This window comes from Zingiber officinale, chromosome 3A, assembly GCF_018446385.1.
Source record: "Zingiber officinale cultivar Zhangliang chromosome 3A, Zo_v1.1, whole genome shotgun sequence".
NCBI classification, from domain to species: Eukaryota; Viridiplantae; Streptophyta; class Magnoliopsida; order Zingiberales; family Zingiberaceae; genus Zingiber; species Zingiber officinale.
In genome coordinates, this window is record NC_055990.1 from 22418250 (window position 1) to 22490150 (window position 71901).

General features: G+C 39.4%; 4 protein-coding genes and 1 pseudogene across 6 annotated transcripts; 3 read left to right on the forward strand and 2 right to left on the reverse strand.

The window, feature by feature from the left end:
* The first annotated feature begins 1080 nt into the window (after window positions 1-1080).
* LOC122051407 (UDP-N-acetylglucosamine--N-acetylmuramyl-(pentapeptide) pyrophosphoryl-undecaprenol N-acetylglucosamine transferase) lies at window positions 1081-5651 on the forward strand. The gene is made up of 5 exons (XM_042612546.1): window positions 1081-1262; window positions 1355-2151; window positions 2630-2738; window positions 3394-3529; window positions 5173-5651. The coding sequence occupies exons 1-5, from the start codon at window positions 1116-1118 to the stop codon at window positions 5289-5291; spliced, it is 1308 nt and encodes a 435-aa protein (XP_042468480.1). The 5' UTR covers window positions 1081-1115; the 3' UTR covers window positions 5292-5651.
* A 12160-nt stretch (window positions 5652-17811) lies between these two features.
* Window positions 17812-19960, reverse strand: LOC122051409 (uncharacterized protein OsI_027940-like). Its single transcript, XM_042612547.1, has 3 exons — window positions 19847-19960; window positions 18144-18330; window positions 17812-18063 (listed from the first exon to the last, which is right to left on the reverse strand). Exons 1-3 carry the CDS (start codon window positions 19849-19851, stop codon window positions 17827-17829), a joined length of 429 nt encoding a protein of 142 aa, XP_042468481.1. The 5' UTR covers window positions 19852-19960; the 3' UTR covers window positions 17812-17826.
* Window positions 19961-23815: 3855 nt separating this feature from the next.
* LOC122051410 lies at window positions 23816-33860 on the forward strand. The gene is made up of 4 exons (XM_042612548.1): window positions 23816-24031; window positions 24114-24207; window positions 32425-32634; window positions 32988-33860. The coding sequence occupies exons 1-4, from the start codon at window positions 23954-23956 to the stop codon at window positions 33698-33700; spliced, it is 1095 nt and encodes a 364-aa protein (XP_042468482.1). The 5' UTR covers window positions 23816-23953; the 3' UTR covers window positions 33701-33860.
* An 11144-nt stretch (window positions 33861-45004) lies between these two features.
* LOC122053601 lies at window positions 45005-50018 on the forward strand (annotated as a pseudogene).
* Window positions 50019-54504: 4486 nt separating this feature from the next.
* LOC122051411 (ribosome biogenesis protein BOP1 homolog) lies at window positions 54505-58015 on the reverse strand. 3 transcript variants are annotated; one of them, XR_006131435.1, is made up of 8 exons: window positions 57954-58015; window positions 57218-57324; window positions 57076-57146; window positions 56598-56887; window positions 56324-56457; window positions 54958-55047; window positions 54665-54767; window positions 54505-54558 (listed from the first exon to the last, which is right to left on the reverse strand). XR_006131435.1 is itself a non-coding variant. In XM_042612549.1 (4 exons), the coding sequence occupies exons 1-4, from the start codon at window positions 57948-57950 to the stop codon at window positions 56789-56791; spliced, it is 282 nt and encodes a 93-aa protein (XP_042468483.1). In that variant the 5' UTR covers window positions 57951-58006; the 3' UTR covers window positions 56481-56788. The 3 variants fall into 3 exon arrangements, 1 of the variants encoding a protein (XP_042468483.1); XR_006131436.1 differs by lacking the exons at window positions 56324-56457; window positions 56598-56887; window positions 57076-57146; window positions 57218-57324; window positions 57954-58015 and adding an exon at window positions 55202-56216; XM_042612549.1 differs by lacking the exons at window positions 54505-54558; window positions 54665-54767; window positions 54958-55047; window positions 56324-56457 and having other exon boundaries at window positions 56481-56887; window positions 57946-58006.
* Between the last annotated feature and the right edge of the window lie 13886 nt (window positions 58016-71901).

Sequence of the window (71901 nt, forward strand, 5' to 3'; positions counted from 1 at the left end):
TTCAATTTGATTGCCTCGATATCTTTTGTTCGTTTGTTCTTTACTTGTTGAAATCATAAACATCACTCGATTGTCTGTTTGCAGGAGTATTAGAGCCTCAGCACAAATTTTCCCAGATTGTTTGCTCACTTACAAAGAAAGCAAACATATCTATCACTCTATGAGGTATCTCGGTCACTGGTTCATTCATCAATAGAATGCATCCTTGCACGTCTCTTTGTGCCTACAATTTAGGAAGCCATCCGAAAAACGAAAAGTTTGGAGCCAGTCTTCACATCTAAGAAGTAACAATGTGATAAAGGGACAACACAATAAGAAAAATTAACTTAGCTTAGTACGACATTAATTGCTAATTCTTAATCATTGTTGGTGGTCCGCATGTGGCTTTGTGATTCCAATGTGTTGCCTGATGATTAATATATGTATCTAAAATGGATTCTAAATTTACACGTGGTGAAATGTCGTTTTCTCATCTATTCCTCTAGTCCAATTAATTTTTTGGCAAATAAAAAAAACTTCTTAAAAATATTTTAATTTACAGTCTACGCCCACAGGTCATCATGTTTGACAAAGACATAATTTTCTAATTAAATATTAACGTTTTGGTGGCGCATGATTCATGAAAGGGAATTTAAACAAAATAACAAAAACCAAAAAAGAATTGATTTACTAGGATATTTCTCAAACAAGAACATCTTAATGACAATTTTTTTTAAAAAAAAGATAAATATGGAGAAATATTTTTAAATAAAATATAGTTTTTTCCATTATTTTATTTTCTTGGTAGTTTTCTTTCTTTTGAAAAAAATAAAATAAAATAGATGCATTTTAGGATTAATTATTATTATTATTGCATAAGAAGTGCCTTGTAACATCAATTTTTAGAAATCTTTTCCTTCGATTCTGAAATTAAAATAGAAAATTGGATGGTTTAGAATTCATATAATTTTTTTAAAAAATTTTAAAATTTGAAACTAAAATTAAAAAATTAACATGATTAACAAAATCTAAATAAATCGAACAATTCAATATTATTATTATTTGTTAATTTGATTATATTCAGTAGATGAATGGATTTATATCACTCTCTGACTCTGAATTCCCTTCTGTAAGTAATGGCGTTCGTCACCGCTGCACCTCCACCTGCTCTCTTCTCTCTCTCCCCTTCTTCTGCTTCTTCTTCCATTTCCAGTTTCCGGATACGAGCTTCTTCCTCCTTCCATCTCCCTCCATCTCCGACTTCAAGGTTCAAGCCAAGGCAGGTACCTCTGCTGCCATCACCTTCACCGGATAAAAATGACATCTTTTTTCCAGTTCTGCTCAAAGATCGTTCATTGGTGTTCTTCTGGTCCAGGTCGCCTCGCCTCCGCCGCCTGCAGCTGTGCTCCGCGTGTTGTTCGCTGCCGGAGGCACCGGCGGCCACGTCTACCCCGCGATCGCCATCGCCGAGGCGCTCAAGGACGCCTCCCCTGACGCCGAGATCCTTTTCGTCGGATCGGACGCTGGACTCGAGGGCTCCGCTGTGCCCTCCGCCGGCTTCGCCCTCGCCGCCATCCCCCGGGCCCGCCCTTCCCTTCCCCCCTTCTCCTCCGCCAACCTCCTTCTCCCCTTCCACTTCTTCCGCGCTGTCTCCTCGAGCGTGAGGATCGTTCTCCGCTTCCAGCCTTCCCTCGTCGTCGGCACCGGTGGCTACATCGCCGCGCCTGTGTGCCTCGCTGCCGCCTTGTGCGGCGTCAAGATCGTTATTCAGGAGCAGAACAGCTACCCTGGACTCGTGAACCAGCTCACCGCCCGCTTCGCCGATAAGATCTTCGTTGCTTTCAATGGATGCGTGAAGCACTTGGAGAGGAGGAAGTGCTTGGTCTACGGGAATCCGGTGAGGCTCGCGCTGCGCCGCTTTGTGTCGAAGGCCGTGGCGCGGTCGCATTTCTTCCCCAAGGCGGGGTCGAAGAGTGTGGAGGAGAAGGCGCAGGTCGTCCTGGTGCTCGGAGGCTCCGGCGGCGCCGAAGCAATCAACATTGCGGCTCTGAACATGTACTCAGAAATGTTATCACGGCACAAGAACAGGTTCATCATTTGGCAGACAGGAGCCGATGGATTCAACGAAATGGAGTGTCTTGTTAAGATCAACAGAAGATTGTTTCTTACCCCGTGAGTCCTCTCCACTTCCTTTCCCTGTACATGCCACATGTTCTTGAGTTCAATGCCTTTATCAATTCAGTGCATCATTGAGATTCTAATATCCGTTAACTCCTAAGTTTGATCAGTCTAGTCTAATTATTTGCACTTACAAAAGGTTGGATTTGTTCTTATCTTAACAACTTACTCATGTTGTTTGTCTTTTTAATCTTGTCAATAAATTACAATGACTAATGCTGTTGATTAAAATGTTCACTTCTTGCGAAAAGAAATCATTCAGTGAAAAATTTAAACATTGCTAGAATTGATAGTTATAAACATTTCTGGCACTCTGCACAATTTAATTTCCTTAGTTTCAGAAAGAGCATATTTGATCTTCTACACACAATTTGTAACATTAGTTTTAGAAAGTTCAGATTGCATGGCTAATATCATGGGAAGTGTTTCATTTGACATGCTTTTATACTGAGTTTAGTCTTCATCTATGAAGGTTCTTGCATGAATTGGATTTGGCTTATGCTGCTGCTGATGTGGTCGTTTCTCGTTCTGGGGCAATGGCTTGCACAGAGATCTTGACCACAGGGAAGCCATCAATTCTGGTATTGAAGACACTCCTTAGAAGTCTATTGTTGTAACAAACACAACTTCACAATGAAAGGAAATAGTTCACCACTTTTTATCTCTATGAAGTGATATGAATATGTTGAATCTAAGAACTATGAAGCAGAAACTTCTCCAAACAATCAACTCTAATCCCTCCTGATATTCTTTGACAGACCAATAACTATAATCTAATAATGATTTCAATTTACAATAGCTTTTAAGTTCTAGAATCAGAAAATTCTTAAGCATAGGAGATTATGATCACTAGACCTGATAATGATCATGAAATAAACCGACAAAATATTGTGATGGCTGGAATTTGATCCTTCAATTTGGTGATGAGCTGGTACATTTTCATATGCTGTAATATACATCTTACTTTTCCTCCCACATCTATTGCTTAATTACAAAGTAGATATTCGAGAGCAATTTATAGAGAGATTCGTCAATTATATGCTATCTATACTGTATATGCCTGATCTACTTGAAATGGAAAGACTAGCTACCAAAGAATACGCTACAATGTCACTCTTGGAACATATCACAATCGGCTATGAAAGCTAAAGAAACAAATACTGTAATTTTTAACTCTATTAGCACTCTAACCTCTTTTCTTGAAGTTCTTTCCCTCACTCTTTTCATTTGTACTAGATACCGTCCCCTGATGCTGCAGATGGTCATCAAATTAAAAATGCATACATTATGGCAGATGTAGCAGGATCGAAGGTCATCACAGAAGATGAGCTTGATTCTAGTAGTCTTGAAGATGCAATTGACAATATCCTAGGTATGCAGTGACATTTCTTAGCTAGGGTTTATGCATGCTACTATGAATTCATCAACAATTGGCACACTTTGAAAAGTGTCCAGTTTCAATACAACAAGCCATTGTAGCCATGTTCTACTTTCATTGTCTTATATAGGTCAATATGCTTTCTGACATGCTCTTGAAATCCAGAAACTTCTATAATTTGAGTTTTAATCGATAATCAAGAGCTATTTCTACTTATTATCACTAGTTGCATCTGATTATATAAGGCCGTGTTGTAGGAAATTGTTAGAAAAACTAAGGTCCCAACTAATTGATGTTGGTTAATGCTCACCTTTCCATCGTAGCACATTGTAACGGCTCACAACGTCAGACTGACTACTGGCATTAATGACTGTTAGCATTGGATGGACAATGGGAGGAAGAGAACCGAAAAGGTAGGCCATGTATGAAGGTTATTTCAGTTCTAGGATCAAATCCTAGGTCGACTACATCTTGGTCTGATTTATTCTAGCAATGATGATGCATTTAATCTCCACTACGGTCACACCCATATTGAATAGTTAGGTTGAGTTTTTCATTTACGTTGTATGCAACTTATTTACAGTTTCGAGACGAGCTTAATGGATTGACTAATCGATAACCAAACCCTATTTATCTTGGTGATGAATTTCCATTACTATGTTGGTTCATTGGAGATTACATTGAAAATACACAATTAGTTGGAAATGATATATGCATCTTCTCTCCATAGTCCTTCCACCTCCCTATTCTTGTTATCTTTTAGGCAGTGAAAGGAAGCCAAAATGGAGGGAAAGAGAGAGTAAAAGGATAAGAGAAGTATCTACCTAGTTGGATGCAACTATGGAGAGAAAAGGAACTTAAGAGACATTTCTTGGGTTCTCTCCAAATATGGACAGATTAGAAGGAGAAGCATAGGGTTGGTAAAAGTTGGATATTCCCCTTTCTTCGTCACTAACCATCAATCACCACCGACCATTAGACCACTGCCGAGCCACCACTAGCTGTCATTGGGCCATGATTGATATAATTGCTACGTCGACAAATCATTGTTGCTAGCCGAATTCAATTACTGCCCATTAGACCACTGCCAAACCACCAACGGATCATGCCAAACCCCTGGCTATTGTTGAAAAAAGGTCAGATTATATTTCAAAGATCGATCGTAACTTCTTACCCACTTCCATGATCGGCACGGGATCACACCAGACATGGTTTTACAACTTTTTGTATGTTTATTTGTTTATTCAGCAGAATGTTGATCGTTGAACTTGAATTGCTTATCATGCAGCATATTTATGCACAATCTTTCCAGTTTTGCCTTTTCAATTTCTTTTTCTCCCCACTGGTTATTGCTCAATACTGTTAATGACAAGGTGAAGCTTTTGTTGGAATTCGACAAAAAAAATTCAAAAAATCTCTAACCCATTAATTCCATATATATTTCCTTTAATGACTCTGTAATTATGTCCATAATTTCTTTTAATCACATGAAAGGCTATAATTAAGTCTTTAGCATTAAGATTAAGTAGATATCATTGAATTACTTATTGTTTACACTAATTTAAACATCATGTTTCCACTAAACCATAACTATTCTCCGGTCTAAGCTCATACGATATGTATACTTAATTTTGCAGGAAATGAAAGTCTCATGGCTGAAATGTCTGAGAGGGCACTGAGTGCTGCACGTCCTGAAGCTGCAGTTGATGTCGCAAAATGCATTATTTCTCTCATCAACTCAACCTCTTCAAACTGAATTGGATATCGTAGAAACAGTATCCATCCTTTTTAATAATGCTTTGATCCCCCCGGCAATCAGATATAGAGTTGTTTTCAATTCTTTTTGCCAAGTCGTATGCAACTTATTGACAGTTAGGTTGAGTTTTTCATGTTCGTATTTGGGTTAACTGCAACCAAATCACTTTCGATGAATCAATCGTTTAGCTATCCATGCAAAATGGCACTGTTGTGGATTCTTTCCATGAACTCATTTGTTGTGTCTTGAGGATGTTCCTTTCAGAAAATAGAGCTTGAATAGACTTTACAACTGATGCAGCATGTAAATTATGTGTTAAATGAATTGTTTTCTAGGTGTTTTCGAGCACCTTCTCTGCCACTCATGCTCAAAACTCAAACTATGATCCTCTTATTTGTTCCCTTAAGTGTTTTATTATCGCGCTGCACTCGTAAGGATGTAGAGTTGATTTCTTTGTCAAGTTGATGAATATTTTACTTTCTCTGTGTTCGTAAAAATACATGAGCTAGGGAGAGTTTGCATCTAGAGTTGCCATTGATGATGATGCTTAAACCATCCTCCTGGGAAATGTCTTTCTTGGTTTCACTGGTAAAAGTTTCAGTAGATCACTCAGCTCTGTCTGTTTCAGTAATCCAATCTTATTAATTTTTCTTTTTGTTTATAGATTTAAATTCCCCTATTTTTTTTTAAAAATTTCCATTATTTTATATATTATATTTTGTACCTTTTCATTTATAGTTGGGATATACTGTATTTTATTAGACTATTTTGTTTGAAACAATTTCATCATTTAAACTATATATATATATATATATATATATATATATATATATATATATATAAACTTATTTTATTACTTATTATTGTTTCCTTTTTAAAATATAGTCTAGAATTTCAATATATAATTAAATTCAGTCTATGTTTAATCTCATTCTTTTCCATATAATGTATTTCTCAAATTAGTAAATCTTATTAATTTATATTTCAAATTTAGACTCGAACAGTAAGATTAATTTACATAATCTAATAAAATTATATAAAATATTAGTTTTAAAGATAAAAACAGTTTATAAAACAATTCAGAATTTGTTATAGAAGTTGAAATAAAATAAAATAGTCAGATCATAAAAAAAAAAAAAATATTAGTTATTACATAAAATATGAAAACTTAGATCATTTAGGATTGTTTTACTACTATGAATGAAAATAATTTTTTTTGTGATTTTGAAAATAAATTTTATGACTTTATTATGATGTAAAACTCTACTAAACTGGATGAAGATCCTCCTCTTTACAAAACAAATTCTCGTGACCCGGGAAGGGGTCTGAGACATTTGGCCCTTGATTGAAATAATAGTAGGAGAAAAGTTAAATAATAGAGATGAAATGAATTCTTCCCTTTCTTTATACCTAAGCCTCTTTTGCTCCACTTTCTTAGTGACCTCAATCTCACCCTATTTAATGATATTAATTATAGAGCAAAAGACATCTTTGTCTTAGCTTCTTAATTTAATGATAGATGGAGTGTTCTCTTTTATTTTTTCTTCTCTTATTAGGTATACATCTTTTTCTTTGTTATTTTATTGGTTCATTACAAATATATATGATGATGCCAGTGATATATTTACCCAATCGGACCAGGTGGCCCGGCAAGCCCACTCTCTATGAAACCGGTTGTTGGACGTGGATTCATCGAGCGGATGGTGGTTCCTCTGATCAGTACTGTAGCCACTTCACTTCCGGAGGTTGGCCCTGTAAGCCTTAAGCCATGGTATTGTCTTGACTTTGACTTGCAGTAGCAGTGCCTAAATCTGCGGAGTGGGCTCCTCCTTATATTAATCCACAAGCCTTCCCTCAAATTCGTGAAGGAGTTCTAATCCATTGTTGGGCCGATCAGTCTGTCGGTGATTTCCACGTTCGTTTGGCCTTGGCCCGTCCTCTGTACCCAGGTGGGGCCCGATACGTGCTCTTTATCTCCGTCTTGAGAGTAAGCGATAGGTAACATCCTTATCAGCTAAACTTCCTTTCCTTTATGCGTCATAGGCGTAACGGTTATGGTAGCGTCGTCTAAATTTCTCGAAGATAAATGCGGCTCACGATAATTATGATGAACACGTGACCATACCTTTATAAATGATTCATTGAATGATATCCAGATGATCGAAGGCGCGTGTCACCATGCGCCCGCCGCCGCGCTTTGGTGTAATGAACCAGATATCGCTTACGTAGCGGCTTGCCACCGGAATTCAGCGGTTGGATGCAACCTGGTTTCGCATCCATCTGGATCGACGGAGTCGATCGGCGCGAGTTTATATAAACCTGGTCGTCAGCCGTCTTCTTCCGCCAGCGGCGTCTCTTCGTCTTGAGCTTCTGGCGGCGTTACATCTTCTTGGATTTCCAGCGATCTTGCTTGTAAGCTCCCTCTTTCAACCAGATCTTTGTTGCTCTTGATTCTTAGTTTTTGATGGCAAGTACCTGTGATCCGCCGCTATCCACTGGACTATGGTACACTTCCATTCGTGTCGGATTCGGCCAGGAAATCTTTGAGTTACAAAGTACGTATAGGCTTCCCCTAAATTATAAATTGGTCTCCGTTCTTATTTTGATCGGTCGGTGAACCACCTTTGGGTTTGTTTATGCTTCTTTAGAATCAGTCACCGCCAGTCTGCGGTTCCCGGTCCACCCATTTTTCCTGGTTTATAGACTGCCTCTCTTTCCCGCAATTAGTCACAGACTCTTGCGTTTGTTGTCTGGGGTAGTGATCCTTTTATGCAGGCATTCCTTTGACCTCCTCGACTCTTTTAGCCTTACAGCTATCCCTAAAGTACAGCGGGACTGAACCTTCCTATTTCAAGCTCGGGTGACCTTGTTCTTCTTAAGTGGATGTCATGTCCTCCGATAAGCATTGGAAGGACTGCTTTTTCTTCATACATGTTCACAGAAATTGATTCTGCAGGCAATTTGGTAGTTAAATTCTGAATTCGCCCACATCTTTCAGCGGCGTGAAGTACAAAAGGTGACGGATATCTCAATGACGTAAAGCTTGGTTGGACAGAAGTATCACAATTCAAGTTGCTCCTGGAGGTGTTTCTGTATTGTTTGGCTGATGATCCGCGTAAAACTTCGTCCATTAAGTATCTTTCTAGGTCTAACCTTTGAATCATGATTCCTCTCTCTTTTTCACAGCTTCGAGGTTATATTGCACTGCGTCTGGTCGGCAAATCCAAACTGCGAGCGTGAATCAATGCATAGTTGTAGTAAGTGGAGGTCGCATGACGATTGGTAGCTCGTAAGAATCCGGTTGGAGAAGCTGAAAAGTGCGGCGGAGGGCTGAAGAAACCGTCGAATGATGTGACAAAGGCACGCCACCCGATCGGACTTCGCCGGAGGAGGCGGTCTCCAGCGCTGTTGAAACTCGCTGCCGTTAAACTGCCAAGAGCCTACGACCAATCGAAGAAGGCGTCGCGCGGAGACTATTGCCCGATCCGCCACCTCCTTCGCGGCTCAGCAAGACAACCCGTCTTCCATCCGAGTGGGTGAAACCTCCACCTTGTACCCGAACAAGCGCTGACCATCCGCATCGCCCGCTTTCTGTCCGGTGGGCGTGCGTCTTTGTTCGGACTTCTAAGGAACAATCTCGTATCATGCGTGGCTTTCCTCGCCTCCACCTCTGCAAAACAGAAGTCTCAGATCAGTCGGCGTCGATGTCCCGATCGGTAATCTGACCCACTCCGGTGGCGTTTGCCAACAGCGGTCATTCATCTTACCGGAGGTGGCGCGACTCGGCAGTGTTGAATCCGAGCCTCGAAAGCACCGGAGTAATTATCGGTGTTTCCGCTGCAGATGCCGATGCGACTCCGGGCCCTGCAGCGATAAATACCTCGAGGCACTCGTTGGCGGTCATGCCCAGTTACTTGCTGAGGATAAGTATTTACTTGCCTTATGTTTCTATCACGCTCGGCTAATACATTTCTTACTTCCTACGTAGTATTGCGTTAGAGAGTCATGTACCAAGGTTACGTATTTTTGGGTAAGTTAACTTGATTTCCTGCATACAATGACTGAGTAGTTTCTTAGGCATGGTTAGACAAATGAGCCTTCAAGATGAAATAATTAGGCCGGTCTGGAGTGGAAGCTGAGGCTGGGCGGAAGAGTAGGGCGCCAAGCGGAGGCTATCTGATTGTGACCGACAGCAAACATGTCGACTCTTTCGATTCCAAGCTCGACTTGGCCAACACCCGGGAAGCTGGGACTGTGGGGACTTGAAATAAAATAAGGAGTTTGATGTTGGCTTGAAACTGAAGGAAGTATGACGGACCCATGCATGAAGACCCGGCTCTCAACATTAGATGGAGACCTCTCCGAAGATGAGGAGAATTTGTGTTGTTTGAAGCCTCCCGTCGACCACAGCAGTATCAAAGTCCAGTCTAGTAGGTTCGGACTCATGAAGTGACCTACATCACTTGAGCGCCTTTAATAGGTCTTGATCAGACACTCAAATACTATTCAATCTGCATCGATGGAACACTCTCGACCAACCTAAAGGCGGCTACATCCCATTGCTCTGACCAAGCAAGGTGTTGGTGAGACAAGACAGCTAAGTCATTCTTAAATAATTCCTTTGGATTACTCTATGAGTGACTTTGAGTGAATACTGAATTATTTTGTATTGCCCTTAAATGCGCTTACTGTAAGTTTTATAGAGCTACTTCAGTAGATAGTCACCTATTGACCGTTTTATTTAATATCGATCATCACGTTACTGTTCTGACTTTCCTTTTAATATTTCCACTTTGTTGCTCGCCATGTCAAGATGTCAAGTACATGAGGCCTTGGCTTTTTCGTCGATCTTGAGTTTCTAATACGCCCTTTCATTCTTGATGTGAGCAGTTTTCGGTTAGCAGCCCGTAGATTGTTAAAGTAGAAGAAGACATGGGTTTAAAGATGTTCGCCCGTTGTGATAGGAAGACGCGGTTTGAGTCGTCCTCGGTCGTTGAATATAGAATGATTTAAAGTCGTCTGTTGACAGTGAAATAGGTTTGAGGTTGTAGCCATTGGTAAGTGATAGACGGTTTAAGGTGTAACCTTGGCCGTTGATGAGGCGGGGTTTGGTGTCATTTCGACTTCTTGTGCAACAAGTTTATAGTTGTAGCTCAACTTTAACTTAGTGTTGATTAGCCGAGTACAGAAAACTTTGGTTTCTATTACATGCCATATCCCATATCGAACCTTATACAGTATATATTTGGTCACGCACCTCAAACTGGGCATGGATTGGGTAGTTCATGCCTTAGTGAGACTCCTGTCTTGGCGTTGGCTAAGCCTTTATTGGCGCTCGGCCTTGTGCCATTGGGCCTGGCGGTGCACATTATTCTTATTGCTCACTATCTCTTGGCCGTTGGGCCTCATGTTCAGGCTCCGCACATGTATCGGCATCAGGTGCTGTATTGGATGTAGGTTGGATTCTCACGGATATGATAAAATGATCTATCTGAAAGAGTGAAGTCGGGGATATGGTGACTCACTAGCTGGATGAAGATCTACTCTATATAAATGAAGCCAGAGCTAGGGATGAGGTCACGTTACGTTGGCTCTCGGGACTCTAAGTTGAAATAATGATAAGTTAAATGTATAGATAGAGATGATTCTTGTTTTCGTACATACTCACACTGCTCCTTTCATATTATCCCTCCTGACCCCGATATATTTTCAGTAGGATAGTGCCCTCAACCCGTTCTCTGTCAGTGAACAGTTTCTGCATCAGCCCAGTGCGGCTGACGTTGGACACCACAGATGGTTATTGTAGCCCTTCTCAGGTGTTGATCATGGTGTGTCTCGTTCGAAATGTTCATTATATTTTCTATCTTTACCTCTCTTTATTTTTAGTTTATCTTACAACTCTCGAATATTAATAAAGCGAATTATTTAATGAATAAATTCGTTTTATTGTGATTTTATTTCTAAAGTTATGAATTGTAAATAAAATGATTAAGGATAATAGATTGGTATAATTTAATTCCTTTTGAATTCATTTTATTATAAATAAATAAAACAGTTTAAAATTTTAAACACCTTTACAAATGAATTAGTGGGACTTTAAAAATATCTTAAAAATGTTATTTCAGTTAAATATTTTTTCAAGTCAAATTAAAATTAAAATTGTACAAGATGAAAGTACAAAATATTGACACTAAATGGTTGGTATCAGTTAAATTGATTTAATACCTCTAAAAGTTTACGGTGTGCAAAGGTGTCAAAATAATATCATATTTTATAAATCAATTGTATTCTTTCTTACCTATTTTAATATTTATTTTAAAATATGCCAATTAATTTTTAACTAATTAAATTCAGTAGCTAATTAAAACCGATTCATTTCTGATCAACCCAAATTCAGCCAACCCAAAGGTTTATTGCATGACCCGTGCTATCATGCAATGTCATGCTTTCATTAATGATGCATGATATTGATATCATATCCATGCCATATAACATTAATTATGCATTAATGATGTTTCTATAATGTCATATACCATTGGAGAATTAAAGAGAGTCGGACGTGACCTCACAGAAAATGATAAATATTAAGAGAATAATTTAGCAATAATCTTTGCTTATAAAGGAAAATTAGATATATCAGTCAATTAGATATTTTATATCTAACATAAATTAATATCAATATCCTATAAGTATATGTATACCATTAATCATCTATGATACTATTATCTTGACAATATATAATATAACACTTACTATTCTTATGATAGCAAAGGTGAATATATTCACCCCAAATATCTATTACGATTATTCTGGACCGATCGGAAGGTAAATCATGGACATTCTGGCGCTTTGGATGGTCAGTAATAATAAAGGAAGTGTTACCTCAACTTTATCGAGATTCGAGGCGGGAGCATTTGTGATGGCAACAATGACAATCATTGGATTACATCCGAAGGACATAATCGAGTGGGTCACATGATAAAATCGGTAAAAAATATCTTCCCATGTAATAAATTATTCATTTTTCTAATTCATCTTTTCATAGATATTATGAGACACGGTCAATAAATATATATAGATAGAGAGAGACGGTATCATGTCACATATAGCATTTAATCATGCATGATACGACCGGTACCGTGTCAATGTCATATTAATTATGATATTAATTACATTAAAAAATAACTGGGTTCACATAATTTTGATATTTGTTGGCTAAAATCAGTCAATAAGTATAGGTTGGTGTACATAATTTTGATATGACTAAGATAGTCAATAAAAACTAAATTATAATACCATGTAATTAATATATAAATAGCTGTTTAATTTTTAGTTTATCTCTTTTCACACTAATTATAAGACTGACCGTATGGGCGCTCAGATTCACTTTTTGCAGAAAACATATGACTGATACTGATGCTCACGCCGTATAGCATTTAATCATTGCAACGTGTATAATGGTTTCTTCTTATCTTCTGTATTTAATTTAGAGACGGAAATTTGTTTGGTAACTCTTGAATCATAATTATAAATACACAAGTTTTGGAGGAACATTAGTGAACCTTAATGACTTCTATTCGTTCTAGATCTATTCGCAAAATGTCAATATCAGCAGCAATCTATTCCAACACAAGATTATGAATAATCCACTCCAATTTTAAACACAAACAGACACAATTCGAAATGTTTCCTCTGCGTAATCTGTTTCCTTTTTGTCTTCAGAGAAACTACTTTAATCTTCTTCTCATCTCAGGTGCATGTTCAGTTTTATCTATGGCTCTGTTAGCTTAAAGATAGATGGCATTCAGTGCAGATTGGGCATCAACGAATGATCAATGAATACTCCTTTAAACATTGCAAATTCTCTCCACATTTTAGTAGCTGAGTAATTAAAGACATTTATAGAAGACGGAGGTCATTGCATGGGGCGTTGCCACTAAGAGATCTAGAGGTCAATTCATGATGACAAAATGCTTGTCAGGTTCCTACCCTCCTTCATGCAATAGTCACTGTTTTAAAAGGCAAAAAAGTCTACTGTGATTTACCTCTCTACAAATGAGTATGGGACCGATCGTGTGAAGCGTCCGGGATCGGCATATGACCTTTAGCCACCACAATAATGAACATCAGACTGGCTAAAAACAAACCCACAACCTTCTGCTACTAAATTAGGAGATCATCCACTATGCTAGGGCTATTTTGTCACACAAATCAGTTTAGACTTCAATGATAAAACTCTGTTTTGCCTATAACCAAGCTGACCATACAGCGAGTCATGTAAGTTTCATAGTGCAAATACAGTGACATAAAAGTCAAAAAACTTCATCAGATTTTCCCCTTTGTCATTCACTTATTTTTTTGTTCTGTATTTACTAGGTGTTTTAATCAAATTTCTTACATTCCACTTTAATCACTGAGTCGACTAGAAATTATAATTCTTCTAGGTTTATCTAATAGATAAGAATTTGACTCTGATATTTAGCATGTTCTTAGACTCATGACAACAATGGGTCATGCAATGTCCTTGAAGGAATTATCAGAGCAAAGTGCCAAATATCAGAGTAATTTTCCCCTTTGCTCTTGTCTATATACAAAGATTTTCCTCTTGTCAACCTCATTTTCTTTTTCTTTACATCATAAATAAGTAGAATTTCAGTAAGAATGAAAACAGCAAGCCATTTACGTTCAATGCCGTAGTAGTCAATGGTGGGATGAAGTGGCAAAATGCTAGAGAGCCTAGAAGAGGGTATATTTAGTCTCTCTCCTGGGTTCAGTTTATTTGCTATCCAATACAAGAAATTCTCACTTTATCCATAAATTCCTGATCCTTTTGTAGATAAACACGATGCCACTATATAACTAGCCTGCCGTTATTCAAGATTAATATACAATTTATCAACAATCATTAATAATTAATATGGGTTAGTACAATTAAGATATGATAAACATATCATAGTATTTATTAATAAGACACGAACAATTAGATAAAATATTTTGTAATGCATAGTTCAAATTATTATCAGTACAAGAAAAAATGTTACAGAATCTATTCTGATTATATTATTAATAATATAGAACTATTTTTATTTTGGTAAGATAATATCGTACATTTTACAAAAATTATATGGTAGTAAATACAATGGTACATCTCTATTACCAATATTTATAAGTAAATTTAAGACACTTGAGGGCAATGTCTGGTTAATGCCAATACAGTATACATAAGTAAAAAAACTGAGAATATTTCTAAATTTTAAGCGTCCGTCAATAGGATCCGAGAGGATGTCGGAAATGTTAGTCACTATTTGTACTCATTAAACACACTAGATAACTTTGTTGATTTGCCCAATTGACTTGACAATCCGAAGCTAGAGACAAATCAAAATTACCCATCATCTCAAATTGAAAAATATCACCAGAACAGCCTGACAACCTTGTGACTTTGGCTTGTCTTTCTCATCTATACTGGCTTTGCTGGCATGATCGTCGAACCTACAACACTCACCATTATCACTACAATGGAGAGCCTCTATTTGAAAAATCACAAAATCACTGACTTCCTAAATTCACCAATCCAGCCAATTCTCCACTAGTCCACCTGATTCTATAAAAAAGTATGATTTAAGTGCTCCAATTCTTTCTAGGACTACAGTAGACCTGGTCTCTGATTTATTGGATCCTAATGATCAATTTGAGGCTCTGTAAGAATGCAGCCTTCTTCATGTTCTTCAAAAGACTCTTCCCTTTACCTTCTGCATATTAAAACTCCCAGCTTAAGGCAAAACACTTTCTCAATCGATTCCCACTAATCTATGCCCATAAGAAGAATGTATGACCGCGTTTGACGTAATCCAGCAAAACAACTTGCCTTCATCCTCTAGATCTATAACCAACTTCTACTTCAAATCTCAGCCCAACATTTCTCTTTATAAGCATAATACTTAGGTATGTTTAGTTCAAAGGAACATAAAAGTTAACAAACCTTATTTGATTTAAATGTGGTTCACCGTGGCTGATTCCCACCCGTCAACAGTTTGATAATCCGAAATCGAAAACCTTGACCTGAGTTTCTACAAATCCAGTTATCAGGTGTATTTCCAAAATTACCACCCACCACAAGTAATCTCACAAAGAAGCTGCCTGCATCCGACCGGAGAAGAGTTTGCTAGAAGTTCATAGCCGGCCGAACCAAAAGCTAACGACCAACAGCTCGTCTTTCACTGAAAATCCTCTCCTTCTCGACAACTACTTAACTCTCCTTGCTTAAAATTCCTCATATTCGTGTAGCCTCATCCAAGGCGCTGCGGGACCCTCTCTCCTTCTCGGCTGACTCCGTCATTCGCTCACCATCCACCCTAGCGACCTTTGGCTTTTTCGCGGCGGTGCTGGCTCGTGAGGAACACCGCTGGCGCCTCACAACCACAGCGGGCGACAGGGCAGTAATAGTGATAGGTGGAGCTTGGCACCGTGGTTGGATGGATATGGTAGCAAAGGCACCGCCATCGCCGTCCTTGTAGTGGGTAAGGTTTTGCGCTGCGTGGAGGGATGCGGGGCGGCGATGGAAGAGAGACAATACAGTAAAATTAATTTGAAGGCGTACAATAAAATGTTCGAAGTGGACTTTGATTTTAGTTTTAATTTAAAAATTGGAATTTGGTTTTGATGTTTTATTCAAACGTCGTTAATTTATTAATCAATTTCCTAACAGCCAGTAATTAAAATAAATTTTTTTTCAATCGTAATGTTATTAAGGGTAGTATAGTAAATATCAAATTGGATTATATCATTAAAGCAAGTTGGAGTCAAACAGCAACACTAGGATTAATGTTTTATTCCACAACGCCGTTATGTAGTTATCTAAATAATCACATAACAAAGATACTCTGCAATGCTTGGAGCAAACACACATATAGTCTTTCAAATTGCATCTAAGAGTTCGCCATGGCTTTCATTTGATGAACTTTTATCAGCTAAAGATTAAATGCGATGAAATTGTCTCCTCGTTGTCTAAAGTTCTTTTGGATCCTGTCTACTTTGTTAGCATTTGATAATATGAAAGTTTGTGAAGTGTTTCAAAATGGATGCAATATTCTTAACGTGATCATGTGGCCGATGAATATATAGAAGCCACCTTCAAGGTACTTGGCTTAAGGACAATCTATGGTCAATAGAGTCCTCAGGCCAGGTCAATACCAGATTAACAATTGTCTATTTAGTAATGTGGATCACCCAATGGAACAGATCGTTACTGACCAGCAAGTCAAATCAACGCAAGACACTAGTTGGTGTTAATAGCCTCCACAGCTTCATCATCACTATATCAAATCATCATCCATAGAGTTACCCCATGTCACCAAGGAATACAAAATGGTCTACACATCAGAGCCACAAATCAACTGATTTAAAATTTGTAGAAATAAACATATGAGGTGGACATTACGAAAATCCATGCCACCAAATCCCACATCAGAATGAGCCTAATATAGTCAAATCAAGGGAAAAACTCAGTAACATGAATGGAATACAAATTGCAAAATTGTTCATAAAAAAGTGTAATGAATGATTTGTGAACAATTTCATGGAAGAGCAAAAAATTGATTGAAAGCATTAGGCTAATTCAATCATCCATTGAATATATCCAGCAAGTGACTTATAGCATGTTTAGGATTAGCAGACTAGTAATAGCATGAACAATACTTCCTACTTGGCATATTGAGGATAGTGGTGAAATCTAAATATCGTCAATAGAAGGTAATTAATTTCTCAAGACATTATCTCAAAAGAGACAGGTTCAAATTCTACTGCTATTGTGAAATTATCTACCTGAAATATTCTAGAGTAGCAAGACAAAAACATTTGGAAAGAAATTGAATCACTCAGAAAGGCAGGCAAAAAATAAGCCCTATTCCTTAATGAAATATAATCATAACACAATATGAATGACTAATAAATGACATAATGAACATCATTATGTGCAAAAATGCTTATCGCTGCCATCAATCTTTGTATGTTGAAACATTTGCAGAATTCACAATTTACTGGTTTTACACAAGCATGAAATTGATATAAAGGGCAGCCCGGTGCATGAACCTCCTGCCATGCGGGATCCCAGGGAAGAATTCATTGTATGTAGCCTTACCCTATTTTTTGCATGAGGCTGTTTCCAGGATTCGAACCCGTGACCTTTAGGTCAAAGCAACAACTTTACCGTTGCAACAAAGCATGAAATTGATATGATAATAGGAAATAATAATTAAGATCTGGATTAAATAAAAAAAGAAAAAGACAACCTGGTCATATTGAATACATGAATCCAGGTTACCCTTTGCTGATTAGACATTTTTCTGCTGTTAAACCAGACAGATCAAATGGAGAATATACTACACTGAAAAGGTGACTTCCTTCGAAGGAAGTTGGGTTGGTAACATCGCTATCTGATTATTCCAACAAAATAAATTTTGCATCATAAATCTCCAAGCTATGCATTTTGCAAGCCTATATGATGAAAAAATAAATGCATGCATACACTGGGCATTCACACTATGATCGAAAAACAAGTATATGGTAGTACCATTTTTTTAAAAAAAAACATAACAAACAAAATAACACGGAGGAATATACCATCATCATCTTCATCAACCCACTTATCCCAATCAACTTTCACATAGTGAGGAGTCTTTCCCTCGCCACCTACTAGTTTCTTCCACCACTGCTTCTCTGCTTTTTCAATCACACAAAAGATAGACCTGACCCCTACATTAATTTTGCTTTCCTGAAAGGTAACTAATCCAAGTGAGAAGAGATGGGAAACAAGAAAATATCAATAGATTAAGCACAAAATAGAAACATTACCTCTTTATTTACTTTATCAAAAAGTTCCAATTTTAATTCATAAAAGTTACTTGCAGCACCAGCTGTGGCAGAGAAAGTGAAAGTGCCATCAGGTTCTTGATTAACTTTCACGTCTCTTGCATCAGGCAATAGTACAGTGATGTAGACCTTGTCAATACGTTGTGCCCACTTGACCTCAGGGGATCGACTGATATGTTAAACAATTCACTAGAAATCATTTTGCATAAACTAGAAACAATCAAACTGGCTTTCAAGCAACCATGCTTATATAATGGGCTTTTTATAATTTATACCATATTAAACTGTCAAAACAATACCACGTTAAGTGGGTGCAAGGTAAATCCATTTAAAAGGCAGGATAAAGTCCTAAGTATCAATATTCAGGCAGCTTAAACCTTTCCATGTGACAATTTTAATAAGGCATGACCAAGCAATCATTAATTAGAAAGTATATTGAACACCCAATCCCCCTAGTGCTTGACTACTGAATAAATAAAACTTAAGATACCATTACGAGATCCCACCAACGTGGGGTCCGGGGAAGGATCAATTGTGCGCATCCTCAAGATATCTTGCGTTGCAAGAGATTTTTTTCTACCGTTAAACTAAGGCTCCCCTTCATATACTTTACAGAGACATGAAAAAGCCCTTCTTATGTAGTTGTTACTAAGTTCTAAATGATTTCCCCCTTTTCTCCTTATCTTCTCTTCCATATAGAATCCCATGTGGCATTCTTTTGGTTAATCTCACTCAATCTTGTCCACATCAAAGGCATTCAAGTTTGACAGTTCAGGAAATGCAGTATGATCAATTTTCAGCAGTCTCACATTTTTTTACATTTCAAAATTTTCACTCCTCACAGGAACCCAAAAGGCATCAAACTTAGAAATTTTTAAGTGCCCGGCTTTACTTGGAACGAATGAGAAGATAGTTAAGTCGCTTTAGAAATCTTGACAAATTAAGGCACTTTCGACAAAAATGGATTAAACATGCAGTCTCTAATAAACTATAAAAGCTCAAGTTGGCAATCTAGAGAGTGTACATTTTATCTTCACACTCTTTTTCAATCTAAAGTGTAGCCCGACTCATGAAGCTTGAAAATGAAAAAGTCAAAGAAAACCAATTATGTCAATACTATGACAATGTGGCCTCAGATATAACGTTCAACATTTCACTTATGCCAAATCATCTAAAGGATTAATTATTAGGAAGAAGACGCATTGCTAATTCCCTGCTAACAAAAATAACCTGCATGAAGGGATACCAGAGACCTTGAAGCAACTTTATCTTAGTTGAGATACCAACAATCGAAATTTGGTCAAAGAATTCCATTGGTTTTGAATAGACAAATTGTTTGTGGCATGTAAGACTTCTTCTAACAGTCAGTAGATGCTATCAAAATTGTTTCACAATCAAACTCCGATTTCATGTTCTATGTCGTATAACAGATCATAAATTTCTCCCGACACATTGCATGCCCGCTATGCTATAGCAATGCTGATAGCAAGAACAACTAGCTCAAATAAAAACATCGACTTTTTAACGAATGGACCAATGATTAAAGCTCTGATATTGATAGCAGACAACAGTTCCCACCGGCATCATTCCGCTCTTCGTTTAGGGTAAACCCATCAAGAACAAAAACAGGCAGCATAACGGAGAAGGAAAAAGAAGGCTTGCAAGATGAAAAAAAAAGCACAAACCTCATTCTTAGCGAGTTTGATCAGCTGCGGCGGCGACACCCCAAACCCTTGCTCGTAAGCGTGTTTGGCTGCATCGATTTCTTCAAATTTACTGACATACGCACGTGGCATGCACGTGCGTTGAACAGAGCCGCACTTTGCTTTTACTAATTTTATTAGGGTTAGTTGAAGGTACAAGTTAACTTTTCATATATTATTTATATTTATATTTTAAATGATTAACTGAAATTGCTAAGGGAAAAAAAACGAATCTAAAAGGTGAGAAGGGCGAGAGCAGATCTCCTGGTCCGCAATTTGCGGACCAGGGGATGGTCCACTACATATGGACCTTTGATTTGAATGAACCCTACTTATTTAAAGATGGGGTCCATTCAAATCAAAGGTCCAGATCAATGGACCATCCCCTGGTCCGCAAATTGCGGACCAGGAGATCCCTGCCCGAGAAGGGCACACATCATTTATCAAGTCCTTTTAAATTGGCGGCCCATTTAAAATTTAAATGATGTATCCGAACAAGACCAAATCTACGGTTAAATTATAATTATGATTTGATTGTAATTAGTTGGGATTCTTTTATGATTTTATCCTCTTCATCAAATTATAATTTGGATTGGAACGGATGGTCGGAGGTCACCTTTGCTCAGTGCTCGACAATCTAGACACTTGTTCACTTCCGGCGGCCTCCGACCGCCTGCTCCAATCCGAACTATAATTTGAAGGAGACGATGAATCTATAAAAAAATCACAATCAATTACGACGAGATCATAATTATGATATGATCATAATTGAGAGTGGATGATCCCTGATTCGCATTTTTTTTTTATATATGTAGACAGGAGTTCTTTTCTCCTATTCGAACTACTTGAATTGAATTTTTAAGAGTTAAATTATAACAACTAGTAAGTAGTTATATTATATTAGTTATTTATTAATTTTTATACATCGATCGATTAATATTTATTTAAAATATAATAAATATCATAAAGTCTTCTTAACTTATTCTATTTATTAAAATATTATTTTAATCAAATTATTATTGAAAAAACAAAAACAAAATAAGAGAATGATATTATTATATAAACTAGTCAGCATCTACTTACAATATTAGTAATCAGTTGCTATATATTGTAATAGATACTTATTAGCTTTTACTAGATTAATCGTATTCAAATAATCTTCATTTAAAATATAATAAATATTATGGAGTCATTAAATATTATTTTAATCATATTATCACTTTAAAAAAAATTGAATAGTAAAAAGGAGAGAATAACACTATTGTGGAAGCTAATAACCGATTGTTACATGCTATAGTAACTACCTACTAATTTCTAGGTAGTACATCGTGCCATGAAGTCCTTTTTATTTGTTTTGCTAATTGAAATTTTATTTTAATCTAGTTATCGCTAAAAGAACAAAATCAAAATGAAATAATAATACTATATAGAAGCTAACAACCAACTATTACACATCATAACAATTATTAGGGGGTGTTTGGTATGAGCATGGGAATGGAAATCATTGTATTGTGGAATGAGAATGGGTATGAGCATGAATATCACTCTTAAAAGTAATATTTGGTTAGTTGCATACTTTCTATCGGAATAAATCAATATTTCCTTTTTTACCCTTAAAGGAAAATAAGAGAAAAAAAATTAGATGTGAGAGAAAGATGAATGTGAGAGAAAAATATGATTAAAGAGAATGATGAGCGAGAAAATATAATGAGAGAGAAAGTGTGATGAGAAAGAATGAAGAGAGAGAAAGTATGATGTGAGAAAAGGAGAAAAGAGTGTGATAGAAGAGAGAATGATGAGAGAAGATGAGAGATAAGATATGATGTGAGAGAAAGTATGATGGGAGAGGATGAAGAGTAAGAAAATGTAATGAGAAAAAATAAGGAGAGAAAGAGTGTGCGTGTGATGAGAGAGATTGAGGAGAGAGTGAGTGTGTGTGATGAGAGAGATTGAGGAGAGAGAGAGTATGATGAGAGAGAAAGTGTGATGAGAAAAAAAGAGAACAGTGAATGTGATGGGAGAGATTGAGAAGAGAGAAAGTATGATGAGAGAGAAAGTGTGTTGAGGAAAAAAAGGAAGGAGTGTGACAAGAGATATTGAGGATAGAGAAAGTGTGATGAGAAAAAAAAAAGAGAAAAGAGAATGTGATGGGAGAGATTGAGGAGAGAGACAGTATGATGAGAGAGAAAGTATGATGAAAAAAAAGAAGGAAGAGAGTGTGATGGAAGAGATTGAAGAGCGAGAAAGTGTAATGAGAAAACAAGGGAAGAGAGTGTGATAGGAGAGAGAAAGTGTGTGATAAAATGATGAAAGAGAAAATATGATGAGAGAGAACAAGAAGAGAGAAGTGATATGAAAGAAAAAATAAATAAATAAATTTTGATATTTGATATTAAGGGAGAAAATTTTAGTTTTCGGTCAAGGGTATTTTTGGAATAAGGGAATATTTTGATTGATGAAAATAGGATAATGACTCATTGAAGGGGAGGTACATGAGAATGAGTTATTATCCAATTTCAAGGATTCATTCATTTATTTGTATTCCTATTCCTATAATCCAAACATTAACAATGACAATCAATGATTCTCATTCTCATTCCTCATTCCTATTTCCTTAAACCAAACACCCCCTTAATTATTGCATGGTGTAATAGCTACCTATTAGTTGTTACCGTCTAATCTGAAAATTTGATCCCAAAATATTTTATACACTTCTCTTTAAAATGGGCACCATTGATGTTATTTGGAGAAGGACGCCGTTTGATAAATGATGGACACCCTTTGATTTTTACCCATAAATATTTTTAATATAAAAATATTTTATATATAATATTTTTATTAAATTAAATTAAATATTTTATCACGATGTACTTATTTTCCAATTTGGAAAACTTTTTAAAAATAATGATACTCTTTTTAAAAATATAAAAAAGACTGTTGTCTAAAATTAATTACCATTTAAATTATTAAAAATATAAAAAATAATTTATCATTTCTTTTTTGTTCACTTTAGTTTCCTTTGTCCTCAAAGGAAACGAAAAAAAATGCCGTTTAAACGATTTAATTAAATCTCACGTAAATTCCTAATAGCATAATTTTACATGCTTCTTATTATTACCATCCATGTATCCTTTAAGGGAACGTACATCTTCGGGCTAAGGTATTAAGTTATCATTTAGACATCTATAATTCAATCTCTATGAATTAATTCGATTCTATCTGTGGAGACACCATCTGAATAAGAATTATGAAAATAAATGGGGCTCACTCAAAGGACAGGTGAGATATTCTGATCCATAATTTATGGATTAAAAAATGGTCCATTATCTATAATTAATAGATTATGATACATCCTATTTATTTAACAGATAATTTGTCAAAATAAATCAATCTAAATTATTCTTTCATTAGTAAATTACAGACAAAGGATCCGTCCTCCATAGAGGTAAGTGAAATCCATCCACTTTGAGATTAGATCTTCTGTTTTTATATTTCTATTTTTATGTTCTCATGTTCCTTTGTTGATCAGATGGTCATGATATTTTTATAATTTACATTGTATCCTTAAGATGTGATATAATTCGTCCGATCGATAAAGGGATATAGAGATACAAAAAATAATTAATCAAGCTGAGTAACGTCGAGTTTGGGATGATCGATCTGATTCCACGGAAGTTTTCCACCAGCCACTAAAGTAAATTGGGAAATGCTCATAGCGGGTAGTCCAGGAGCCCAATATCCTTTAATTGCGTGTTTTATTTGGGGAAAAAAAATTCTATAAATTTATTATAGATGAAGCTTAAATTATAAATATTTAGATGACAATTTGAATATCCTATTGTTACATCATAATCTCATAGACATAAAAACACAAGAATTGGGGGGCAAAGTACTGCCTGTACCCACCCGTGAACGCTTCATTTATCTGCAGTTAGAAATTTCCGTGGATCGGACCGTAGCTTTCAACTAAGATGCGGCTCGTGGAATCCGCTAGGGCTTCAAAAGCTTCAAGTTCGATTATCTTCCGCCCTTGGCTTCTTCCCGATTCGACAGCTTTCTCGACCTCAGCTTCGTCGAATAACTGCGGAGATGTCAAGGAGCGGAAGAAAGCATCACCTCTCTCGCGTGCTCGACGCTCACATCTCCACCGTCCAGGAATCCCTCCGGGTACGGCTATGTCGCTCGCTTTTGCTCTTTCCTCTGCTCGGTTTATCTTTTTGATTCAACTGCGCTTCCATCCATGTGGCAGATTCTGGAGCGCCCGGCAGATTCGGGTCTTGAAAAGGCGGAATGGTCGGAAGTCGTCAAGCTGGGGGATGAGGTCTCTAAACAAGCAACTATGGGTAATTTGAGATGAAAATTGGTGTTTTTTTATTCAATTTAAACTAAGGATATTGATTCATCCGAGTTGCTACTCAGTGTAGGAACTTACTTCCCCTCTGTGTGCTTCAAGTATCAAAAGTCCTCATGAGTTCCAAAAGTTCTGGGCTTCGGAATTTGCTTTCTCGACTAATATGAAGAAATGGGGAAATATATTAATGCTTATCCGTAGACACTTGCTAGGTTAATTGCTTTTTAGCACAAAATTTAGACATTAGGATAAATATTGCATGGAGTTAATTTCAACAAATCTCTGCACATACTTTCAATTTCAATTTGAATCTGTATTTTCGATTTAACAGTCTGGTAACACATTCTCAAGTATTGATTCACAATGTCAAACATTAATTTGTTGATAGGTCTTTGGAAGATGAGCAGACCTATTAGAATTACTATAGATTTGTTAGACTTCTGTTTTTAAATATCTGATGCTGTTAGATTGTGTTCCGGCCAAAATCCAGTGGATGGATTGCGTTACTCCTCGGAGATCGTTGGGGAAGATGAAGAAAAAACCTCTATCTGACGAAATTGCCATGACAGGAGGACGGAGAGGGTGAGTTGTCTTTGATATTGGCTAGGTCGCGGAAAGTTTTCGAAGGGAAGGTTAGTTGTCCTCTGTGTTGATGGACTTGTCGTGAGTTGGAGGGAGGCGAGGCCATTAGAGATGCTTGAGGAGTTGTAGAAGGGTGTCACCGTGCATTGCAAGGAAAACCGAATAGTCTAGAAAGCCTATGAGGAGTAGAGGAGCATAGGAGAGGGTTATAATGGAGATCGATGCCCTGGCACGTCCACTCTGACGCCCATGTCAGTCTCTAATGGCGGAGATAAAGAAGATGAACAATAGTAAATGTGTGTATGTAGTCATCTGTAAAAGTATACATGTACCTTGGCCTGAGGGGCGCCACTTTTTTATAGCATGAAGGAGTGGGATATGAGTGTGACTGTATGAGCAGAGCGCTGAGCCGAACGTAAGAGGCATGGAGCCGAGGGCTGATTAGGGGCCAATTGGAGGTGCTGAGTCAAAGGTAGGAGGTACGGAGCCAAGGGCTGAGGAGGTGCTGAGCTGGAGGTAGGAGGCACGGAGCCTGGGGCCAACTGAGCTAGTTGGGGGCGCTAAGCCGGAGGTAGGAGGCACGGAGTTGGGGTGGACTGGGAGTAGTTAGAGGCGCTGAGTTGGATGTAAGAGGCACAAAGGTTGGGGCCGATTGGGGGCTAGTTTTATTTATTATTTTTTTTTTTGGGGGGGGGGGGGGGGGGCGCTAAGCCGGAGGTAGGAGGCTCGGAGCCGAGTGCGTAGAGGCCGCTGCGGCGATGGGCGACCCATAGGTAGCTACAGGTGCTCGAAGGCCGCTTGCGGTTACGACAAACACGTGTCAAGAAGGGCAACAGTAGCGACAGGATCTATCGTTGGGGTAGCGAGAGAGGCATGGGCGCACAATGTGATCAAGTTGGCGAAGATGGCAAGAGGAAAAACCCAACAAACAAGGGTAGCATCCACGAAGGAGAGGAGGCGACGTGTGACCAACGATGAGGGTGAGGAGGGTGATGGCGTAAGGAAGGTGATGGTGTGAGGAAGGTCGTGTGGTGGCGATGTTAGCGTTGGGAGTCCTCATTGGCGTGCGAGGCTACGGTGTTGATGGCGATATGTGGAGGTGGAGGCCGCATTGACGTGGGGAGGTTGAGGCATCGATGGTGGTGCGTGGAGGCGGAGGTCGTATGAGGAGTAGATTGCGTGAGAGGGTTGCTGGCGACGGAGGCGTCCTCGATGTGCGAGGCCGAAGCATCGATGACATAGGGAGATATGTGTTGGATCGTTAGCACGTGAGAGGGGAGGTGAATCATGTGATTTTGAAATCGTTCTTTTATTTTAAGAGAGCACCCGTGAGACTAGAGGTTGATTACTCCAACAAGGCGAAGGTCCCGTGAGAGTGACAGAGAGAGAGGGAGAGAGGGGTCGGAGATGGCGATGCCTTTGCGTGAGTAAAACGGGGGGTCCTCCTTACTTCGTCGAAGGAACCCAAAAAAAGGGAAACGAGGGAAAACAACTCTTCTATGTGACTTTCATCTATCCCACATCATAAGTCTTCCCCTCAAGTCTAATCGAAGGAGGTGTGAGACCGACTGACTGAATTGTTGTGTCATGGTGGGATGGGTGAAAAAGTTACTGAGCTTGTTGGAAGATAAATCACTAGCGTGAGGCTAGGGGCTCGAGGTGAGGAGGGTGATGGTGTGAGGAAGGTCCTGTGGCAGCGATGTTAACGTGGGGAATCCTCATCGGCTTGCGAGGCCAAGGTGTTGATGGCGACATGTGGAGGCGGAGGCCGCATCGACGTGGGGAGGCTGAGGCATCGATGGTGGTGTGTGGAGGCAGAGGTCGTGTGAGGAGTAGATTGTGTGAGAGGGTTGTTGGCGACGGAGACGTCCTTGACGTGCGAGGCCGAATCATCGATCGCGTAGGGAGAGGCGAAGGTCTAGAGGGAGAGATGGCGATACCTTTGCGTGAGTAAAACGGGGGGCCCTCCTTGCTTCGTCGAAGGAACCTTAAAAAAGGGAAACAGGAAAAAAAACCCTTCTACATGGCTTTCATCTACCCCCACATTATAAGTCTTCCCCTCTAGTCTAATCGAATGAGGTGTGAGACCGACTGACTGGATTGTTGTGTTGTGGTGGGATGGGTGAAAAAGTTACCGAGCCTGTTGTAAGATAAATCACTAGTACGAGGTTAGGGGCTTCGAGCTTGTCGTAAGTCAATCGCTAGCCCGAGACTAGGGCTCTGAGCTTGTTGTAAGGTAATCGCTAGCGCGAGACTAGGGGCTCCGAGCCTGTCGTCAGACTAAGTGTCTTCTAACTAAGGAGTTGGAAAAAGAAACTTCGAGCCTGTCATAAGACAATCTGAACCTATCTATGTCCAAGACTGAGAGAATATGGCCCTAAGACTGAGAGGGAGTCTATGACCCAAACTGTAAGAGAATATGGCGCTAAGATTGAGAGGGAATTTGTGACCCAAATTGCTAAGATTGAGAGGGAGTTTATGGCTCAAACTGCAACAGAATCTAACGCTGAGACTGGAGATGGAATTTGTGGCCCAAATTGCGAGTGAATCTGACACTGAGACTGAATCTGTGGCCAACACGACAAGGGTTTAATGCTGAGACTAAGAGTGAGTTTGTGGCCGAGACGACATGGATCTGGAACTGAGACTAAGAATGAGTTTGTGGCCAAGACGACAGGGGTATGACTCTGAGACTAAGAATGAGTCTGTGGTCAAGATGATGGGTAGCTCTAAGACTAAGAACAAGTCTACGACCGAGATAGTTTGGCGTTGAGACAACGTTGAGATGTAGAGTCCGTGGCCGAGACAGTCTGGTGTTGAGATGTAGAGTATGTGGGTAGGGATGGCAATGGGTAGGATTTGGGTAGGATTTCATATCCTCCGTACCCATACCCATTTATTATATCTATACTCATACCCATCCCCATACCCATCGGGTATTTAACTTTCATACCCATCCCCATACCCGTCGGATTTTCGGGTATCCATATCCTACCCATCATCCTATTACTCCCTACCATTCTCATTTTTTAAAAAATATTATCTCAATGTACTTGTCAGCTCTTCCTCGTCTCGCGCTCCTTCGATCGGGTGAACATTTTCCGTAGAAAAGAAGATAAGATACGTGTTGATGACCGGAAAAAGAGACAAAGTAAGTCTTTTTTTTCTAAGATGGAAAGCGGGCTAAAATTTTTATTTCTCAATAAAAAATGAGGCTATATATATATATCGGATATCAGGTAGGGTATGGGTAGGATTTTACTACATCCGCCTCCATACCCATACCCGAATACTCATTTACTATAATCGGGTATAAAAATGTCCTCCATATCCTCCTCCATTCGGGTCGGATTACCCATCGGATTCGGGTGAAATTGCCATCCTTATATGTGGGCGAGACGATTTGACATTAGACTATGAGGGAATCTGTGACCCAAACTGATCACAGAATCTGGCACTGAGACTGAGAATGAGTCTGTGACTGAGACGACAGGGTTTGGCGCTGAGACTAAGAATGAGTCTATGGCCGAGATGACAGGGTATGGTGCTGAGATTAAGAATGAGTCTGTGGCCAAGATGGTCGGTCTGACGTTGAGACATAGAGAGTTTGTGGCCGAAACAGTCTGGCGCTGAGACAGATAGTTTGTGGTCTGTAGGGCTGTAAATGAACCAAACGTTCGTGAACAAGTTTGGTGTTCAGCTTGGTAAGAGCTTGTTTATGTTCGTTTAATATACACAAGATTAATTAAATAAACAAGTTTGAACAGCTCGATAATCTAAACAAACAACCTTGAACACATATATGTTCAGCTCGTTAACGTTCGTGAACAACGTTCATGAACAATGTCCACGAACCATATTTATTAATAAAATTCTTTTCAATATGCTAAATAAATAATAAAATAAATAAATAAATATAAATTATCAAATTCAATAACAAATCAAACAACCAAAAATTTCAAACAATCAAATAAGCTTGAATTGAGAGCTCTATAATATTTAAATGAACCAAGCTCAAGCCAAGCTTGAATCAAGCTCAAGCCAAGCTTGAATACTCATTTCAAAAGCTTGGTTCATTTTAAGCTCGGTTCGGCTCAGTTACCTTATCAAACAAGCTTGAACACCCCAAAGCTTAGCTTGGCTCGGCTCGTTTACAGCCCTAGTGGCCTGTGGCCGAGACAGTTTGGCGTTGAGACTAATAGGGTGTCTGGAGAGGGTTGACTGACATCTCGTCGTGCTCTATCCGTGACTCCCAAGTGTCTACGGTGTTAGGCAGAGGCTTATCGACATCGTGCTCAGGGGAGGCTTACCGGCATAGATAACATCGTGCTTGATCTGTAACTCCCAAGTGTTTACGGAGTCGAGGAGAGGCTTACTGGCATAGATAACGTCATGTTCGATCAGTGACTCCCAAGTGTCTGCAGAGTTGGGGAGAGGTTTACCGGTATCGTGCTCAGGAGAGACTTACCAGCATAGAAAATATCGTACTAGATTCGCGAATCCTAAGTGTCCGCGGAGTCGGGGAGAGGCTTACCAACATCGTGCTTAGGGAGGTTTACTGGCATAGATAACATCATTCTCGATCTGCGACTCCCAAGTGTCTGTGAAGTTGAGAAGAGGCTTACCGGTATATATGAGCTCAATTTTGACTATGTCCGAGTCGAGAGAGGCAAAACACCTTCAGGTAAATTTGCAAAGAGTGACAATTCATATTTTAAAGATAGAGCTATATGCACTCAAATCTAATGCACAATTTTGAGATGATCCCGCCATTGACCTAGAGATAATATCCTGAACCCTTGACTCCTAAGTATCCACAGAGTCAGGGAGAGAAGAGTAATATCAGTCCCACTAAGACAAATAATAGCTCGATCCTGCTGAAGGAGAGAATGACCAGATTCCGTTGAGAGAATAACTCAATCGCTCAACTCCTGAATGCCCGTGGAGTCGGGGAGAGAATATGATAAGACTCATCCCACTGAGAGAATAACTTGATCCCTCGACTCCCGAATATTCACGGGGTCGGGGAGAGAATATGATAACACTTGATCAAGGAGAGAATGACTCGATCCCATTGAGAGAATAACTCGATCCCTCGACTCCCGAATGTTTGCAGAGTCAAGGAGAATATGATAAGACTCAATCCGCTGGGGGAGAATGACTCGATCCCGCTGAGAGAATAACTCGATCTTTCGACTCCTAGATGTTCGAAGAGTGAGGGAGAGAATATGATAGGACTCAACCCCCTGAGGGAGAGAATGACTCGATCCCGTTGAAGGAGAGAATAATTCAATCCTGCTGGTGACATTAACATTCTTTTGCGTGATGGTCGCTTCTCCGTCGCAACTTCTTTCTCCATCGATGTCACGTTGTCAACAATCCTTCTAATGTTAACAATCGCAACACCCACAGATGGTGATAATTTGTTTTGACTAAAATACCGTGGATGGTCAAGCCACCTGTCAACAAACCTGCTGTCGTGCGTTACTCCTCCGAGATTGTTGGGGAAGATGAAGAAAGACCTCTATTTGCGGGGGCTACTAGTGAGGCGTCGCTGATGTTGACGAAATTGCTATGACCAGGCGATATTGACCATGTCACGGAAAGTCTCCGAAGAAAAGGCGAGTTGTCCTTGTGTTGATGGAGTCGCCGTGCGCTGGAGGGAGGTGGGGTCATTGGAGATGTTTGTGGAATTGTAGAAGGGTGTTGCATTGCTAGGAAATCCGAATCGTCTAGAAAGTCTGCAAGGAGTAGAGGAGCATAGGAGAGGGTTAGAATGGAGGCTGGGGATGCCTCGGCTCGTCCACTCCGACGCTCAAGTCAATCTCCGGTAGGGAAGATGAAGAAGATAAACAGTAGAAATATGCGTATGTAGTTGCTGGGCCTGTGGGGGCGGGAATTTTTTTTAGTATGAAGGAGTGGGATGGAGTCAGGGTGTTAGAATAGGGATGAGCAGGTTGTTGAGCTAGAAGTAAGAGGCACAGAGCCGAGGGCCGACTGACGGCTAGTCGGCGCCGTTGAGGCGGAGGTAGGACAGTGGGGGCCAATTGGGCACTAGTCGGAGGCGCTAAGCCGGAAGTAGGAGGCACAGAACTTGGGGCCGACTGGGGCAGTCAGGGCGCTAAGCATGGAGCCAGGGGTCGACTGGCTAGTCGGAGGCGTTGAGCCGGAGGTAGGAGACACGGAGCCTAGGGCCGACAAGGGCACTAAGTCGGAGGTAGGGGGCCGACTACGGCGATGGGTGGCCCATAGGTAGCGATGGGGGCTTAGAGGCCGGCTGCTGCTATGATGGGCGTGTGTAAAAAAGGGGCGACAGCAACAACATGATCTATCATCGGAGGCAGCGAGAGAGGTATGAGCGTGCGGTGTCATCCCGTTGGCGGAGATGGCAAGGGGCTAAACGCTAAAAACAAGGGCAGCAACCATGAAGGATATCTGGGCGGCGAGGTCGGTTGGCGGAGGCCTGGCCAGAGATTGGCGGAAGCGGCAGCCGGCAGCAGTGGCTTGAGGCGGCGACAATGGAGAGGAGATGACGTGTGACCGACGGCGAGGGTGAAGAGGGTGATGACGTCAGGAGGGTGATGCCGTGAGGAAGGTTCTATGGTGGTGCCGTTAGCGTGGGGAGTCCTTGTCGGCGTGTGGCGGCGGAGGCATCGTCGACGTGCGAGGAAAAGGCATCGATGGCGGCATGTGGAGGCGGAGGCTGCGTGAGGAGCAGATTGTGTGAGAGGGTTGCTGGCAGCGGAGACGTCACTGGCATGCGAGGCCGAACCATCGATGGCGTAGGGAGAGGCGAAGGTCCCGTAAGGGAGAGAGAGAGAGTGTGTGTGTGAGAGAGAGGCCGGTGATGGCAGTGTCTTCTTGTGAGAAAAAAGGGGTTGTCGAAGGAACCCTAAAAAGGGGAAAAGGGGGGGAAATCCCCCCTGACATCGTGACTTTCATCTATGCCTGCATCAGATTGCTTAGAAAATTGTAAGTATATGCATAGACTTGTGCTACATTCACTTCTTGCATGTGTTTATTTTATGTATTTGGACTTAACCAAGATCAAGGAACTATTGCTGTGCTGGTAAAATTGCCATTTTTAAAGCATTGTAAGCCAGGGCGAAATACTCAAGGACTTCTCCTTTTGCAGTTTCAGTGTATGTGATTTTGAGGATTCTAATACACATCTACATGAAACAATGAACACAAACTTCATTTTTCTTTCCAAATTATCCAGCAACTTTGGAAGGGTGACAGTTAAGTGATTGTTACAATTGATATTGTTGTAACTCTTATGATAGTTCTTTGACGAGATTAAACATTTGATGCAATTGGATTTCTATCTAATTTAGGACATTCATTTTGAGTTCTGAATATGAATATATATATATATATTCTACTTGCATAAAATTATTGTAGCACTTGGCTATCATCTTGCTATGTATCTGGATTAACTTGTGACTGATGGAACCAAAAATATGCACGGTTAATTTGTTGATGCTAATAATCATGTTATAGTTTAAAGATATAGTGTTGAAGTTTATTAAAAGGCTCCCTCTGAGACATGTTGCTTTTGGTCATTGAAACTTTTTTTTTTTTTTTTGAGATTGACTGCTTTCACTTTGGACATGCCACTATGCAGCCGGAATGCTTTGGAGTGGAGAAGCACCTGAAATGAAGGCATTAGAAGAAAACATTGGCGCTTACTGTAACATACTTCATGGTTTTATCTTACTTTGCCATGGAAGTACAGTTGGAGCAGGGCCTACTCTTCACGCAAACATCAATGTTTCTGCCAAGCAAGTTGTGGAATGCAGCCTCGCACTACTAAGAGAAGCAGTTTCCTCCTATGGTGTGCATTACACTTTAAACTCACAATCACATGAATGCCAAAACATCATAGTAATCCTGGCTATTTATTGACTCTTTGTCACTCGCTCTAATCATCTTCACCGCACTCTGTCATAACAAGTTATGATTTAATAGTTAGACATACTTTAGAAGTGATTTTTCTGTCATACCTAATATTAACTGATGAAATAGGCGGAAAGACAATTGAATTCATTGATTAATCATAGATGCTCTATTGTCCAGAGAAATCAGCTAGAGTTTTGCTTTTCACAAACCACAGTATTTTGAGCTATATGCCAGGACAATGTGAGTTATTGTAGACTGAATGATATGAACTTTATTTTTTCATTGCAGAATCACGCAACCGTGAAAAAAGGTTGTCGATCCCACAGCTCGCTGGGGCAGTCTGGGAATCATGCACTGCTTTCAAGAAAAGCCCAACCACAAACTGCACTGCTATTGGGCGAGCCATAACTCAGGTAGCTGTTTCTGTGAAGGATGTCCTTCGAGAAATGGGAGAGCTCAAGGAATTCAAATCCACAGCTGCTCCTGATGGATCAGGAGGTGAAGACTCCAATAGAGCCCCCGAGTCAACATCCACTGATGAAGAGGGTGATGACTTAGCTGAGGCTGATATTGGCGATGATCTCTCGGCCGAGGAGATGGCAGTTGCACAATTAATCATTGCTGTGGTTTCTGATACACTAACTGCCATCAAAGAGCTGATTCGGTATATTTCAGGCTTACTAAAGAGCTCCAGTCTTAAAGTTAACTCCAAAGAGTCCACCGACTCCTTGGAGAAACTTCTTAGTTGCTGCCGGGAGATGGGATCTGAGGTGAATGAGCTGGGAGCTAGTGTCTATCCACCACAGGAGGTGTATCAAATGAAATCCGGTGTAGAGAAGATGCTTGATCTAGTCGTTAAGATGCGAATCGAAGTCACCAGCCTTGAAGGCTCATCCAATGATGTTTTTGCCACCTTCAAACAATTAGAGAGTTCTTTGGCAAACCTGGAGAATGGACTGGGTAATGATGTAGCTAGGAGAATGGGAAAGCTAGTCGTTTAGTATTCACATGCTTGTCAGTTATTTATTTTGCCTGTTGATTATGAGGGAATGACCTTCGAGTCGCTCTATCTTTGTGGGACAAGATGCCAAATGTGGCTTCAGGCTTTTTTTTTTTTAATCTGTTGGCTATATTTATCTATAACTTTACAATTAGTCCTAATCGTGATTTCATACTTATTATAAATAAATAACATAAAAATTTCTAAACAATAAATTACTACTAAGAGTTCGAAATCTAGGAACGTAAGTCTCTCTTTTTCTTTATATTTTCCTGATTCATATCGGCACAATTGTTCAGAAGTCTTTGAGTCATACTTAGATCTTTTATTGAATAAAGTTTCTCCCTATTCTGTTCACAACTATCTGTTTCAATAATTAAGTAATCGGAGTTTAAAGGTAAGGTTAATTAGGGTAAGTGTTGTACCATCAATTTAATTTGTTTTACTAAGTCAATATTTTGTTAATTAAAATATCTTTATCCTATTTGTTTGGGAAGTTTTGTTATACAAAGGTCTATTAATTTTTTTAATATCTTTTAAATAAAGTCTAACATAATTTAGTAATCCTAGGAAGGATTTAAGTGTTTTGATGTCTTCCATCTTATCTGGAAATAAAATTTTGCTGGTGATATAAGCTTGCAGTGTTATTTTACCTTGTCCTATAAGACTTTCTAAGAATTCAATGTAAGGAACAGTTAGTTTCATTTTTCTTTTAGAGACAATTAAACCATGTTGTTCAAAGAGGTTGAATATCATGTGTAAATGTGCATAATGTTTTTCTTTTGTCTTAGAAAAAATCAGAATTTCATCAATATATATGCAAATGAACTCTGTAACAGGTTTAAATATGTCATACATTTTTCTTTGAAATACTTGAGGGGGTATCTTTAATCCAAATGACATGACTAACCTTTCAAAATGTCCTTCAGGACAGGAAAAAATTATCCAAGGGATTGATTCTGGATACCAATTGTAGGATTGAAAAGAATTTAGATATCTCCACAATGGTATGATATTGTCCACTTTGAACCTAAACCCTCATGACTTTGCTCTTGGGCTCTCCCCAAAAGGTCTCATCTCAATGGAGATATCTTTTCTCTTATAAACCCATGATCTTTCCCATGTGTTTTCAATATGGGACTATGTTTGCAACCTTACAACCCCAACATTGGCTTCCATGGATCTAACCGATCTGGAAGGTCCTGAGAATGGTTCAGTTTTTGTTAGACTCATTGGATTTGTATGTTAAAAATTTAGAAGTAACTGGTTGTCTTAGGAAGGACTTTTTCTAAAGATAATTGACTAAGATCTTTATTAAGTTTAGCAAATGCTTCTTTTTAAACCAAAGTTTCCAGACAGATGTGTTTCTAATTGGAGAAGTTTTGACTCAATCAAAGTTAAGCGATAATCAAGAGAGGTAAGAAGTGCTAGAATAGTATTATTTTGTTGTATTTGAATTTGATATCCTTTTTCCATGAAGGTCTAGATGACAATAATCGTCTTCTTTTGTTGTAAAAAACTGTCTTGTGTATTCTACAACATCTTCATAATGTGTATTTTCATATTTCAATTTGTTCATTTATATTTAAGTTCTTCTAATAAGTGATTTATTTTATCTAGTTTTTTTTATTTATTTGTGTTTTATTACTGACAATCAATTCTTTTGATTGTAGTAAAAGTTGTTGGATATCTATTTTTGACACAGGTTTGAAAGTTCTTGAGTTTTTTAAGTAGTTAAGATTTCGTAAGACTTCTGATACTAGCTTTTGTTGTTGTAGAGAAATTGTAAATAAATTTTCTACCTTATGTACTAGGGTTTGATATTGAGTTTCTAAAGAGAGAGCAAGACTCAACAGCAGATCAATTATCGTGTTTAAGTGTGGTTGTTTAGAATGTAAAAGATGACCAAGTTGTTTACTTCTTATATAACAAATGTGTTTGGTATGATCTAAGGTTACTATATGCCTAGGGTGTAGGACAAGATCAAGATACTCAAGTTGTCTAGTTGTAGAACTTGCACACATATACAGGTAACCAAGTTGTGGCTCTGGTACCAATTTTTTTGCTTCAATTTTTTCTTCAAATATTATTATTATGTTTTTTTAGCCTTTAGCTGGTTGTAGGGTCTACGTCTATAGGTCGTTGTAGGTTCTAAGCCTTTAGGTATTTGTTTGGTCTTCCTAGCTCGCACCAATGAGCCTCACATAGTAGAGAGCTTCTATAACCTTTGTATAGTCCTTGGTTTCTTGCCCTGGCTTCTTCAGGTCTTACTTTAGCCTTCAAACTATTTTTGTCTTACTTAGCCAGCACAGGTTTTATAGAACCAAGGGTCTATAGTTCTGTCTTCTCTCTTAGCTAGTTATGGATTTGTCGAGATGCCAATAAGGACTGAGGACTATTGATCTAAGAGTAATTAAACAAAATCTTGAGGCTTAGAAGCAAAGATTTATTCAGCCATAAAAATTTACAAAAGCTGCTAATACAAACTTATGATATAAACATTAGCTTATAGAAAAGCTGATAATACAAACTTATTATACAAACTAACTGTACTTACAAGGTATATGTAGGGGGTATAAACTATCAAACCAGAGAAGAAAGAGGAGCTTAGAGGGGTGAGTACAACTTCGATGCCTCTTGTTATGTAGAGAGGCTCTATATTTATAATAGAGAAGAGAAGGGGCTAGAAGAGAGAGGTGGCAGATAAGGTCTGCATCTTCCGGTGTTGTATGAGCTCAGGGCTTACATTATTAAGTTGCTGGCGTCATTGTATCTGTCATGAAGACAGTAAGTGGTTACTGACATCATTGCTTCCGTCTGGTGTCAGATTTTCATCATATTGATTAAGTTTGCTTCTTCTACTGAGCCCATTGACTATGGTATCGTGGAAGTAGAGGCTATGGAAGGTGTAGTTTTTTATTTTTCTAACTATGCCAAATTTTTCTTACGATAAAATTGGCATAAGTTTTGATGTTGATTAGCATATCCTACTATTATCCTGCCTAAATTATGTATGACATGTGCATAATTAAACTGAAAACCAAACACACAGAGGCAAACCCTAGCTCTGATACCAATTGTTGGTTGCTACTGAGAATATCGTACCGGTTCCCATGTACAAAAAATTTGTACAAGTCCTGAACCTTTCCTAACAACCTATTATGTTCTTTAGAAATTAAATTCAGAATCGCAAACAGAACTTAACATTATTGATTCCAAATTTAACTTATCTGTTCTTAGAGGTTTAGACTTGGATCGCAAATGATACTTAACATTATAGATCCAAATCCACCTATGTTACAAATTCAATTAAATATTTATTTCAAAAATCAGCTCCCAGGTCAAACATGACGAGGTACTTGGCCTTCTTGGGTATGAGAACATCCACCACTGCCTCGACAAAGCCTCTTAATGAAATTCAATATTTAATTTTCTTATAGTAACCCTAGGTTTAACCAAAAAGAACAATCGAATCACAAGATCGAAAAAAAAACAAAAGAACATAAACTCAAATCACAAATTCAAAACCTAGAATCATATACCTCGTGTTTGGTATTTTAAAAAACTATACAAAGAAAACTAGTATAATGCAGAATATAATTACTAGTTATACCTTTCTTTGTAAGCAATAACCTCTTGATCTTCTATTGTATTCCTCTTATTATCTCGGATGTCGTGTGAGCGACGATATACCGAGATGAGAATCCACCCAAGCTTTCTTCTTCTCCAAGCAAGTTTCGGCCACCACAAGAACTCCAAGAGAAGATGAGGTTCGACTACCACCACCAAGCTCCAAGGGATGCTAGAAACAAAGCCTCATTTCTCTACTTCTTCTCCAAGCAAAATCCGGCCATCAACAAGCTCCTTGAGGGTTGATGCCGCCGACCACTAATGAAGAAGAAAAGGAGGAGAGGAAGAAGATGAGGGCTGGCCACCAATCCAAGGAAGAGATGAACCAAACAAGATAAATTGTTATGAGGTGAGGCACCTCTACCCTCTCTTTTATATTCCTTGGTCTTGGCAAATAAGGAAAGTTTTATTAAAACTTCCTTATTCTCTTTGTCAATGAAAGGGAAATTTAATTAATATTTCCTTTCTTATTTCTATTTGGTCGGCCACCTCATGATCCTCCATCCAAGGAAAGTTTTAAAAATTAAAACTTCCTAATTTGTTTTCGAAAATTTTAAAATAAAAATTTCTCTTTAAAAAATTCTCTTCATGGTTAAAAGGAAACTTTTATTAATTAAAATATCTCTATTAAAACATGTGGATGCTTTACAAAAAGAAAAGTTTTCTCTAAAATTAAAATCTTCCTTTCAATCTACAAATAAGGAAAGATATCAAATCTTTTCTTAATCTTTTGTAGAAACTATAAAAGGAAAGATTTAATTTTAAAACTCTCTTTTACAATCATGAGGATGGTTTCATAAAAGGAAAGTTTTATCAAAAATTAAAATCTTTATTTTAACTACAAATAAGGAAAGGTATCAAACTTTCCTCTTAATCTTTTGTAGAAAGCTATAAAAAAGATTTATAATTTTAAAACTCTCTTTTAAAATCATGAGGATGGTTACAAAAAGGAAAGTTTTATCAAAAATTAAAATCTTCCTTTTAACTACAAATAAGGAAAGATATGAAACATTTCTCTTAATCCTTTGTAGAAAGCTATAAAAGGAAAAATTTAAATTTTAAACTCTCTTTTATAACCATGGCTTCCACATAAGAAAGATTTAAAAAATAAAATCCTTTTAATTTATTGTGGCCGACCACACCAAGCTTGGGTTAAAGCTAGGGACGGCCACCTATTTAAACCATCTCACCTTGGTTTGGTCGGCCCTAGCTTGGGCTCCAAGTTAGGCTTGGCCGACCACCTTAAGGTGGGTATGAGTGGGTATAAGACTTTATAAATAAGAGGCTATGATAGGGACCGAGAGGAGGAATTGGTTTTGGTCTCCCGATGAAATTAAGCTTCCCGTGTTCGCCCCGAACACCCAACTTAATTTCATCAATAATAATTCATACCACTAAAGAATTATTATTGAACTACCACACCAATTTCAAATTACATTTTGGGCTTCTTCTTATCATGAGTGTGTTAATCTCCCTGTGTTTAAGATGTCGAATGTCCACTAATTAAGTGAGTTACTGACAACTCACTTTAATTAATATCTTAGTCCAAGAGTAATACCACTCAACCTTATTATCATGTCGGCCTAAGTCCACCTGCAAGGTTTACATGACAATCCTTATGAGCTCCTCTTGAGGACATTATTAACCTAGATTACTAGGACACAGTTTCCTTCTATAATCAACAACACACACTATAAATAATATCATTTCCCAATTTATCAGGCCTATTGATTTATCGAGCTAAATTGCACCCTTTGATAAATTAAAGAAATAAATACTAAATATATGTGCTTGTTATTATATCAGGATTAAGAGCACACACTTCCATAATAATATAGGTCATGTTCTTTTATGTAGTCAGTATAAAAAGAAACTATCTCAAATGGTCCTACTCAATACACTCATAGTGTACTAGTGTAATTTTATAGTCAAGATAAACTAATACCAAATTACACTACGACTATTCCAATGATTTGTTCCTATCCATCTTAGTCGTGAGCTACTGTTTATAATTTATAATGAACTGATAACATGATCTTCTGTGTGTGACACCACACACCATGTTATTTATAATATAAATTAATTAAACAACTATACTTAGCATAAATGTAGACATTTGACCAATGTGATTCTTTATTTCAAAATAAATGTTTACAAAAAGCTAGGCTTTTAGTATACACTCTAACACTCTCCCTACCTCTCAAGACTTAGGTCAGATGTTATACGTGATAGATCATTCCAAGTTGCCCCTAGTCATACCTGCCCGGGGGGGGGGGATAGAAGGCGCTAGGCGACAACAAGATCAGAGAATCATAATTGTTTGTCAGAGAATAACTGTTGTATGTCAGAGAATATTTCAAGGATCGACTATCATCTACGAGTGGAACCTTCTTCTGTCCCATAGAAGGATGTCACGCATCCTCCATCACCCTACAAGGCCTGACACCCGATATTCTCTGACATCGGTCAGGCTCCAGAGGTACGCACGATCATATAAAAAAGGAGGCCCTCTCCCTTGAGCAAGTACGTGCACTTTTGCTTTTGTCCTCTACTGTTCTTTTTCCTTCGTGCACATTTTCTTCTGGGGAAAAAGTGTTGGTGCAGCAGAGACCGGCAAGAGGGGAGTGAATTGCTGAAAACAAAAATAAAAATACCCTCCTCGGATTTCAACTCAGAAATAAGTGCAGCAATAAAAATAACTAGCAACTATATAAAATTAAAGACAGAAATAAAACGGGAGACCGAGGTTTAACCTGGTTATAACCAAGGAGGTTGTTAATCCAGGACAATCGAAGATCGCACTAGCAGAGTCTCCTTCACTGTAGGTGGAGAAGCCTTTTTACACACTTAATGAACTCACAAGTTGCTAGGAATTGAAAGCTTGAATGAATAATGAATTCCTAGCTCCAGGGGCCTTTTTATAGCTCCTGGAAAGTCTATCCCGAGGGTCCAAGGCGCCTCCAACAAGGTTTAAGGCGCCTCCAGCTCGATCAGTAGATAAAACTTTATCCGCACGCAAATGGTCAAAACTGACCTGTTGAAGGCGCCTTCAACAGGCTTGAAGGCGCCTTCAAGGGCGCCTTCCAGGGCGCCTCCAAGCTTCTAGCTTGGTTCCTTCAGCTTCCGATGCTCCGTTCTTTTGGGTGATTGCGGCCAACCGGAATAGGGCTCACCCGAACCCAATTCCCGGCCTTCTCCTCGAGCAGCCTTCCGTCCCGGCTTAACGTCCCTCGAACGCCGCGCACGCTCTTCACGTCCACCGGAGTACTCTTCCGCAGCTCTCTCGTCCTTCGGACGCACCGAGCCCGTCGGCTCCCTTCCCGTGCCGTCCTTCTCGCTAGCTGCGTCTTCCACTCGACTTCCTGTCCTCAAAAAGCTCCTGTACACTCAGACACAGGGATCAAACACAGCAGGACCTAACCAACTTGGTTGATCATATCAAAACTATCACGGGGTTCAATAATCTCCCCCTTTTTAATGTGCATCAACCCAAGTTCAAGTTAGGGTTAAAAATAGACATAAATAGTAATTTTAAAAAAAATTACTAAACTAACAAGTTAAGTATAATTTTTGCAATTAGTAAAATTGCAATACTTTTTAAAAAATAACAGAAATTTTAAATTTTTCTAACTCCCCCTAAACATTCATAAAAACTTGTACTTTTCTCTCCCCCTTTGATCACAACAAAAATGGGGTCTTAAGTAAAATATTTTCAAGTAAGATTAAATCTTTGAAAAAAAAATTTCTAAGTAAAAATGAATTTTTTGAAAAAATTTCGAAGTTAAATTGAATTTAAGAAAAAAATTCTAAGTAAAAAAAAAATCCTAAGTAAATTTTTTAAATGTCCCAAAAAAAAATTTCTAAGTCAAGTGAATGAACTTTTAGAATTTTCCAAAAAAAATTTCTAAAAAAAATTAAGTTAGAATTTTAAAGAAAAATTCTAAGGATTTTTTTTTTAAATTTTAACAAATATTTGATAAACTTTCAAAGCATATTTTAATTTTTGTTTAATGCTTTTTCAGAAAGTTAATTAAACATTTTCTTTCAATATTTTAGCTTCCAGGTCGTGGCGAGGCACTAGGCCTTTTTGGTTATTGGAGCAACAACCACTTCCTTAGACAAAACTTCCATAAAGAATTTTAATGTTTAATTTTCTCACTATAAGCTTTTAATTTTTGAAAGATTAATTAAGCACAGATTTTGAAACCCAATAGAGGTTCCTTCCTACAGGATTATTCAAAAATCTAGGGGGTACATAATTTCTTGGTATTTTCCTAAGTTGACCTTGATGCTTCCTTATATACCAATTTAATTTACCATAAATTCTAATTTTTGACTTTGGAAATTTCTTTAAGCATGCATCATTTTTCAATTTTTCAATTTCTAATTTTAAATTTTCATTTTTTGATTTCATACTATCGTACATTTCAAGTGGACATGCTTTTGCTAATTTCATTTTTAATTCTTTATTTTCTTTTTCTAATTCGAATAAATCTTTTTAAAGTGATTTAATAAATCGAAATGACTGAGACGGGGTTTGATTGCGTACCTTACTTACCTGATTAGGTGACGCTCCCCCTTCACCGCTGCTTTCTTCTGACGTTCCTCCCCCTTCGTCGATGCTCATTTCTGAGCCGGACGTTTCTTCTTGCTGATGGTTGGCCATCAGTGCTAGTCCCGAGAATTCTTCGACTTCCGATTCGGAGGATGACGAATCATCCCACGTTGCATTTAGGTTTTTGTGTTTGGAAGCTTCTGGCTTCTTGTATTTTGGCTTTTCCCTTTCTTTCTCCTTTCTCTTTAGCTTTGGGTAGTCATCTTTGATGTGCCCCTCTTCGTTGCAGTTGTAACAGCGAACCGTCCTCTTCTTTCGATGATGCCTCTACGATTTAAATTTGTTAGTACTAAAAAACTTATTGAAGCGTCTTACCAGTAGTGCCGCTTCGGATTCGTCGACTGAGGCTTCGGAGTCAGAACTGTTCATCTTTTCCTTTAAGGCAATGTTCTGACTTGTTTTCTCTGCTCCGTTGGGTTCTGAAACTCGATATTCGTGAAGTTCAAAAGTGGAAAATAATTGTTCTAAAGTACTTACCTCGAGGTCCTTAGAGATGTAATACGCATCTATTAAGGAGGCCCACTCTGGAGTTCTCGGCAAGGCATTGAGCGCATATCGGATGGAATCCCGGTTGGTTACCTCTTCTCCAAGGTTCGTTAGTTGGTTTTTTAGCTCCTTGATTCTCGCTTGGAGTTGCGCTACCTTCTCGCCTTGGTTCATCCGGAGGTTCGTTAACTGGTTCCGGAGGATGTCACGCTTCGCTAGCTTCGCTTCGGAAGTACCTTCGTGTAGCTCCAGGATTTTTTCCCAGAGATCTTTCGCTGAGTCGTAGCTTCCGATCCGATTTACTTCTTGTGGTGGCAGCACACTGAGCAGGTGGAACTCTGCCTTTCCGTTGGCGACGAAATCGGCTTGCTCCTTCTTGCTCCATGTGTTTTCTTCTTTGTCTTTCGGCGCTGCAAAATCATATTTCATTGTAATAAGAATATCAAAATCGGTTTTGAAGAATACCTCAATTTTTCTTTTCCAAGTAGCGAAATCTCCGTCGAACTTCGGGGGATGAATGTTCGCTCCGGCCATCGTCTTGATCGTAGTGCTTCAGTTGACGGTTAGTTCTTCTGAGGCGATCAGGCTCTGATACCACTTGTTGGTGCAGCGGAGACCGGCAAGAGGGGGGTGAATTGCTGAAAACAAAAATAAAAATACCCTCCTCGGATTTCAACTCAGAAATAAGTGCAACAATAAAAATAACTAGCAACTATATAAAATTAAAGACAGAAATAAAACGGGAGACCGAGGTTTAACCTGGTTACAACTAAGGAGGTTGTTAATCCAGGACAATCGAAGATCGCAATAGCAGAGTCTCCTTCACTGTAGGCGGAGAAACCTTTTTACACACTTAATGAACTCACAAGTTGCTAGGAATTGAAAGCTTGAATGAATAATGAATTCCTAGCTCCAGGGGCCTTTTTATAGCTCCTGGAAAGTCTATCCCGAGGGTCCAAGGCGCCTCCAACAAGGTTTAAGGCGCCTCCAGCTCGATCAGTAGATAAAACTTTATCCGCACGCAAACGGTCAAAACTGACCTGTTGAAGGCGCCTTCAACAGGCTTGAAGGCGCCTTCAAGGGCGCCTCCAAGCTTCCAGCTTGGTTCCTTCAGCTTCCGATGCTCCGTTCTTTTGGGTGATTGCGGCCAACCGGAATAGGGCTCACCCGAACCCAATTCCCGGCCTTCTCCTCGAGCAGCCTTCCGTCCCGGCTTAACGTCCCTCGAACGCCGTGCACGCTCTTCATGCCCACTGGATTACTCTTTCGCAGCTCTCTCGTCTTTCGGAGGCACCGAGCCCGTCAGCTCCCTTCCCGTGCCGTCCTTCTCGCTAGCTACGTCTTCCGCTTGACTTCCTGTGCTCCTAAGCTCCTGCACACTCAAACACAGGGATCAAACACAGCAGGACCTAACTAACTTGGTTGATCACATCAAAACTACCACGGTGTCCAACAAAAAGTACCCGACTTGAGCGTCGGAGGGCCTGCTTCGGGGACTTTTTCCCTGGTTTATGACCTCTAACGTTCTATGTGCTTATCTTAGTATGCGCAGAGCTTAAGTACCGCCAGCTCAGTCATCGTTGTCCGTCAGCGCCACGTGGGAGTCCGTTCTTGTGGGCACATATGATAAGGGTGTCATAGTCGTCTCTCTGTCAACACCGACAACAGCTTATCCGACCTTCGTCTGACTCATATTTTGAACAGGATCAATACCAATTATCATATGAATTGTTAATTGGTATAAGCTGGATCAGAGCATCCTTGTAGTTGTTCGTTTTGCTATCTCTTGTCGTGTTCCTCTCCATTCCCTTTTGTTTCCTTCTCCTTCAAGCTCCTTCCCTCCCCTATATAAGCCAACGCCAACCCTCCCACCATTAACGCCTCTTCCTGATCTTCTTCTTCTTGTTCTTCTTCTTCCCCGGCCTGCCATTGGCGATGTCTTCGATGACAGTCATGATGTCGACATTGCTCCCCCCCCCCCCTCTCCTCCTGCTCCCTGAAGGTAATCTATTCATTATTGATTCATTGAGCTTCAAATTTGTCCTTTAAATTCATCCGCTAGATTAAATGGTGCATGCTCCATGGACATATGCGGGAGCCTAAAGGAGGTGCTTTGGTTGAATTGCGTCCATGTTCACGGGAGCTGAGGTCTCTCAGAATCAGTACTACTGTGAAGGCCAAGAAGAGATGGAGAAGTCATTCATTGACCCGACCCAGCACTACTGCTCCTCCTCCTCCTCCTCCAGGTATAATTCGTACAATTAATCAACAATCAACATCGAACTGAAATAGCAGAGAAGAATAGATTGCTATTATGTCGCCCTGATAAGCTCCCACCACCCGTAACTTGTATCCGAGACTCTGATTGAATTGAATTGAATTCACACTGCAGATTACGGTGGTGGGTCGAGACAGAGCTCATTGTCGTTTCTCGAATTGCCACAGCAATAACATGTACTGTTGGAACAGGTAGTCGGTCAATTTCGTTCATCAATGCGCTCTGCACGCATGCTGCTTTCGCCATTGATAGATGGGTGCTAGCTGTAGTCTTCGTTGCAGGGGACGATAGGCGGGATGGTGGGAGAGGTGAAGGTGATGCTGCGGTTGATGGAGGACGGCGAGATCAGCGTCTCTGCTTACGACACGGCGTGGGTGGCGCTGGCCAAGGACCCGGACATGAGTGACCGACCGCTGTTTCCAGAGAGCCTCCGGTGGATCGTCAGCAACCAGCTCGGCGACGGTTCTTGGGGCAACGCTGTCGTCTTCAATGCCCACGACCGCTTGATCAACACGTTGGCTTGCGCCATCGTGCTCGCTTTCTGGAATCTACACTCCGACAAGTGCCTCAAAGGTAGAGTCCTTTTTTTCTCTAAATAATATTTATTTTTTTTATTAAAAGAACGTACCGTGGCTTGCGCCGTCGTGCTCGCTTTCTGGAATCTACATTCAAGACACAGTACCGTGGTACATGTTGTTTGCAGATGATATTATTTTGGTAGATGAGACACGTGAAGGAGTAAATGCTAAGTTAGAATCTCGGAGGGAAACACTAGAAGGGAAAAGTTTTAAGCTTAGTAGATTAAAGACAGAATATATGGAATTTAAGTTTAGCAATATTAGAAGTAATGAAACAATTGTTAAGATAGGAGAGGACGAGTTGCCCGGAACCGAGAGATTTAAATATTTAAGATCATTTTTATAAAATGATGGAGGGATTGAGAGAGATGTCTTACATAGAATACAAGCAGGATGGGTGAAATGGAGGGGAGCGTCGGGTGTTTTATGTGACCGTAAAGTACCTCTTAAACTTAAAGGTAAGTTCTATAAAATCGCAGTTAGACCTGCTATGTTATATGGAGCTGAATGTTGGGCTATGACTCGAGCACATGAGCAAAAAATGAGAGTTGCAGAGATGAGGATGTTAAGGTAGATGTGTGGACATACGAAGATGGATAAAATAAGAAATGAGAACATTAGAGAGAAAGTCGGAGTTGCATCTATTGAGGACAAACTCCAAGAGACACGTTTAAGATGGTACAGATATGTACTTAGACGACCAATAAATGCTCCGGTTAGGTGATGTGAAACTATGATAAACATGCATATCAAACGAGGAAAAGGAAGACAAAAAAAAACTTGGTTAACAACAATAAAATAAGATAAAATTTATTTAAATATAAATGATGACATAACAGGAGATAGAGCTCAATGACGTAAAAAGATTCATACAATCGACCTCATCTAATGGAAAAAGAGTTTATTGTTGTTGTTGTTATTAAAAGAACGTCTCATTTAATTTTTTTTAATTATTCAACTGTCCTTTAATATTATTCGATAGGGAATAATAGACGTTTAAAAAATAAAAAAAATACTATTTTTGACTTTTACGGTCGTTCATCGTACGGTCGTACCTGAGTGCTATAAATGGCACGGCGCAGGGGTGGAGTACGTGAGGGAGAACATGTGGAGGCTGGAGGAGGCGGCGGCGGCGGAGCACATGCCCATTGGCTTTTCGAGGTGGCGTTCCCTTCGCTGCTGGACCTAGCCAAGGAGCAGGGGCGGGAGATTCCCTACTCGCACCCTTGTTTGCAAAGCATAAGCGCCATGAGAGACCTTAAATTGAAGATGTGCGAGCTACGTGCAATGCTTGTTCGACGCTTGAGTGATATTTCGATAATTAAACAGGATTCCGAAGCAAGTGGCCAAGTGCTGCACGAGGTGCCGACCACGCTATTGCATAGCATGGAAGGAATGGCTGGCTTGGACTGGGAGAAGCTTCTTCGCCTACAGTGCCGAGACGGTTCCTTTATCTTTTCGCCTTCCTCCACCGCCTACGCGCCGATGCAGACGGGCGACGGCAACTACCTCAAGTATCTCGAGCGAATCGTCCGTAAATTTGATGGAGGAGGTATGAATCCATTAATTCATCAATTCTGCCAGAAAAATTTGACCTTGGATTCAATTTGCTGCAGTGCCGAACGTGTACCCTGTCGACCTCTTCGAGTGGCAAAAAGGTGATATCGCCCGCCCCCAGCGCCCCCGTCACATCACGCCCAAGGTCTTCACGAGGGAGGTAAATCACGGTAGCAGGAGAAGTTAGTGCGCAGTGGGAAGAGGTGCACAGGGACCAGGGAATTACGACGCCCTGATTACCCCGCGGTTCAAACTCACGCTCTCAAGTGGCAAGCTTCTACGTACTAACCGCTCCAGATAACCCCATGGGGCCCATGTCGACCTCTTCGTGGCAAAAGGCGATTCGCTCGCCCCCAGCATCCCCGCCAACCCGTCCCTAGGCCAACACGGAGGAGGTAAATCACGGATGGTTACTACCCATTAGTACAAATGGTCAAGACATGTCGACCTCTTCGAGCACCTGTGGGTGGTGGATCGCCTGCAACGCCTCGGCATCGCCCGCTACTTCAAGCCGGAGATCAAGGACTGCCTCGATTACGTGCACAGGTGATCGAGCTCGCTAGTTCTTGTTCCCCTCGCCAGGTGTTTGTTGGAATGCAGCAGAGTGTTGAGTTTGCCCATATTATGCAGATACTGGACGGAGGACGGCATTTGTTGGGCCAAGGACTCCCGGGTTTTCGACATCGACGACACGTCGATGGGGTTCCGCCTGCTGCGGTTGCACGGTTACCCTGTCTCCCCCGGTGAGCGAGCAGATCAAGCAGAGTGGTCGATCACTTGCCACTTTAAACGGAGTCCTGTTTGATTGGTTGATTGATCCATGCAGATGTGCTGCAGCAATTCGAGAAGGACGGGGAATTCGTGTGCTTCCCAGGGCAGTCGAACCAAACGGTGACGGGGATGTACAACCTGAACCGGGCGGCGCAAGTGGCCTTCCCCGGGGAAGAGATACTGGAGCGAGCTAAGAGCTTCTCCTATGCCTTCTTGCGAGAGAAACAAGCTGCACACCAGCTGCTCGACAAATGGATCATCACCAAGGATTTGCCCGGGGAGGTAATTGTCCAACTAAAACAGATAAATTTCAGTTTCTACTTGTGTCGAATTAGTACCATATCGTCGTTTGATCGACGGAGCAGGTGGAGTATGCTCTGGATTTCCCCTGGTACGCGAGCCTGCCTCGTGTCGAGGCAAGACTCTACTTGGAGCAGTATGGAGGGGGAAGTGATATTTGGATTGGCAAGACTCTCTACAGGTAAGATTATCTACTGATCACAGTTCCTTACTTTAAGCTATCTATTTACTAAACTTGTTTACTTAACTGAATGATTAACTGAAAGAGTGATATGGCAGGATGCCTCTGGTAAACAATGATATGTATTTGGAGTTGGCTAAGTTGGACTTTAACCATTGCCAAGCTCACCATCAGCTGGAGTGGCTCTATCTTCACAAGTATGTCAAATATTTCTTATTCAAATTGATACCTGCATTGGTTCTATACTTCCTAAACCTACAGTTTTATACAAGTAGTCAACCTATTCAAGTTTCAATTGTGTGGTTCGACTAAGGTGGTACGAGGAGGCAGGCCTTCGATGGCATGGTGTGAGCAGAAGAACCCTGTTGGAGGACTACTTCATAGCAGCCTCTTGCATATTCGAACCGAACGCAAGACTGAGAGGTTGGGTTGGGTTCGGACCCTGGTTTTCTCAAAGGCCGTCTCGGCCTACTTTGGTAGTGATTCATGCACTGAAACTATGAGACAAGCACTGATACAGAACTTCCTCCATGCTGATGACTGCTGCAGCAATGAACATAGCACCAGCAGGTCAGTGCTAGACACTATCTCATTCAAACCTGAATCCATATCTCGAAACTCTTGAAAATTGGCATCGATATCCTCTTGCAATGTGGGAAATGCACAATGTTTGTTTTCGGATAAGATCAAGTGTACTTCTGCTTACTGCAATTACTGAATTAGCTAAATATATAATCATCTTATTGTTGTCCTTGATCTTCTTATTTTAAGCTCAAATCTATATGATCTAATATCATATTATGCATGTTAGGGCGTGTGTTAGAATCAAATCACTGTCACAGTTTGGCAATTTGTTGTCCAGGGATCTGTTAAGATCCAGGAGGAATATCTTCTTGCTCATAGTTTAAAGTTGATTAATTTTGTTGCTTGGCACATTGAAAATGGTTAATGTGACGTTAATAATACAGGGAAGGCAAGAGGGGGCAGGGAGAGTGGCTGGCCGAGTTGCTTCAGCAACTGGTCGATGGCCTTGTGGTATTGGGTGTGGAATCTGATCGAAAACAAATCCACGACTACTTATTTGAGAGCAGTTCAGATCCTCTGTCCTCAAATTTCTCTGTCCTCGTGTCTCTTGTCGATCAGGCAGACCAGATTACATCTCAAGGCATCATGACATCTTTAAGATATGTGCAGTATTCTCGTGATATGTAAGGTATTCTTGAGATGTAATCTGGTCTGCCCGATCGATAATGGAACACGGGGACAGAAAAATTTAGGGACAGAGGATCCAAACTCTTATTTGAGGCCGTAAGGCTCTAATGCTCTCGATTGCGAGCTTCAAACCGCTGTTTTAAATCTAGAACTACTTTGAACCTATTCGTATCATTTTGGCAGTGGAATGTGTGGTTGTCAACATGGAAGAGCGAAGAGCAAGGCACCGGGTTGCTACTAGTGCAGACCATTGAGGCTTGCGGAGGGCGTTTCGACTCAACTCTAACTCAACCGCACTTTGACATCCTATCCTCCATCTGTGCTCAAGTTTTGCAACAAAAGCTAGACACCAAGGTACATTTCCTTTTCCAGGCAATCGACAAACGACTCCATGACAATTCGAATAACAATTCCGCTCGAATCCTCTCAGAGCGCGGACAAGGAGACACTAGAGGAGAAGATGCAAAAACTAGCTCAGTGTGTGCTCCAGAGTACTTCAGAGGAACAAGGCCTCGACTTGCACCAAACCAAGCAGACATTTCTTCTTGTGGCAAAGAGCTTCTACTACACTGCTCACTGCTCAGCGGATGTTCTCAACAGCCACATCGCCAAGGTCCTCTTCCAGCCTGCGGATTAAGAATTAACTTAATTGTGCCTTGTGGTTTAACTGTGCTTGTTTAGCAATTTTTTTGCATCTGTCAAAGTTTCTTTTTTCGAGAAAAAAAATGGATTTATTAATTTGAGAAGAAAAAAGAGATGTTTGGGATTAAAGAGAACTGCAAGGAGATGAGATAAAGGAGTGAAAAAAGATTGCATTTTTATTATTGTTTTTCTCTCTTCCAATCTTGAGCGAGGTCAAAGGAGGAACAATAATTAGATCTTTATATTATACCATGGACTTATTCAAATATACATTTTAAAAATCCACTCCGAAGTGAAGAATGGAGCATCTCAACCCGATACCAAATGAACTATAGATGTTGCGATCAAAAGATGTTCACATATCTTCATAATGATATGATATTATCCACTTTGAGCCTAGGTCCTCATGGCTTTGCTCTTGGACTCTCCCCAAAAGGCTTCATGCCAATGGAGATATCTTGCATGCTTTTAACTCCATGATCTTTACCAAATCTTTCCAATGTGGGATTTTGATTGAAACCCAACAATCATCCCCTCAAACGAAGGACCACAATTACCCTCATAGTCCGGGCCTCCCCGCGAGCATCCGATCATCCTGACTTGCTCTGGGCTTCCCCGCAAGCATCCGCGCGCCCGGTCACCTTGACCTACTTCGGGCCTACCTGTGAGCATCCGGTCACCTTGACCTACTCGTCTCACCACAAGTACCCGGTCATCCTGACCTGCTCCAGGCCCTCCCTCCCCCGCAAGTACTCGGTCATCCTGACCTGCTTCGGGCCTCCCCGTGAGCATCTAGTCACCCTGACCTACTTGCCCCCTGCAAGTATTCGGTCACCTTGACCTGCTCCGGGCCTCCCCGTCAGCATCCGCGCTCGGTCACCTTGACCTACTCTGGGACTACCTGCAAGCATCCGACCACCCTGACCTACTCGCCTCACCGCAAGTACCCGGTCACCCTGACCTGCTCCAGGCCCTCTCCCGCGAGTATCTGGTCATCCTGACCTACTTCGGGCCTCCCTACGAGCATCTGGTCACCCTGACCTACTTGCTTCAGTACAAGTATCCGATTACCCTGACCTGCTCCAGTCCTCCCACGAACATCCGGTCACCCTGACCTACTCCGGGCTCACCCTCAACTTCGTTCAAGGCCGTCCCACATGGCATCTGGTTCGTACCATGACTCTGATACCATTTGTTGCGCCCAAAGGATGTCCACATATCTCCACAATGGCATGATATTGTCCACTTTGGACCAAGACCCTCATGATTTTGCTCTTGGGCTCTCCCCAAAAGGCCTCATGCCAATGGAGATATCTTGCATCCTTTTAACCCCATCATCTTTACCAAATCTTTCCAATGTGGGACTTTGATTGAAACCCAACAATCCTCCCCTCAAACGAAGGACCACAATTACTCTCATGGTTCGGACCTCTCCGCGAGCATCTGGTCACACTGACCTACTCTGGGCTTTCCCGCAAGCATCCACACCCGGTCACCTTGACCTACTTCAGGCCTCCCCGCGAGCATCTGGTCACCTTGACCTGCTCCAGGCCTCCTCGCAAGTATCCAGTCATCCTGACCTACTCTGGGCCTCCTTGCGAGCATCTGGTCATCCTGACCTACTTGCTTCCGCACAAGTATCCGATCACCCTGACCTGCTCCAGGCCTCCCATGAACATCCGGTCACCCTGACCTACTCACCTCACCACAAGTACCCGGTCACCCTGACCTACTCCAGGCCTCCCCGCAAGTATCCGGTCACCCTGACTAGCTCCGGGCCTACCCTTAACTTCGTTCAACACCGTCCCACATGGCATCTGGTCCGGACAATGGCTCTGATACCATTTGTTGGGCCCAAAGAATGTCCACATATCTCCATAATGATATGATATTGTCCACTTTGGGCCTAGGCCCTCATGGCTTTGCTCTTAGACTCTTTCCAAAAGGCCTCATGCCAATGGAGATATCTTACATCCTTTTAATCCTATGATCTTTACCAAATCTTTTCAATGTGGGACTTTGATTGAAACTCAACAATAGAATTTGTTAAGATCAGAGTGGATAAATTAGAAAAAAAAATTATAACATCATTGGTCACAATAGTAAAAAATTGAAGAATTGTTTAAATGAGGATTCCAGCTCAAGTAAATCAATCAAAAAGAGAACAACTCAATAATCTCAACAACAATAGTAAACCGTAAAGCTAACTCATATGAAGATTGAGAGCACAACATTTTATATATGAAGGTGGAATTTCTTTATTGAGAGAATAATTGAATGGATCTTAAAGGTTGGAAAAAAAATCACTTCCACGACACAATAGACTATGCAAAGGTAGAACTAATATCTATACACATTGAAGGTGATGTTATGACTGGCTTGAGGCATGCCATGAACCTACAACATAGGAGGATTTTAAAGAAGAACTCCTTAATCGATTTGGTCCCTTCAAGTATGAGAATGTTGATGGAGAGTTGACCAATATCTGAGAGACTATAACTATATTGGAGTACCAAGGCTGATTCGAACGACTCTCCAACTGAACTCATGATTGGTAAAAAAAAAAAAAATTATTAGATGCTTTTATTGAGGGATTTCACCTTGACATACGATGAGAAGTAAAAAATAAGTCAACCCTGCATTATGAAGACTACCTTATCCTTTGCATGACTACAAGAAGAAAAGATTATTGAGGAAAGAAGAAGAAATAATAAGGTAATTCATAAAAATACATCTCATTACTCGACATCCCGCAAACTAACAAAAGAAGAGATCAATGCACGAATGACAAAAAAGATTATGTTGACATTGTGATGAAAAGTGACATTGTGTGTAAGCAAGAGAGGATATTGATTACTGAACCAATAGATGTGGCAAAAGATGACTCGCTCACCCCAAATGTCTCTCATAGTTGTCCCCATAACAAAATAAAAGGAGTAAATCATGATTACTGAGGGTCCGTCCTATTTAGATGGGAGGGATTTTATTCCCACTTCCAAAGCAACCATCATTAGCGACTAAATTAGAGATGAAAATATATTTCTGTCTCTATATTAGAGAAGAAATTAACATTGTCTCTAATTTGAGACTGACTTAAAGTTTCGTCTCTAAATAGAGACGGAATTATATTTCTGTCACTAAGTCGGTCGTTAATAATAATAAAAAACATAGTTGATATGAATTTAATAGCGATGAAAACATATTACCCGTGTCTAAATAGCGACAAGCAATATATTCTGTCGGTAATATTTAAATACAACAATGATAATTAGTGATAGAATAAATTATTCGTCACTATATAAAGACGGAATTTAAACTTCGTCTCTATTAGCGATGAATAATATAATCTGTTGCTAACATTTAAATGCAGTAATGATAATTAGTGACGAAATATATTATCTGTCATTATTTTAGAGACATAGTTTAAATTCAGTTTTATATACCGATGAAATAAATTATTCTCGATCTAAGTATCATTACTATATTTAAATATTAATGATGTATTGTATTATTTGTCGCTAAATAAAGACAAATTTTAAATTCCATCTCTATATAGTGACGGATAATTTATTCCGTCGCTAATTATCATTATTGTATTTAAAAATTAGCGATGAAATTTAAATAAATTTCCATCAGTAATATTGGGAACAAAATTAGGGCTCAACTCCGATCTCCCAAACTCTTTGCATTCTCGATCTCTCCAACGATATCTCTTGTGACAGTGTCCTCTAATCTCCGGCATCCTCTCCTCCGACGACCGTGAAAGTACAATCTTCTCCCTTCCCTCTCCTTTCTCTTTTTACCCTAACGGTAGTGAGTTTGTCTGACCATAAGCTTGGCTTGCCCATAACTCGCGGTCGCAAGCTTGGCCAACCCTAAGTTTGCGATTGGGAATTTGGTGTGCTACAAGCTTGGCTGACCATATCTGCCCCGGTCGCGACATTAGCCTTAGCCATCACTACAACAAAAACCTTCATAGACATCGGTTTTCCACCGATGTCTATTTGATTTTCGACCGATGTCTATGAAGCTGATGTTAAAAGTCTGTCATTTTAGACATCGGGTTAAAACCGGTATAGTATCACTTAACGACACCGGTTTTCGAATCGGTTATTAACCGGTGTAGTATCACTTAACGACACCGTTTCATCAACGGTGTAAAACCGATGTAATATTGTATGTTAATAACACCAGTTTTGGCAGCGGTAAATGACCGATGTAATATTACTTTATAACACCGGTTTTACATCGGTGGAAAACCGATGTAATATGTATATTTTTTAACAGCACAGATTTGATTTTAAAACCGATAATAACAAAAAAAAATACACAAATATTCACAAATTGTACAAATATTCTTCATTCAATAATATCCATAAAATACACAAATATTCACAAATTATATAAATAATCTTCTTACAACAATATCCATAAAATACCCAAACATTCTTTTTACATCAAAAGCTAGCTAATAGATATCAAAATCAAGGTAGAACATTCTTTTAACACATCAAGGTAGAACCGCACTTCAAATGTAATCTAGCATGCATTCAGCCCACTCGAACCGCACTTCATCAATTTCAACTCTGGAGTACTTGAGATTTGTAAACTGTAAAAACACATAAATCCACCATATGTCAAATAACTAAAACAAATGTGTACATGTATCAAATAAAAAATATAAGATCACAAGTGCTTGTCATAAACATGCTTACCAGCGTGTTGAAACCTATTCTGTGAATGGTGGCTTCGAATGAACTTCACGAGCAAGGCCAAAATTTGCTATCTTCACAAAGTCCTTGGTTACCAATAAGTTCTCTGCAAAGGTCATAATCTAGTTTAATAGAATGCTAACTTCACCAGAATAATTATAGGTGCATAAATCACATTTAACAAAATAAATGCTAATCCTAGATAACAACGTTGTAGGAATAGATATGTTAAGAGCACACAAATGAATCTTTATAGGGATATTTGGTTAAAAGCGGAACTAAAGAGGTACACCTACCTCCCATGTCAATAAGTCACTTCCTCGAGTTGGATATGGCTTTTGCAAATCTAGCTCCATATAGAAGGTGTAGAGTTTGATATCTTGAAGCTGCAAATCCAATCAGAAGTAGGATTAGCGTGGTAAGCAAGACATTGAAAATCCCATTAATAGACACATATTGGCCATGAGAACCCTTGTTCTTATCATTGAAATAAGGTGACTAGGAATAAAATAGGCACTAGGAATGACTAAAAATAAGTACAACTAAAATTCATAATTAGGATATCACTAGGAACGACAGTAGTGAAATAGTCTCCTTTCCGATGTCAATCAATTTTTGTCACAACTTGCAAAGCAAAAGAATGAATAATAGAAAGGTAGTGGCAAAGAACATTATAAAACTAAAATTATTAATAGGTTGCAGCTTAGGAACACACGCAATATAATTAAAGAAGGAATCAAATATAAAACTGCTTTATTGCATAAATTCCTCAAGCCGAACTTTATTTTCTCCCCCATTTTCTTTGGCTTCATTTTAGAACACTTGCCGTGCCAATCACAACCTTCCGCAACGATCCAATGTTTAGAAAATCTTAAAATATCATCTTAAGCATGTTTTCTTAGGCTTCATTTTAGACCTGTCTTTTGTCGGCCTACTAGCAATGATCTTTAGCAAAAACAATAAACTGACTGCAAGCTGTGCACCTAATCTCATTATATGATAATGCAACAATCAAGTTGGAAAAAATTATACTAGATGTCATATCTGTATGACAAAACATTTCAAAGATATTTTTGTAAATCCATTTAGGTACATCAGTACATATTTGCTTTCATCCACATACTGAAATGTAAAAAGGATGAAGCAAAGCTGTCAACCTTTGGTCATATTGTTTGTTCTTATAACTGAATTGTAAAGATCAAACTTGTTAACAGATAGTGGAGGGAAGAAAGTGAAGAAAGCTTGCAGAAGCTACAACCAAATTCAGCTACAACACACACAGAAACATCAAACAATGAACAGGACAACTGGGAAAATTCCACACAGAAACATCAGTATAAAGAATGAGTCACGACTCCAACATCTAAGACAGCATCATCTATGGAAACATGATACTAGTGGAGTTGAAACTTACAGGATAGAAAATTCAACAAAAAAAATAAAACAAAGCCATCATGTGTCTCAAAGTCAAGGTTCAACATCATAAGAAATATGCATACCAAACTTATAAGTCGTTGATAAAATTAATTCTTGACAATAAGGATACTAGTTGGTGCTTACAAGTAAGGGGGTTGCGGAAATGAATTGCTCAAAAAAGAATAAATTATCAAGCAAAGAACATGAACTTGCTACCGTATTCATGTAGGATCAGCAAGTACTCACGTATCTTGACTCGAGGAGATTCTTCAAAGTTTCCTGGAGAATCTATCATTAGTGGCAATACAGTTTAATGACAGAATCTGCTCCAGCTGTGAATAGCCATGGCTGCCTCGGATGAAATTTACAATCTAAAACACCTGTTCAATTAATAAGATAATGTTAGGTCTAAGATAGGCAGGAATTGCAATTTTTATTTGAGTTAGAAAGCCATAGTTTCTTAATCTAGACGCGGTAAATGAAAAACAAGGAAAACAACAAAGTTTGCAACACAACTGACCTCTGTCATTAAACTGAGAGAATTTGGTATGCCTAAACTTTTCAGGGCACTTTAGGTTTCATCCTGATTCCAGCCTCAAAGGCTAGGTAACTAGGTATAATGTCATGATTTTTATATATTTCCAATTTGTCAGTGTGTATTAGAAAAAAGAAAGAAACAAAACTGAGATATAAAATAGGCACTAGGAATGACTAAAAATAAGTACAACTAAAATTCATAATTAGGATATCACTAGGAACGACAGTAGTGAAATAGTCTCCTTTCCGATGCCAATCAATTTTTGTCACAACCTGCAAAGCAAAAGAATGAATAATAGAAAGGTAGTGGCAAATACTCTACCAATTAAAATAAAGTAATCCAAAGGATTAAGTCTATGTCTAGAAACAATTAAGGTAATTTGATGTGCCTATATTGAAATTAATTACTATACAGATACATATGTACTTTGAAGGGGGGATACACAGTGAATATAGCTCACCTTGCAATGCTTTAATCGGATGCAATCATATTTATCATCTCGAACCCATCTCACTGCTGGAGTGGTATTTCCTAAAGCACAGAATCGAGTGCCAACTGATCTGAACAGAAACTAAAATAATATTATGAGTAAAAACACTTACCCTCATCCTCCTCTAGTCTTGATTCCTCCACATGAAGCAACTCCTTGACCCTTGCTTGATTCTCTGCACTTCCCAATCCAGTATCTAAAATAAGCACATCGCATCCTCTGAAACAATGTGTAAATGTATGTCAGAAAGAAGCAGGGTGGAATTAGGCATCGAAAACTGAATTAAAAAAAAAACCCTAGAGGGTGGAAATTAAATTACAAAAACCTGGAGGAAATGAACATACAAAAGAAACGCTAACCATAGATACGACTCCCTTCTTTTAACATAACCATATTAAATTTATATTCTAACCTAAACCATCCAATATCTAAATTCCCATTAGATCTTCAAGGTTACAATCTTCCATAATCACCTAACATGAAACCTAAATGTCACTGAAACCATTTCAGATTCAGGTTAATCTTTATTTACAACATTCAATTACCCAATATAACAACTCTTATCCTTGTTAACTAGTAACACATCATACCCTTAACCTCCAACACCAGAACAAACAAATTCTTATTGACTCTGCCGTGGATCCAGCTCAAAACACACAGGATTCATTAGGTAACATCTACTGCAACTAATGATCGCACAAGGGTAAGGAACAAGAACTAAACCGTACCTCAATCCCCTACAAACAGAACATTACATAGTGCATCTTCACTAGCCGGATCAAGAAGAAAGAATAACAAGAAGTCATCAAAACAACCTGTTAACAACAACAACAGATCGACCTCATTACCTCTGCACCCTTCAATCACCGGAGATGATCACTGATACGAAGAAGAGATCGATCCAACAGAGTTGTGGTGGCCGGGACCAAAATACCAGTCTCTGCTTCCCAGAAAGAACCACCTGAATCAACACTAGAAAGGATCAAGGTTCGAATTCACAACCAAAACCAAACCCTTACCTCCAAGATCGAAGTTAGGGCAACGACTTGTTCTTGCCGACGAACAGGGACAGAGATCGGGAAGGAACAATGGTTGTTACCTCCTCCAAACAATCGATGCTGGCCTGATCCAACGTCGATGCCCTTGGTTCCCTCCCGACAGCCGGCGAAATCCACCGATCGAGATCCGTCGCCGTTGTTCACCGAGATCAGAGAAGGGAGGAAGGGATCGGGGAGAAAGAAGGTTCGGCTGTAACTAACCTCTCTTCCTCTCAACGCTCCAAGGTCCGCTCTTCGCCGGCGCCACCGAGAGAAGAAGAAATCGCCGGTCTCGGTCGCGTGAAGTCCGAAGTCGCGAGAAGGAGAAAGTCGGGGGAAAAGAAAAGGCTTCGGTGCTTTATAGAGAGGTTAACCCCAAACCCCATCCTCAACCTTTAGCAATCAGACGATTAAGAAGAATGAAAAGAGGAAACGAGAGGTTTTGACCGTGTACCCAGCGAGCGAAGAGGCCGAGAAGGAGAAAATGAAGCACGGAGAGCCTTTATGCCTGCAATTTTAGGGTTTTAACAGGCAGACATACTTCGTTATTCTTGTATTGCACTCGATCTCTCTGCTTCAGAAGAAGGAGACCCCTTTACACAAGATCAGAGATCTCGGTGTTGTTCTCTCTTCCTTCGGATTCCCTCATGTTGCCGACCAACCGTGCCATGGTGGTCGTGGGCGTCCTCTAGCTGTTCGGATCTTGTCGGCCCCTACCTTAGCCGGGAAGAGCGAAGAGAGGAAGGAGGAGGAGAAGGAAGAGAGGATCGGACGAGGAGGCAGAATGGAACGATTTATACTGCGATTTTGCTTAGGATCGAAGCAGGTGGTTTTGATCCTAAGGGGCGTCGATCCAGGAAGGGGAAGAGATCCAGGAAAGGGAAGAGGGAGATGAGGCTGAGAGAGATGGTCGGAGGTTTAGGTTTAGGTTTAGGCTGAGAGAAGGGGCGCGATATTGGTTTAGGTTTGGAGGGAACTTTGTGAAGTGTTATAAATTTTGGCTGGTGGAAAAATTAAATTATTATTTTTTGGTTCATTAACATCGGGTTTTAAAAACCGCTGTTAAAACCAATATCTATTAACAAAAAAAAAGGCGCTCATAGACATCGGCTAAAAAACCGATGTCTATGAGCGAAAATCTGCGCTTATAGACACCGGTTTTTGGAAAAACCGGTGTAAAATACTCAAAGACATCGATTTTTGCTTAAAACTGTTGTTGTTCCACCGATGTCTATGAGGCTTTTTCTTGTAGTGCATGAGGCCTCATCCAACTAGATGGTTGCAAGGAGATACTTATTTGTTTCATTCGAATTGGAACTTCGGTTATCTGGCACAACTGCTCTAAGGGAATCATCATCTAATGAGTTGATCATTCTGTAATGCAATCAATAGTTCACGATGTGATGAATGCAGTTGATCATTCTAATATAGATGAAATACCAACACCTGATGTTCAACAACTGTATGACATGTTAAAGGATTGTGAAATAAAAGTGTGGGAAGGGATTCCATTTGGTTATTCTCAACTATCAGCTACTGCAAGGTTATTGAATATCAAGATAGAAAATCAATTTTCATAATGATATTATAATGATATTTATCAATTGATGTCAGAGTTGCTCTCTGATGATCATCTAATAACTAATACATTAGTGCAAAGAAATTGGTGAGGGGTTTAACTTTACCTATAGAGAAGATTGATTGTTGCATAAACAACTACATGATATTTTTGAATGAAGACAGTGAACAGATTAACTGCAGAATATGTACTCACTCTCGTTATAAACATAGTAGCCATATACTAGGAAAGAAGAATAAAAAAATTACATGGAAAGTTATGTATTATTTCTCATTAACTGCAAGACTTCAACGCTTATATATATTTGTTGCAATAGCAAGCCACATGAGGTTGCATCATGAGCATGTGTACGAAGGAGGTATAATGTGTTATCCTTTTGACTCCTCTGTATAGAAATATCTTGATACAATATTTCTCTCCTTTTCAATGGAATCATGTAATGTGAGACTAAGACTTTCTACACATATATTTCAGTCATTTGGTACTCAGTTGGGATAACAATATTCAACTTGGTCAGTTATATTACCACCATACAACTTACTGCCATACATGTGTATAAAAGACGAGTTCATGTTCCTTATTGTACTTATTCTAAGGACAACGAATCTAAAAAAGAAGATATATATTTTCTTGTAACCTCTGATTACTAAGCTGAATGAATTATGGAATATAGACTCAGAGACTTATGCTACTGCAAATAAAATTAATGTTATATTGCATGTTGCCTTATTATAAATGATCATTGATTTTTCAGCATACTCGATGTTGTCGAGATGGAGCACGACTAGTAAGTTAGCATGCCCATATTGCATGATATAGTCGGATACGTTTTCATTACCTTGCAGTGGATAGATATCTTAGTTTGATAGTCATTGTAAATTTTTACTAGTTGAACACCCTTTCAGGAAAAATAAGGAAATTTTCATTAAGAATGTTATAGTCAGAAAACTTCCGCTAACAATATGTTGGATTGTTAAGCCACTAGAGGGGGGGGGGGGTGAATAGCATTTGTCTTTTTTTTTGAAAATTGAGAATATGCAACGAAAAATAAACACGAATGTACAAATGCCAACACAAGTAATTTTTATTTGGTTTGGAGCCTTCGACAACTCCTACTCTAAGGCCCGTACTCCTTGAGTGCTTTTGTTAGACAATCACTATCAATTCAAAAATGAGTTACAAAGATTTGAGTACAAGAATTGAAATGTAAATGTTACTGACAAACAAAAAATAAATTTGAAGAAGTTTTCATTCTTCAAATTTCGGAGCAGTCTTTCGGTGTTGTCGGAGCTTTTTTGGAGCAACGCGCGAATATGAAAGTCATAGTAGATGTTATTACAATGCTGCTGGTCAAAGGCCTTTATGTAGACCTATTTCAGGCGCTTGGAACCCCTTTGGGTGCCCGGATCGTTGCTGACATGGCAATCTCTCGTCGAAACTTAATCCATCAAGTTTATCCACCTCCGGGCGCCCGAATCGCCCTCTGGGTGTCTGGACCGTTGACATGGGTTCGGTCATTCGTCGTGCTCCAACTCAACTTCTGGATGACTTTTCTGGTCCGGGGGCCCGGACCAACTCCGAGCGCCCGGACCGCCCGGGTGCGCCCCAGGCACCCGCTGCAAAGCTTGCACGAGCACTCGGACCACTTTTTGCCTTTCTCTTTCCTATAACAAATAGGCATAAAATTTTTCCTACATAATAGAATTAGCATAATATAATAAGATAGTAGTAGTAATTAGATCCTATCTCCTCGAGATCAGGATCTAGTCAATGTCTTAACATAGGTTTTTCAAATGGACTTAAGCTGGACCAACACCTACTGTTCCCTCAACCGGGAACGCGTCCTCACTGAGTCACTCTCCTCCAGTGACTTACCTGCCAAACAACTGCTCCTTCAGATATGTTTGGACTTTCTCTAGCCTTGCTTAGTATTTGATCAAGCTAATCTACTAAGACTTGCCTGCAATACTGAGTTAGCACAATATATATAAAATGGTAAAGAAAACTAGTGTTAGCATTATTAATAATTCGCTAGTCCGGTCGACCGCGTGTGGTTGATTGGAAACCAGTCAGTCAAATATTACCTAGGGTTATCTCCCCTAGGGTTGCCCAGTTTCACTCACTAGAAGTTCCATTACCTGGCTTCACTAATCAGGACTTCCGCCACCTAGCTTCACTCATGAGGACTTCCACTGTCTAACTTCACTCACCAGGACTTCCACTACCTAGCTTCACTTACTAGGGTCTGACTTCACTCACCAAGACTTCCACTATCTAGCTTTACTCACTAGGATCTGACTTCACTCACCAAGACTTTTCCTTGTCTAACCTCCAATTAGAACTAGTCACTTAGTAGAATTCTCACCTGCCTATCCTTCGGTTAGGACTTACCCTTACTAGTCATCTAGTCCTGACTAGACTTCTCTCTTCCAAATATTAAGTCTTGTTTGGATCAACCCTTGGAAAAACTAACCAGACTTAATTACATTATCAAACATCAAAATCCTAAAGGTTAATTACACCAACACAATCAAGTTAGGTGAATAAATTATTGACTAAATAGATAGTTATGAATTTTTACTAGGATCTCAACCTAATTCTGATTAAATAAATAGATACACTGTTAGGTAGTACAAGTGTGGTTGGAAAAAAAACGTATTTTTTGGGAGCTGTCATATTGGAAGTATCTACTCATTTACCCTAATTTAAATGTCATGCATTTTGAGAGAAGTTTTTTCAATAATATTTTTAACATTTTGATGAATGTGCTTGGAAGAACTAAAGACATTGTCAAATCAAATGAGGAATTAAAAGAACTAGTCAGGAGACTAGAGTTGTATCAGGATGAAATAACTAATAAATTTTCAAAGACTTGTTATACATTAGACAAATATGGTAAGCAAGTTTTATTTAGTTGATTGAAAGAAATCAAATTCCCATATGTGTATGCTTCGAATATGGCTCGATGCGTGGATATAAACAGGTTAAAGATGTTTGAAATAAAGAGTAATGATTGTCATGTATTCATGCAAAGACTTATTCTAGTAGCTTTTGTTGGTGCAGTCGACCTCTAGGGTTTCGATGTTTGACAATATATCTAAGTCTGGTCAGTTTGACCAAGGGTTGATCCAAACAAGACTTGATGTTTGGAAAAGAGAAGTCTAGTCAGGACTAGATGACTAGCAAATGTAAGTCCTAGCCAAAGGATAGGTAAGTGAGAAGTCTACTGAGTGACTAGTCCTAACTGGAGGTTAGACAAGGTGAAAGTATTGGTGAGTGAAGTCAGATCCTAGTGAGTGAAGCTAGGTGGTGGAAGTCCTGGTGAGTGAAGCCAAACCCTAGTGAGTGAAGCTAGGTGGTGGAAGTTCTGGTGAGTGAATTCAGGCCCTAGTGAGTGAAGCTAGGTGGAGGAAGTCCTGGTGAGTGAAGTCAGGCAATGGAAGTCCTAGTGAGTGAAGTTAGGCAACTCTAGGGGGAGATAACCTTAGGTTATACTTGAATTCTGTTAACACAGTTTTATCTTATTTATTGTGCTAACTCAGTGTTGCAGGGGAGTTTAGCTAGGTTGACGGGTTGACTAGGTAGCTGGCACGAAGATCAGATAAGTCGACGTGCTGACTGGATGTCTGGCAAATAAATCAAGGTAAGTCACTGAAGGGGAGTGACTTGGTGAGGATGTGTTCCCCATTCAAGGGAACAGTAGACATCAATCTAACTTAGATCCATTTCGGAAGCCTAAGTTGAGATCTTGATTAGATTCTGGTCTCAGGGAGATAGAATCTAATTACTACTCTGTTTGAATATAATTGTGCTAACACTTTGTATTGTAGGGTAGTATAAATTATATTTTTTTGCCTTGGACTAATATTTTCTTACAGGAAAATGATTTTCTGGAAAATGGTGGTCCGGACGCCCGGAAGGCAAAACTCATCCTCGTCGCAACATGGAGTGCGCTGATTGACTGGGCCAATGTCACGGTCCAGGCGCCCGAAGCACTCCTATAAAGGGACCCTTCCTCTAGAACTACGAACAACACTTCTTGCTACGACTGCTCTCATGCGCGCTGCTTTCAAGACACTCTTGCTATGTTGCGAAGTTTCTCCGACAACTTGCGGCTCAAGTTTATTTTCAATTATTGTCAGTATTTCCTTTAAAGAATTCCTGTACTTATTTCTGTAACCTTTTTGTGAACTGCTAGTGAATTGTCCAACGAAAGTACTCGACGAGCGCGAGCCTTAGAGTAGGAGTCAACGAAGGCTCCGAATCAAGTAAAACTAGTTTATGTTAGCGTTGTCTTTCGTATTTTCGTTGCTTACTCAATTCGAATTTTTCGATCGCTATTCCCCCCCCCCCCCCCTTCTAGCGACTTCCACGATCCAACAGCTTTTATGACTTCCACAAAATATTTGGCAAGTACTCACATAGTTGAGTCTATTTTTTTAAAGATTTGATAGCGAGGTGTATTATGATGGTTGATATGTTTCAGTTATAAACAGACATTCCTCTCATACTATGCAAGATTTAGCGTATTTTTCCACCTAGTTTTTTTATTTCATAGAACATCTAGCAGTTCACCTACCTTACAAGGCATAACTAGACAGGCCTGTGTAATACAGATGGATGTATCCATTTGAAAGATTTTTGAGGAAATTAAAGAATAATATTCGTAACAAAGCAAGAGTTGAGGGGTCACTATATATTGCCTATTTAGTTAAAGAAGTATCGTCTTTCTGCTCATATTATTTTACTAATAACTTGAAAATCAGACATCGCAAGTATACTCAAAATTTTGATGATACTGAGCTGATAAACCTAGGGATGCTTTCTATTTTTAAGTTTCCTAGTAAGGCAATGAGTGCATCTATTTCTTGATGGTTGACTCAATAAGAATACAATGTTACAAGAACAAACATACTCCTGAACTGTGATGAGGTGAACATAAAGTGAGTTGACTTATCTAATCAAATATTTATCCTGTTATGCTTGTTGGTTATCCAATTATATATCTTAAAATACCTTCCATGATAGCTTATATGAACAACAACTACAACTATAAAATCCATCAATGGGTGGAGCTGAAATAGCTGAAAAGTTAGAAATTGAATTTACATTATAGTTTCAAATCTATATAGTTAGAGAATAATTTAAATTTTGTAAATCCATATAAAATTCCCATTTGATTTATATCATAACTACTTTTATAGGTGAATGATCATAAATATCAAATGTGCAAGATTCTAGGATAATCAATCATGCATTTGGACCTTTTCATAAGATAATAGTGTGTTAGTACAGTTTGTACTAACGGTCTAACTCAGGTTTTGATGAATGACAAGTAAGTTAAGTTATGTTTTGTTGTGATCTAGCCACTTGATTAAGTGTGCAGGAAATCCAGCTAGGTCAACGGGCCGACTGGATAGCTGGTACAAAGTCCATATAGGTCAACGGGCTGATTGGATATCTAGCAACAAATTCAGCTATGTCGACGGGCCGACCAGACAGCTGATACGAGATCCAAATAGGTTAACAGACTGACCGAATATCTGACAAGAAGTCTAGCTAGGTCAAGGGCCGATCGGATAACTGGCATAAAGTCCAGACAGGTCGACGAACTGGCCGGATGTCTGGCAAATTGGTAAGTTAAGGTAAGTCACTGGAGAAGAGTGACCAAGTGAGGACGCGTCCCAGTTGAAGGGACAGTAGGCGTCGATCCAATTTAGGTATATTTGGGATCCCTAAGCTGAGACCTTGACTAGTTTCTGGTCCTGGGAGGACAAGAACTAATTACGACCCTTTATTATTAATTATTATTTGCCCTAACACTTGTTTTGCAGGTTATTTTGGACTAACGTTGTTTTGCAGGACAAAAGGAGAAAAATTATCTTCAGATGAACAGTGCTGAAGGCGCCCTCAAGCAGTGAAAGCGCCTTCGTATTGTTTATAGAAGGTGCATTCCGCAAGATAAATTTTGGCCGAAGTCGTGGATAAGTGCCGGGCTATTCAGGATCGGATTTGCCTCATTGGAGGCGCGTTCCATGGCTATGGAAGGCACCTTCCATATCTTTTGTAAGGTTGTATCGAGAAGGCATTGGAATAGAACTCATATACGAGCTACTGCGTATCCGATTGAGCTTCCGACTGCTCCAGGCTCCTGCTATGACTCTGCTATGAAGCTACTGCATCCGACGATTGTTCTGAAGACTTCCGATCGCGGTCGGTAGATCGACACCAACACATAAACGTTCTCACACTCGATCCTTACGTGTTAGTAACAAGTTCTATTTGTGTACTTAATTACTGTAAAATGACAAGTGTAGTGTGTTACACTTGCTCTAATCTTCTTGTACTCGATTCCCTCTTCCGGAGGTACCGAAAAAGGCTTTTTAGTGGATTACCCATTGATAGGTCCGCGGGACCTAGGTCTTGGAGTAGGAGTCACCGAAGGCTCTGAACCAAGTAAAATGCTTATGTTCTCTTTGTGCTCTTTGTTTTTGTTCGTCTATTTATTTTTCCACTGCGTATATTTTAAATTTTAAAAAGAAAAAAAATAGTTTCTAAAAATCACATGATTCACCCCCCCTCTCACGTGCGTCTCGATTCAACAAGTGGTATCAGAGCAGGTTCTACTCTGAATTGGTGCGACCACCAATCAAGCCGGGGGAATCATTTTTTGTTGTTTTTCGCATTCTATTTGAATTCGTAAAACTTTACCTATTCAGATGATTTTTTTCCTTCGATTTTAACTTGAAGTTGGTGCAACACCTCTTAAATTCTTTTATATTTTTTTATCTCAAACTCTGCTAATCCATGACCAAGTCTTGACACCTTTTCTAGTTTTCTATCTACAACTTCGAAATGACCCAAAATGAAGGATACAACACCGTCTGTCCTCCCCTCTTCAACGGTGATGACTTCCCGTACTGGAAGAAGCGGATGGAAGTGTACCTAAAAACAGACTTCGACCAGTGGTTCAACGTCACAAAAGGGTACAAAGCACCAATGGACATCACTAGAATTCCAATTGACATGGAAAATTAGAATCTAGAAATGAAGAAAAAAAACACAAATTGACTTCAAGGCCCTCAACACAATCCAGTGAGGGCTAACAAAAGAATAGCTGAACCGCGTTGGCCCTCACGAAAATGTCAAAGAGTTATGGGACAAACTCATAGAACTACACGAGGGAACTAACGACGCAAAGGTAATGAAAAGAGACTTATATCTAAATAAATTGTTTAATATAAAAATGTAGGAAGGTGAGACTGTCGGTCAGCTGCACGTGAGGATAAAAGATATCCTCAACGAACTTCACACCATCGGCTACCAGATGGAGAACCGGGATCTAATCAGGTATGCTATAAACGTGTTTCCTCGAAATGTACTATGGGCATCCATTGTGAATGCCTATAAGATTTCGAGGAACTTGTCTAAATTAAAATTAGATGAGTTATTTTTTGAATTAGAGCTGTACGAACAAACTAACATCAAAACCGAGAAGGGTATTGCTCTTATTGCAGGGACATCAAAAGAAAAGTCAAGAACCAAACCTAAACCTGAAATTGAGTCTGACCAAGACTCGGAGGATGAAGAATACTTGGTGAATCTGGTAAGAAAGATGCTCACTAGGAGAAAGAAAAATTTCAGCAAAAAGGACCTGCAAAAGATCAACTCCTCCTCCAATTCCAGCAGCAAGAATGTGACCTGCTTCGGATACAACTAGAAGGGGCATTACAAAACATATTGCCTGAATCTGAAGAAAAAGAAGGCCCTTAAAGTGACGTGAGATGAATCATCCGGAGATGAATCAGACGGTGGAGAACTGAAGCACATCAACTACCTCACGCTGATGGCTTGCAAAATAGAATCGGAAGATGGGTCCGAACCTAAATTGAGCCATGAGTCCACACTCGTTTCCGAAGGTTCCGACGAGGTATACTTCACTTTAAGCAAAAGATTTTTCAAAATTATTGTATGTTTAAATAAGAAATTAACTAACTCTGAAAATTACATAAATAAACTAATAAAAGAAAATAACAAACTAAATGAACAATTAAAATAAAGTTCAACAACTGAACCAATTCAAGATGAAATTTCAATTCAAGTTGCAAAAATTGAGGAGGATAATCTCAGACTGAAAAATAAAATAATTGAACTAAAATATTTACTACAAAAATTCATAACTAGATCCAAGTATCTCGACATGACACTTGGATCACAAAGAGTTGTATACAACAAGTTCAGACTCGGATACAAGTCCAGCTCAACCAATAAATCCTTTATATACTTAGTTAACCAAAATAAGACCCCAAACTAAAGTTTGGGTTCCAAAAGCATTCCTAATCACGTAAGTAGAAATCAACTAATATTATATACTTAATAAGATCCATTATATAAAATCCAATCGGACTAAAACCTTAAAGTCAAACCAAAATAAATCTTCAAAACTAAATTCTAAACTTAAAAATAAAATAAAATCAAATAAATCAAACTACCATCAAGTCCACTATAATTATAAAAGTAATCAACACAAACCCAAAATTTAAAAATCAAACTTAACAATTCAAGGGGAGGCTCCAAATTAGTTGGCACCTCCAAAATAATAACTTACCCGGCTAGGTAATTAGGACTAGTCAAAATAGGGATAATAGTTTAACTTGACAAATGTACTGGTGAAGTTTTGGATGATAGTAGGTTAGGGAAACTCTGTCTATGCATGTCTAGGAAGATATGACTTCGACCTGGTACATTTGACTTAGTGGAACTAACTGAAGCTACTCCTTATGAATCCTAATTAATTAGACCAAGATTTTATACTAAGTTCAGTGGATAGAACTATTTGAAAAACTTTAAAGGCATGGTTACTCTAATGATATCCAGTTGACTCACGATAACATAGAAGTTTATCCAAAAAATATCTGTTTGTTGAACTCAAAGGTAAACCTGAATCTAACACAAAGTTAAACCAAACCCTGAAATTAAACTTAAATCATCTCATAAAATTATAGGATTCTCTGATTGAAAACGTAGATCAGGTGAGATGACTAAGGACTTTAAAATTTAAAATTTAACTTAAAAGTTTAAATTAAAAAATTTAACTTAAAATTTTATATTAAAAAAGAGTGGAAGGAGCCTTCAGCCGCTTAAAGGCACCCTCCATAACCTATAGAAGACGCCTTCCATTAAGCTTGAAGGCGCCTTCAAGCAGTATTTTTCTAGCAAACAGAACATTTTCTGTTCATGATCTCAGATGCTACAAGGCGCCTTCCAACCTCGATTTCTCAACGTTTTCATCCACAACACATCAAAATGCCTCCTAGGTATAACCTCAACTTAGTTTATCTTGTCAAACTTTAGTTCTTATGTGTTTTCCTTGTCAATTTATGTTTATATACTTGTATAAAATTAGGAAATGACGACATGTTACTCCTAGGCCTAGCAATACTCCATCTACTAATGCTAGATTCCCTATTGAGGAGCTTAGGTTATCTTTTTTTATAGCACACGTATGTTGCCCTGAAATCTAGGTACTTAATTAGAAATTTTTTTACTCAATATTGCGCCCCTATCACACAGATTATTGAGCGCTATCAGTTAGATAAACTGGTTTACTATAGTCATGTAGTAAATCTCAATTTATGTGCTCAGTTATATAACGACTTAGAAAAGATAGATGACCTGACCTACTCCACCAGAGTTGGTGGAAAGGATTTTCACTTTCCCCCCACCTTATTATATAATAGTTTAGGATTTAGGAGATCTGCATGCACATTTTTGTGCTACCTGGGTAGGGATTTGTCATTTGATGAACCCTACTCCCATATTACATTAGATACTATCTACATGTATTTTTTGGGGGAGGAGAGACTACCTACAGTCACTGACTTTAGGTCACGCTCCCTTAGGGTTCAGGACTATATCCTATATCGAGTCCTAACCATATGCATTTTGTCGATCACATCTCGCGACGTTACGATGATGCGACCCTCCCACTCTTTCTTTTTATATGCTCTTTCTCAGCGTCTAGACATTGACATTGCATTACATGTGTTTTATAATGTCATACATGCATCCAGTCTCGTCATTAGGCATCAGGTTCATATGCTCTATTGTCACATCTGGACATATATATTTTCAACCATAGGAGTAGATATGACCCAAGGTACGTCTAGTTCCCTTAGTGCATATGACGAGTTTGGTCAGTGTCAGCTAGCCTTAGTGCATATAGACATCACTGCTCAAGGGGTTCTACCTTGGAGAGGTGGGTTGCAGCCAGCCATACCAGTCGAGGCTGAGGATGACTTTCCACCTATTATTCTAGCCGAAGGAGAGGAGTGGCCAGAGTTTACGACTGAGGAGATATTTGGATATCCTTCGACTTCAACCCAGCCCTCGACCTCGACCCAGCCCTCAACTTCTCTATCTGTTGAGGATCGTCTCACTCAACTTGAGGAGTCCTCCGCGCAGCTTCGGCTGTCAGTCTCGGATATATTCAGCACACTCCGGGGGAAGATGACCACTGGATTTACTTCTCTTCGAGATGACATGGCCACTATATTTGAGTAGATTCTTCAGGCTTTACGTGCTCCTGAGTGACCCCTTACCACCTGCTGACGATGATCAAACCTGATCATATTACATACACTATCATGCATTATATATTACTTGACTTACTATTTTCAGTTAGTTTTTTTCAATCTGCTTGTTAAAATTAAGAATATATTTCATAGACTAGGACCAATATTTTTAAAATTATTTTTCAAATAAATTTCAAATTTTAGGGTAAAATTACTTTTCTTACATCTTTCTCAAAATTTTCTTATTTTTAGAATTTTCAAAATTAATTTTAACCTTAGTCTAGGTCATATCCATATAAAGTATGTTCCTATATATTTAGGACTTGAGCATCTCACCAACACATTAGGGCTACCTTGGTTATGCATTGCCAAACTTAGAAAGGGGTGAGATGCATAGGTAAATTGTCTGAACTTAAGATGCTTATATCAGCGCAATAACATAAGTCTGGGCGTTAAATACTAAATTTATATTGATCAGGTTAAGTAATCTAGTTTAGTCAAATACCAACTGGATAAAGGACTTAACCTGACTAACCAAGTGAACACTACTATCTTCTGATAGTTAGTTAGTAACTAACGGTTAGATAGTTAAGTACAATTTATAGTTGATTAGATTATTTTAAAATAATATCAGGTTCAGGAGGAGGATTAATATCTCTAAAAATTGTCTTGAAATTCAATAAATTTTGAAAATATTCCTTATACCTTTCAAAATTCCACTTTTGAAAACATTTATTGCATGTTTTAAAAATTCTGATCAAATCACATGTTTTGAAAAATTATTTTAAAAACTGTTCCAATTTTAATAAACTACTTTAAACCATTTTTAAAGTGTTTTTGAAAAGCTTTAGTTGAAAATTTGCTTTAAAAGATGTCTTGTAAAATTATTTTCAAAGCTTCTCAAAATCATTTATATGCTTAAATTCATTTCTAAAGCAGTTGACCAATACTTTTTGAAAACACTTTGAAAAGCCATTATGATTATAAAAGTTTTTTTTAACTCCCCCAAGTAATCCTGAACTTATCATGCTGTCAAATATTTTACTTAGCGCATTTTTTTTTGCTTAGTTGTTTATTAATGTGTTTGATGAATGACAAAGGGGAAGGGTTAGGGATTAAGTTAGCAAACAACTTAGGGATTAAGTTAGCAAACAAACTTGACAACTTAATCAACAACTTAACAACGAAATCATAATCATATTTGTCTATTTATGTTTGCATATTGTTTCCTAACTTAACCCATGATCCCGTCCGGAGGCTGAGTCAGACGGACCGCCGGGCAAGGTGGATGGAATGTTGACGAAGTCGCGGTGTCCTGGAGGGGGGTGTGCTGAGATGGTCCCGTGTTGACCAAGTCTTCAAAAGTCCTCTGGTCAACGATACCTGGAGCCAGCGACCGGGTTGACCCGGCCCCCGGTACCCCGATGCTCGAGGCAGATCCAACGAACATATAAGTAACAGACTAAGCCATAAAATAATGAAAATGCATATGGAATATGAACGAGGTGTAGGACCGTTAGATTCGATAGAGGGGGGTGAATATCGATTCGCAAAACAAGAGTTTAAGCGCAGCGGAAAAAGATAAAGTAGACACAAATATTTTTAC

Coding starts and splice junctions, on each gene's coding strand:
- LOC122051407 (XM_042612546.1), top strand. CDS start 1,116: ATGGCGTTCGTCACCGCTGCACCTCCACCTGCTCTCTTCTCTCTCTCC. Junction 1,263..1,354: donor CAAGGTTCAAGCCAAGGCAG/GTACCTCTGCTG, acceptor CTTCTGGTCCAG/GTCGCCTCGCCTCCGCCGCC. Junction 2,739..3,393: donor CAGGGAAGCCATCAATTCTG/GTATTGAAGACA, acceptor CATTTGTACTAG/ATACCGTCCCCTGATGCTGC.
- LOC122051409 (XM_042612547.1), bottom strand. Junction 18,064..18,143: donor TTGATAAAGTAAATAAAGAG/GTAATGTTTCTA, acceptor GTTACCTTTCAG/GAAAGCAAAATTAATGTAGG.
- LOC122051410 (XM_042612548.1), top strand. CDS start 23,954: ATGTCAAGGAGCGGAAGAAAGCATCACCTCTCTCGCGTGCTCGACGCT. Junction 24,208..32,424: donor CTCTAAACAAGCAACTATGG/GTAATTTGAGAT, acceptor GCCACTATGCAG/CCGGAATGCTTTGGAGTGGA. Junction 32,635..32,987: donor AGAAGCAGTTTCCTCCTATG/GTGTGCATTACA, acceptor TTTTCATTGCAG/AATCACGCAACCGTGAAAAA.
- LOC122051411 (XM_042612549.1), bottom strand. Junction 57,147..57,217: donor AAGACTAGAGGAGGATGAGG/GTAAGTGTTTTT, acceptor TCTGTGCTTTAG/GAAATACCACTCCAGCAGTG. Junction 56,888..57,075: donor TCCGATTAAAGCATTGCAAG/GTGAGCTATATT, acceptor TTTGCTTTGCAG/GTTGTGACAAAAATTGATTG.